Raw genomic sequence first — 72,089 nt, 5'->3', positions numbered from 1 at the left:
AGCTCCTTTGTTATTGTCTCCATAAGTAACATATCCCTTCTTCTTTGCTTTGAAGTCTATAAAAAGCGATATGTCACCGGTCATGTGCCTTGAGCAACCGCTGTCAAGAAACCATCTCCTATCTACGGAAGCAAGGCACTCATCCTACAATATCAAAAGAGAGAAGTTGGTACCCAATTTTCATTGGGTCCAAGTGGGTAAGTGCTAACATGGTTGCCTTTTGGCTTCCATTGATAAATACCTTTAGGAACAAGAAATCTCCTAAACTTGCATTTCTCAATGGTATGGCCAGCACGACAACAATAATGACATAAACCATGATGATGTATTTGTTTATTCTTGTTCATTAAATCCTTTGGAATAAAAGAGTATTTTGCATATGGTGGATTTAATGACTTCTTAAACAACCTAGAGTCAACGGCATAAGTAACCTTAGGTTGTAAAGCTTTTTCCAATTTGACCTTGAGAGTGTTTACCTCTTGTTGCCAAATATGGCAAGCTTCACAATACCCAACTTTACTACATCCATCAATGTCAATATTTTTTGAATTTTCTGCAATACTAGCTTTTAACCATTCTAAATCTTTTTCAGCTTTGCATACTTTACCTTCCAGAAATGAAAAAATTTGTTTATCGGAAGATAATCTTTTAAAAGCATCTACAACTTCGTTATGCAGTTTTTCAAAAGCTATTTTCAGTTCAGAAAAAGACATAGAAGAGAAATTATTATAATAGGCTTGTTTTACCTTTTTATCATTGATTTTCTTCTTGTGGTAGGACAGATTTTTGGTGTGAGCCATAAGGCACAGATTTGCGGTTTCATCACTATCACTTGAACTTTGTGTGCTTGATGAACCACTATCACTTTCCCATGCAATGTAAGCTCTTCTTTATTTGTTGTACCCTTTTGGTGGAGCTTTTCGTTGATCCTTATACTTCATAGGACAATCTGTTTTATAATGTCCAGATTTACCACAATTAAAACAAGATCCTTTTCCTCTACTCTTCTTATTCTCTTCCTGTTTTGAATCTGTAGATTGTCTTCGAAACTTCATGAGGTTTTTGTCGGAATGCTTGACTTCATTCTTCCGAATGAATCTATTATATCTCCTTACAAAAAGTCCCATTTCCTCATCATCCGAATCTTTGTCACTACTATAATCTTTGTCACTTTGCTCTTTTCGTGAGGACTTAGAGCTAGAGGCCACAAGAGCTATTGGCTTCTTCTCTCCCTCTTTGTCTCTCTTCTTCTCCTTTTCCTTCTTACTTTTGTTCTCAAACTTTTCAAGACTTTCTAATGCTTGTTGATGTTCTTCCAGCTTTCCAAATAGAGTTGTAATCGTAAGTGTCGTTAGATCGTTGGCTTCCTTAATAGTTGTTACTTTAGGTTGCCATTCCCTACTAAGACATCTCAGAATTTTATTAGTAGCCATTTCATTGGAAACAGGTTTTCCAAGTGCATTCAACCGATTAGTGAGATGAGTAAATCTCTTTTGCATGTCGGAGATAGATTCTCCTTGTTTCATGCGAAAGAGCTCAAACTCTTGATTGAGTGTGTTAATGCGGGACTGTTTTACTTCAGTAGTACCCTCATGGGCAACTTCTAAAGCAACCCACATTTCTTTAGCTGTCGTGCAATGGGATACCCGATAATACTCATCAACACCAAGTGCTAAAATTAGCATATTTCGAGCTCTCCAATCACTCGACCACTTTTTCTCATCTTTCTCATTCCAATCACTTTCTGGTTTAGGAACTATGGCGCCAGCCGCATTTGTCATAGTAATTTGAAAAGGACTATTTTCAATGGCAGCCCATACTAGCCTATCAACAAAATTTATATGAACTCGCATGCAGTCTTTCCAGTAGCCGTAATTTTCACCGTTGAAAATCGGCGCTCTATTATACGCCCCCTTTGGTTCAGAATCCATATCGTTACAGGAAGCCACAGAGCACCAGCGAACTGGCGCTCTGATACCACTTGTTAGACGGTGTGGCTAGTGATCGAGAGGGGGGGTGAATAGATCACCTCTTTTAAAATAAACGGATTTAAAATTTTTATCAGAGTTATTGAAATTTAGCGGAGAATTACAGTCCCGAATCGACTTCCGTCTATTCTGAACCGCTACTAGAAAACCGGACACACGAATTTATTGATGGATTTGAATTAGAACGATAGAGATTATTAACACCAGAATATTATCAAATCGAATGCACTTATCACTAAATTCTAATTCCAATGAATAAAACTCAGCTGACAGTTTTGTCAAACATTTGGTGTGTATGTGATCAATGATGAACAATGGTGGAGTTTAGATAAAGAAGTTTTCTTGTCACTATTGTATCACGAAATGTACAGCCACAATACACCAACTGAAATCACAAAACTGTTGAAAACGTAAAGATAGATAAGGAAAGAATACGATACGCAGAGATTTGGTAAGGAAGTTCCCCACTGTCGTCCTCGCGTGTCGGTACGTCTCCCACTCAATTTCAACTGAAATTGAGAACTGTTATTATCAATAATGCCGAATTCGTTGATACAAGGTTCCAATACAAAGACAGAAATCTAAACCCCAAGATCTTCTTCTTGTATAAAACCTCCACTTGATCTGAGCTCGATCAAGAATTTCCTGCAAGAAATTGCAAACAATTCACCGGTTCCACGACCTGTTTACGAAATTACCCAATTTCCAAACCCTACGCTACGGCTGAATCTGTTATGCAAACGTGACTAACAAACCCGCAAGAACACTCCTGTTCTTGAAGGACAAACCATTTGGTTTTTCCTCGAAACCCCCTTCAACCTTCAACTCAGCTAGATCCTCGATCGTTCCACTGAACACCTCAGCTAGATCCTTGATCGTTCCACTGAACGTTATCTCGTTGATCCTTTAATCCAAAGAATAAGAATGATTATGTGTTGATGTTCTTGAAGAAAAGAGATTGAGAAGATGAAGAAGATGAAGTCTCTTTCAGGTTTCTAACTGCTCAAACAATTGCTTCTACACACTCCTTTGATTTGTGTTACAACTGTTTTTCACCTCTGAATTCGTTATTCTATTTAACTGAGCTGTCAAAATACTTCTTATATGTGAAAGACAGAAGCTGTTAGTAGAAAAAATAGAATTATGTATTGATACAAAAGATTATGCATCGATACATACTGTAGCTTTGATTAATTTTAGAGAATTAATACAAGCATGTATCGATACAAAGCTCGTATGTATCGATACATAGAACATTTTAACTAAGCATGTATCGATACAAAGCTCGTAAGTATCGATACATAGAACATTTTAACTAAGCATGTATCGATACAAAGCTCGTATGTATCGATACATACTGAAGCAAAAACGTTTTGTGATTTAAAACAAATTTATGTATCGATGCAGATGAACATGTATCGATACATACTGACACAAAACAGTTTTTATGAGTTCTTTTAAGAAATGTATCAATGTGGATCTTTATGTATAGACACGAAACAATAGTATAGGCTAAAAACACAAATGAAACATGTAAAATAATGCACAACCAACAATTAGACAATGATCACACAATTTGCTATCATTCAAAACTTATTCAAAGTAAAGAATTTGCTCACAAAGCCCAATGGAAGACAACTGACATCTTCCACGCTATCCAAATCTCAAGGCATTCCCATAGGGTCAATCCTTGCATGTTGCTTTCTTCTCTCTTTTTTTGGGAAGGTTCGACTAACACCTTTCACATTCCCTGTGGGATGCTTACGCCCATTTTTTTTGACGTCGAAGCCATCATTGGTCTTTCACCTTTGGGCGAAACCTTCGACCTAACTTAACGATCGAGAACAAATTTTCTTTCAAACATCAAAGTCTTAAATTTTATATTACTGATCATCATGTCAAAGACTCTGACGAAGTTTCTGACGAGGAATACATTGCCTTTCTTACTATGTGGCTTTCTTACTATGTTTTTTGTCCCGGTTCTTGCAGATAGTCAAGAGTTTCATTCCTCTAGTGATTCAACTACATGAGGGTTGACAAGTTTCATTGGGTAAACTTCTTTTGGCATCCCTTTATAATTCCTTAGGACTTGCCTCCTTGAAGTTGAAATTGGCTCATTCCACTTCCAAGGCTTTGAACATGTCGGGCTCTCTATGGTTTCTACAGCATTGGCTAAACGCCACTTTTGAATATAAACTAGGTTACCCGGTGTCAGAGCGAATTATGTGTTTGACGCAGGAACGCTCGATCGAAGGTGTCCGACTGGACTTTACTACTTGTCAAGAGATTCCAAACAAAACCTTATTCATGAAGTACATAAATTTGTTTAGTGAAACCACTACTTTCGTGTCATGCATGGCTCCTTTTGTGGATCGAAACTTTGGTCTGACATGGTTTATGAATCCCTTTCCCGACGTCTCTCCATAAGCTGCTGCACAATTAAACGTTGTGCGGAGAGCATTTTTGACTCCCATAATGTTGTCCTTCAGGATCGAGACTAGGACAAAAGGGTATGGGTTCATGAATTACCAATCCAACCTGGTGGCTCGACAATTCGGTCTAAGCTAAATACTTCCAAAATCTTTGGTGTCTCATTCTTTCGACATCGCGTTGGCTGGTCAATAATTGAACACCGACGACCATGTGGATTACCTAAAGTTCTAGAAGAAAACTCAACAACTTGAACTTCCTTTATTCCAATTCCAACATTCCTTTTTCACCATCGAAGACATTGACAAGTGGTAAAATGCATATCAATGTCAATACTTCTCCAGCTCAATGTTTTTGCAGAAACTAGTTGATGCCTTTTCCGTCTTAGCTGGTGAAACATCGAATGACAAACCCACTCCAACTGCTTCTATTGAGGATGCCCGAATCATTGAAGATGATGAGAATCCTCATAAAAAGGTAACTATTATTTTCCTGGATTTTCTTTTATTCATTAGGAAAATAAACTGACTACTTGGTGAATTTTCTTTCTAGGGTCAGGAATGCATCCTAGTTGCACCAGCCCCAAATAAGTCCCAAAAAAAAAGCATCGGTTGCTGAAGGTGAGGGTTCTGATACTAGCATACATTCTCACATCCTACCTTCTTCGAAGGTTCCAACCTCGACTTCAGCCACCCCTCTTAAAAAGAAGAAAAAGGTTCCAACCAAAAAATCGACTCAGAAAGTCGTTTCTTCGAGTGTTGCAAGGATTTCTACTATCGACAATCTCTCTGAGATCTTTAAATCTATTGGTCATGAAGATCCTACTCCAACTTTTCCTCCCAAACCTCCAACTCCTAAGGTATTGTACACTTCTCCTCATCTAATTTTTATGGAATTATCCCTTGATACTAATTATGCGTTATTTCCTCATGGTTCTCTGACTAAGTCGACTTGTATTGAAAATGCTAATGATGCAGCCGTAGTTGTGGATTTGACATAAACTTCTGATCCCTTGAGCTCCCAAAGGCAAGATGAGTTTTAAAGCATGTCGACTGAAGGCAATCAAGATCTTGACACACATCACATTCAAGGTCCTTCAACTGCTGCTGGCGGTGAGACCTATTTGACTGATAAAGGAAAATAAACTCCCCCAACCTCAGATAAAGGTACCCCCTTGTGCAAGATAAAAGTTCTAATAGTTCTCTTAATTTAGAGGAGATTCTCTCTCTGAAACAACAAAATCCAACAGAGACTTTGAGAAGGTTGCAGAAGCTTCGCCAAGTGTTGATTGATGCTCAACCCTCTAGCTCGACTGCCATGCCTATTCTAGAAATGGATGCTTCCATCATTATCAAACTCCAATATATAAAAACCTATTTATTTGAGCGTGAAATGTTGGTCGTCATCGTAGAGGAAGAGGCCTTGGGGATCGACGTCCTCAAGCTGCTTGGCGAGCTTTCTCAACATAAAGTTCCTGCTCTTGTGGCCAAATATATGATTGAATTTGAAGCCTTCTTCACTCATTTTATCAAAGACCTCACTCTTCGTCGACACACTGACTTCCAAATTAAAACGAAGCTCAATGAGATGAGACGAGAATGGGACTTCAGTGAAATTTGTGAAAGGAAACTCAATGGTTTTGAGACCAAGAAGCAAGAGCATTTAAACCAACAATAAGCCTTTGACCAACAAATCTCAAATTATCAGGCTCAAATGGCTGAACTCGCCAAGAAATTTGTTGAAGTCGAGAAACAAAAAGCCTCCTTGGATTCAACTAAGACTCTACCGACTCAAGATGTTATTGATCGGGAAGTTTTCAAAGCAATTGCACATGGTGATAAGGCCCTTGAAATTAAAGAAAGTATTGGCCAACTTCAGAAGAAGAGGGATCTCCTCGACATCAGGATTGATCATGAGAAGACCATTTTTGAAGACTTTAAGTCTAGATTTCCTGCCTAATGCATTTCTGTATCGAGACAATGTAACTCCGCTTGGAGATTTTGTATGCCATCTTGGCATTTTCCATTTTGGAGTTGATAATTAATGACAAGTTTTATTACCTTTTGATTTGAATCTCTTGGAGCATAGGTTTATATTTTTTCAAATATTTCCTATTTACCCTTAAGATTCGTCGATCAATACCCAGCTCTTGAATTTCATAGGCATTATTCGTAAACGTTTGGATTACTTGAAATGGTCCCTCCCAATTTGGTGACCATTTTCCTAAAGTTTGATCTCTTTGACCCATAGGTAAGATCACCTTCCAAACGTAATCATTTATTGCAAAGGTTTGTATCTTAACCTTATTGGAAAAAGTAGGTAAAAGTTGTTATATTTTATTCGTCAGTCTTATGCTGGTATATATAGTGAAGATACCATTATTACAATTTATTTTCTCCTTAATCGAGAATAAAGAAAAATAAATATAGTATTAAAGACAATAATAAAACCGGAAATAATATATTTTCCAACACCCCCCTCAAGTTGGTGCATAGATATCTATCATGCCCAACTTTTCTATCAAATGCTCAAAAGTAGGCCTTGCCAAACTTTTGGTCAGGATATCCGCAGTTTGTTGACTTGAAGTCACAAAGGGTATACATATGATTCCCGCATCTAACTTCTCCTTTATGAAGTATCGATCAATCTCGATATGCTTGGTTCTATCATGTTGGACTGGATTATGAGCTATTCTAATAGCAACTTTACTATCAGAGTACAATTTCAATGGAAGCTCAATTTTCATCTTAGGTTCTTCTAGTACTCTAAGAATCCATAATCCTTCACAAATACCTTGAGACATAGCTCTAAACTCGGCCTCTGCATTACTCCTTGCTACAACTCCTTGTTTCTTGCTCTTCCATGTCACAAGATTACCCCAAAGATAGGTACAATATCCAGAGGTTGATCTTCTATCTGTGACTGAACCTGCCCAATCGGCATCGGTGAAGATAGACACATTTTTTTCACTAGTCTTCTTAAAAAATAATCCTTTTCCAGGATTTCCTTTTAAATATATCAGTATCCTATAGGCTGCCTCAAGATGTTCCTCGAAAGGAGAATGCATAAACCGACTCACTACACTAATGGAGAAAGCAATAGCAGGTCGGGTGTGTGACAAGTAAATCAGTTTCCCAACCAATCTCTGATATCTCCCAGTATCAACAGAAACATTACCTTCTCCCCAAAGTTTAGCATTAGGATCCATAGGGGTATCTGCAGGACGACATCCACTTATTCCTGTTTCTTTTAACAAGTCTATAATGTATTTCTGCTGTAAAACCACAATACAATTTTTTGACCGAGCAACCTCCATACCTAGAAAATACTCATGAATCCCAAATCCTTGATTTCAAAGTCTACTGCCAATTTCTCTTTTACTCTTGCCATTTCCACTGTATCGTCTCCAGTAAGGACAATATCATCAATATAAACAATCAAGACAACAACTTTTCCATCGTGAGAGAATTTTATGAACAAGGTGTGGTCATCCTGTCCTTGGATGTGCCCTTGTTTCTTCATGGACTGAGTGAATTTTTCAAACCAAGCTCTAGGGGACTGCTTTAATCCATACAAAAACTTATTTAGTTTGCACACATTTGATCCAAATTTGTTTTCAAATCCAGGAGGAATGTCCATATATATTTCTTCTTCTAGATCGCCATTAAGAAAGGCATTCTTAACATCTAACTGATGCAAAGGCCAATCAATGTTAGCAGCAAGAGATAAAAGAATTATGACAGTGTTCATTTTTGCAACATGAGCAAATGTCTCTGAGTAATCTATACCATAGGTCTTAGTAAAGCCTTTAGCCACCAAGCGAGCCTTGTACCTTTCAATTGACCCATCTAAATTATACTTCACAGTAAACACCCATTTGTATCCAACTGTCTTCTTGCCATCTGGTAGTGACGTAACACTCCAAGTTTTGTTCTTTTCTAGAGCTTTCATCTCCTCAAGTACAACTTCCCTCCACTTTAGAATTTCTAGAGAAACCTGTACACTTTTTGGAATTTCTACACTAGACAATTTTGAAGTGAAGGCAGACATAGATGAAGACAAATTTGAATATGATATAAAATTGGACATGGGATGTTTACTGAAAGATCTGACAGGTTTTCTAATGGCAACATGATAATCTATATCAGGATACAAAATACGACTCTCAGAAACAGAGATAGAGTTACCTTTTATTTTGTTAGGAAATTGATCATTCCTCGGTTCAGATTCCTGGCAGTGTTGAGATGTGGACTTGTCCTTTCCTTTATGGTGCTTTTTCATAAAAACCTTTCCTTTCCAAGTCCTGTTTCCTAATTCAAATTTGTTTTGTTGAAGTGACTCATTATTTTGTGGTATTTCAATTAGATCATCATTATCATTAATTCTCATTGTTTTCTACAAGAGGAAATGTAGGCTCGGATTCACAAGGTTCCTTACTCATGATAGAAGTAGGATCAGAAAAAGAGTCGTGGCCATTTTCTGTTGGTGGAGGTGTAAAAATATTAGAATTTTGTGATATTGGTAAAGATAAGTTATTTAAAAAACTCATGTCCTCAATTTGAAACGAGTCTTTGTTTATCTCCCCCCCCTGAAGATGAGTGTCATCAAAAAAAGGTTTATTTTCAAAGAATGTAACATGCATAGTGACAAACATTTTCTTATTTTTTGGATCAAAACATTTAGATCCTTTTTGGGTTGGGGAGTATCCAACAAAGACACATTTTATAGCATGTGACTTAAGTTTTCCAACATTTTTATGTTCATAACAAAGGTTGTGCAACCAAAGATTTTTAAAGTCAAATCAGTTAAAACACGAGTACTAGGAAAACATTCTTTGAAGACGTTAATAGGTGTTTGAAATTTGAGAATTTTGGAGGGCATTCTGTTAATTAAATACGCAGCTGTTAAAACAGCTTCACCCCACAAATAATTTGGTACTTCATTTGAAAAAAGTAGAGCTCTAGCAACCTCTAGTAAATGTCTTATTTTCCTTTCGTCCACTCCATTTTGTTGAGGAGTATTAGGACATGAACTTTGATGTACAATCCCATTTTTTAGAAAAAAAATCACTCAGGATAGTGGTAAAATATTCTTTGCCATTATCACTTCTAAAGATTTGGATATTTGTTTGAAATTGGTTATGCACCATTAAAACAAAATTCTTTACAGCCTGACAAACATCTGATTTCCCCTTTAACAAGTACACCCAAAATACTCTTGTATGGTCATCTATAAATGTGATAAACCATTTTTTGAGAGAGAGTGTACTTGTATGATTAGGGCCCCAAACATCACTGTGTATAATAGAAAAAGGTTTTGATGATTTATAAGGATGTATTGAAAACTAGGAACGATGATGCTTTGCAAATTCACATGCTTCACATTTAAACGAAGAAAAGTTTTTATTGTGAAATATCTTAGGAAACAAGTGTTTTAAGTAACGAAAACTAGGATGACCTAATATTAAATGCCATACCATAATGTTGTCATCTTTATTATTCAAAACAGAATAAGACTCAAGGCATGAACTTATTGTTTTTGAAGGTAGTTGTGATGCAGAACCAATGTTAAGGTAGTAGAGTCCTCCACTCTTCTTAGCATTGCCAATCATCTTCCCCGAGTTCAAATCCTGAAAGACATAGTGATATTGGAAAAATTTAATTTGACAATTTATATCTTTGGCTAATTTACTCACGGATATTAAATTAAAAGATAAATTTGGAACATGAAGGACATTTTTAAGAGTTAACATTTGAGACAACACAACTGACCCTTTACCTGCAATGGCTGAAAAAGAGCCATCTGCAATTTTTATTTTTTGATTACCTGCACACGGACTATATGAAGAGAACAAAGTAGATTCACCTGTCATGTGATCGGAGACTCCTGAATCTACTATCCAAGTATGATTGGGACTGACACTAAGAAACGCAGAATTACCTTTTGTTGCTATAGAGCAAGAAGGGGTTGGAGACTCGAGGAGTTTGTACAGTCTGTCTAGTTGCTCCATAGAAAGTGGAAACTGAGACGGAGGAGGTTGCTGCCCTTGATCAGAATTACTAGTCTGAAATGCACAACCACTTTTCTTCTTCCAATTATGAGGTTTACCTTTGAGCTTCCAACAAGTTTCACGTGTATGCCATTCGCGCTTGCAGTGATCACACCAAGGAACTTTGTCTGACCATATTGCTCTGATACCATATTGCCCTGATACCATATTGAAAAAATAGGTAAAAGCTGTTATATTTTATTCGTCAGCCTTATGCTGGTTTATATAGTGAAGATGCAATTATTATAATTTATTTTCTCCTTAATGGAGAATAAATAAAAATAAAGATAGTATTAAAGACAATAATAAAACCGAAAATAATATATTTTCCAACAAACCTTTTATTGTACACTTTGGCCACACGCGCTTTTTATCGTAACAACATGTCTATTGCAGCCAACATTTCTTCGTCTAAATCGGTCATTTCGTTGAACATCAAACTCCAATATTGTTCCGGCAGAATGTCATTTTGCTGTTGCACCCTAACCGACTGTAAACAGATTTCTGTTGGCAACACGGTATCATGCCCAAATGTCAAATGAAAAGGCGTTGAATTGGTTGCCTCATTTGGGGATGTTCAACAAGCCCATAGAATTTGATCTAATGTTTTATGCCAATTCTTAGGTTTCTTTGCAACATGTTTTTTACTAACCCAATTATAACTTTATTGGCTACCCCGACCTGGCCATTTACTTGGATGTAGTAAGGTGTGGAAGTAACCAACTTGAATGTTGTTTCAGCAGCAAACTCTTGCATCTTTTGACCAATAAAAAATGAACATTGATTTGTAGTAATGGTTTCAGTAATTCCAAACCTATACACAATGTATTTTTGAATGAATTCGATCATAACCTCTTGATCCACTATTATCAAATGGATAACTTCTATCCATTTTGTGAAATAGACTATACCTACAAGGATAATTTTTTGTTGTTTCGAGGAGGTTGATCGAATCTCACCGATGACATCTAACACCCAACCTCGAAAGGGCCAAGGCTTTATGATTGCATGCAACTCGTTGTCTGGCACATGTTGAATGCTTGCATGTATCTGGCATTCTTGACACCCTTTGTCAAAGTCAATACAACCTTTTAACACACTTGGCCAATAAACACCTTTTCGAACAAAGATTGGAGTTGCTTCTTTGCCAAAGGAGGCTTGAGATCCAAAATTGTTGTTGTTTTGTTTTGGTTGATCTCGATGCCTTTTTTATGCACCACGAAACTCAAGAAGTCTCCTGCATGTACACCAAAAGCATATTTTAATGGATTCATTTTTAATCTATATTTTCTCATCCTCTCAAATGAGCGTCGAAGATGGTCCAAATGACAATTTTCAGATGAAGACTTTATTACAATATCATCAATGTATACCTACATAAATTTTTCAATAAAATCATGGAATATGACCTTCATGGCTCTTTGATAGGTTGCTCTGGAATTTTTGAAACTAAACGGCATCACAACCCATTTGTATGTTCCCAAAGCTCTGGGGCATCGAAACGCCGTCTTAGGAACAACATCTTTTGATATGAGAATATGATTATAGCCAGAATACCCAACAAGCATACTCAAGTATTTGAAACCTGTGGCTAAATCGACTAGCCTTTCTGCCACTAGCATTGAATACTCAACTTTTGGAGTTGCATTGTTTAAGTCTCTAAAATCTATATAGACTCTAAGTGTTCCATTTTTCTTGATAACAGGTACTATGTTGGCTAACCATTCGACGTACCTTGCAATTCTGATGAACCGGCTTTTGAGCAGTCTCTCAATCTCCTACTTAATCTTCAATGTGATTTCTAGAGCAAACCATCGAGGATGCTGCTTTACTGGCCGCTTTCCTGGATGAATATGTGTAAGACCCCAATTTTGACCCTAAGATCCCTCATGTAATTTCATCATAAGCATTAGCATTGGGATCATACCTTGGCATCCTCCTTACCCCTCTATCATTGGGTTTATTTTGGGAGAGATCACCAAGCACCATGTGATTGTATCATACTTGTATATTATCATTTCACTAACCAAAATACCAAAAATATGTCTTTGTATTTGCCTAATTATTTTGTAGGTAGGGCATGATCCTCATTGATCTATCAAGTTCATATCTAGGGTTTGAGACCCTCATGGATAAAAGAGCACAACAATGGATTGACCCAAAAATGGTTATAAGCATCACATATGAGTCCCAATGATCTCTACGTGTCATATTGATCAAGTTTTCTTCAAGAGTTTGAAGGTGATTTGCCTTGGAAACCCTAGTTTGATTGGGTATCTTGAGTAACTTCTCCAACAAGCCATCTCACCAATTGATCAAATTTCCCAAGGGACACTTCAAAGTTCATCATCTTATGCATATATGATCTACCATGAGCCAAGAAGTTCAAAAGAATTGAAGGATAGCAACTTGGTCGATGGTGGTTGGCCAGATGAATTCATCTGATCAAAACTAGGTCTCCCTAGACCCTATCTCCTACAATTTTCACCATATGAAAATGATTCCAAGATCAAAGTTACTCTAAATGACACTCCAAACAAATTTCATGTTGATACCTAGAGCTATTTTTTCTTGGAAAATCATTTTCTATGTTGAAACATTATAGGTCATTTTGTCTAAACCCTAATTTGAAAGTCAACTTCTCAAGGTCATAACTTCCTCAATTTTTATGAGATGAAAGATTTCCAAGTTGCACAATCAAATTCAAGATGTATAATTCAACTTTTATGTTTGGAGTGAGAGCTAATTCAACTTTTATGAGCATGTGATATGAGGATACATTATAGGTCATTTTGGACCTATACCATTGAACAAGTGATTTTTCCAAACTTCAAAAATGCATAACTCTATCATTCTAAATCCAAATGATATGAAATTGGTGACCATTTTGAAGGTATCTTAAAGAGATACAACTTTGATGAAGACACTTTACTCATTTGAAGCTCACATAAAACATTAAGCAAGGTGGAATGTTGAGATATATGGCTTGACACTTAGAAAAAATTTCAACATGTTGAAATTTCCAAACTTCCACCTTCAAATTCACCATGATCCAAGTTCCAAATGAAAAAGTGTTCAACATAAAAGTTGTTCCCCTTTACCTAAGCTTTCCAAAGAACCCACGTTCATGCATCTTGGATGAAGTTTGCTAGGTCTCCGCATGGCTTCAACAGAGATGCATCATTGGAGAAAATCAAATGTCCAAAACTCCACATATCATTGCCTTGCCACTCAAGCCTCATTTGAACTTCTAAACAGTTGGATATGGATCAAATTGGATTGCTTTATGGGCCTGTACATACCCATGCAAGCTTGTGCATGAAATGTCCAAATTTAGCAATTTTTCAAGTGTGCAAATATCAGTCCCAATTGTTATAAATACAGGCCCTTGGAGCTCAATTCAAACGCACCTTGCGCACCAACTTTGCCCCCAATTGAAACCCTCACATTTCAAAGGAAAGCCTGAGAATTTTCAACTTGAAAATTGAGTTTGAATCTCACTGTTTGGAGATTCAAGAACTTCAGGATCCAAAGCTTTGTACCATTGCTAAACCTCTCCTGCAAGCTTCTCAAGTGTGATTAGATCAAGGTTGAAGCAAGCATCATCAAGTTCTGCACAACATTGAAGGTAAATTTCAGAAAACTTTATCTCTTCGACTCTCACTCAATTCTATTCAATTCTCTTGGATCTTTGGTTGTCTGAAGTCCTACCAATGTAGGCAAGAAGATTGAGCTGCTTAGAGGTCAAATCGAAGCAACTCAATTGACACACCTCAAAAATCAACTCCTCATATCTTTTTATATATTTGGAGTTAGTTGAAATTGAGGTGAGATTCATGCTCTACACCATTTTTTCATTCAAATCATGTCCTCCTTTTTTATTTTAGTGATGGTTGAGGGTGGACCAGTGTGGTGAGATCTACCGGAGAAGAAGACTGGAGCTATGGCTCCGGCGGTGTGTTTGCACGTCTCCCAGCCACTGGATCCATTTGAAATGTTTTAATCTTAGGCGTTGGTTTTGATTACCACGCGTCTGGCGCGCTGACTAGGTTCCATCATGGAACGCGCGTTTGTGTCCACTTGATCTGCCACCTCAATTAATGAGGGAGATCAAGTGGCTCATGTTTTGTTGATTTTTTGATTTTTGTTTTAATTCATTTGATTTTTATTAATTCATATTAATTTTAATATTGATCCAAAAAATATGAGAGTTTCACCAAAAAAAATTTAAATAAATTCCTCTTTCATATTCTGAATTAAAATTATTTTTTGGATCATTATTAATATTTTTCATGATTTAATTGATTTTATGATTATTTTTAATTGATAAGTCCAAACCACTAGGTCAAAGCCTAGGGTCAAAAGTGGGTCAAACAGCCAAAACAGAACTTGATATTTAACACAAAGCATGTTTATTCAATCAAAAACAATTCTCAAAAAGGCTCACATCAAAATCATTAGGCATGTTCATTTCATGGGCAAGACATGGCAAGGCATGCAAAAGCTAGTCACATTGAGACATCAAGAAGAAAAATGCACATCAAATCAAAAATGACTCAAACAATCTTGGCAAAATTCATGAGTAATCTCAACATCTAACATGATCATCACGCAAAAAATTGTAAACAGAAGAGATCAATTGGCCCATCAATGGAAATGATCAAATAGGACATCCAAATGTGTGACATGCAAAAAACTAGACAGAATAAGGAGCATTTTGCAAAAAAATTGGGATGAAATTGGATCAATTTTCAATTTGTTGTGATTTTTTGAAGTGGATGGAAAAATTTGAAATCAAAAATGAGCTAGCATGGCAAAATGGGAGGGAAAGGTGAAAATGGAAGGCAAATTTTGAAAAGTTCGCTCGGCCAGGATCGAACCTGGGACAAATTCAAATATGCGCGCTAAGCACCAAAATGGTGTCGTTTCAAATGAAGCCCTAGCGCGCCCAGAATTCGTAGCAAAATGCAGAAACCGTAGCTAACTCATGAAGAACTCGTAGCTAATTCATAGCGAATTGGTAGCGAACCTGGAAAACTCATGATCTTCATAGGTTGTAGATGAAGACGAGCATGATCTTCATACGAATTTCCAGAAAATCCAAAAAACGCCCAGAAATCACAAATAATTACACCAATCTAATCCTCGTTTCATGCACATCAAAGATCCATAACCAAATCATGCAAAAACATCATAACCAGTTCAGATCGAAGGAAATAAAATTTGACATCAAACTTTCAATCAAGCATAACTTCATGAATATTGCGCCATTTCAATCAAATTTTATACCAGGATGATCACCAATGAAAGATCTACATGAATATCATAATGAATTGGAGAATAGATGAACTCGAAACCTGACCTCTTTGAAGAACAGAACCTGGAATCGTGTGCTACAAAGCTCAACAATGGCTCAAATCTCTTCTACAATGCTTGTTGAGGTGTTTGATGATGAATTAGATGCTCCAGCACGCACGAATTTAGCTCAATTTGCAAACTCCATTGAACCTTCAAGCTTTGAGTATGGTCCAAACTGGCACGATTTGCTTCAATTCCACGTTCAATTTGCCTCAAAATCACTTCCTCAGCATGAATCCATCAATAGAAATGGCTTTTGTGTGAAGAATTTGGAAAATATTTTGAGAGAAAAATTTGAGTGATTCTTGAATCTAGATCTGAAAGTTGTAGTTAATGGCAAATGCAGTTGTGTTTAACCTTATATATCCCTTGCTAATGATACTGAAATCATGTTTAAGCCAAAGCTAATCAAGATTAACAACTTATGAAGTGTATGCACCAATTGTGTTTTTCACCCCCATGCATGAGGTAGCCACGTGAACAGTACCAAAGCTGATCCAAAACCATTTAAACAAGGCCCATGCAAGCTTTTGAATTGATATTTCATGCATATAATCAACCAAAATGATTTTAGAAATTTTCCCTCAAAAAACTTCATGCATGAGCACATGATCATGTAAGTGAAATTCATGCCATGTAATGGATGTTTTGGAAAGTGCATGTCATGATGAACAAAATGCAAAAAGAACCACCCAATTTGGAGCCTTGGTTCAAAAGTTATGCCCATTTGAATTTTTAAACACACTTTGCCATGATTGGACCATATCTCCTCAACCACACATAATAAATCCATGATCTTGGACTTGTCGGAAATGGGAGAGAAAGATCTTCAACTTTCATGTTGGACAAAATTTCATTTGAAGCTTCTTTGATGATGTAAAATCAAGTTGAAGTTGGTCTAAAACCTTTCCATTTTTGGAAAGTTCAAATTATAGGTCACTTGCTATTTTGGGAAAGTCTTGATTTGACTTCAAATTCTTCAATGTGAGTGTTTGAAATGTCAAATGAGACTTGTTTGAACATGAATGAAGCATCTCTAACCACTTCCCACCTCCAAATCCACAGTTGACTTTGTAGTTGACTTTTGTTGACTTTTATGGGCCTCAGATGACTTGCACATGCACTGATGAATCTGAGCCTTCAACACTTGGCCAAATTGCTTCAAAATAATCCTTGGGTCATGTAAGCTCATTGGAACCACCCTAGGGCTTTGATCTCATGGAAAATGCTCTTGTTGCCTTGCACAGTTGAATCTCCTGACCAGTCTTGACTGATGACATGTAATGGACTATGCAATGCTGACGACCTAAAAAATGAAATGAATGTACAAATGGGGGGTGCAAATTTGAGGTGCTACAGCTGCCCCTATTCAATCGACTGGGAACCTGAACGGATGAGAGCAACGGCTGTCAGACATTCAAGGTAAACAGGGATTGAATACCAAAGAACCGTAGAAATTTTCACTCTGCGGGAGATGATACAAAGAAAAGCGAGGCCATTTACCGATGGCGGCTTCAAAGCAATACCTCAGGAAAGCGATGCCATTTACCAATGGCGGCTTTACTGGAAACTTGATATTTACCGATATCAACTTCAGCGAGACCATTTACCGATGGCTGCTGGGAAACAACATCAAAAAGAAGCAAGACCATTTACCGATGGTGGCTTCAACTGGGAATTTGGTATTAAAAGAAAGCAAGACCATTTACCGATGGTGGCTTCGAAACAACTTGATATTTGCCGATATCAACTTCAGCATGACCATTTACCGATGGCTGCTGGGGAATAGATGTCACAAAAAGCGAGGCCATTTACCGATGGCGGCTAAACTGGGCACTCGATATTTACCGATATCGAAGAAAACGAGGCCACTTACCGATGGCATCTCCAATTGGGGAGGAAAATGATATTTACAAATGGAACCAGACAAGACGTTTACCGACGACTTTACTGGGGATCTTTGATTTTTATCAAAGGAAGGACACACGACCATACATTTATTGATGATTGGGATGAGACTCGATGTTTACCGACATCGAAAGATGATGTTTACCGACATCAAAAAGAGAACGACCAGACATTTACCGATGACTGGGGAAACAAGATATGCAACCAGACATCAATGGACGACTGGGAAAAACTCGACGTTTATCGACACCAACGGAGAGGTGACCAGACATCAACGGATGACTGGGAAAGAAAGCGATACCACCAAACGCCAACGGACGAATGGAAAAAAACTCGATGTTTATCGACACCAACGGAGAGGTGACCAGACATCAACAGATGAATGGGAGAAAGGAATACAACTAGACGTCAACGGACGAATAGGAAAAACTCAACGTTTATCGATACCAACGGAGAGGTGACCAGACATCAACGGATGACCTGGGGGAAAGGAATACAACTAGACGTCAACGGACGAATAGGAAAAACTCAACGTTTATCGATACCAACGGAGAGGTGACCAGACATCAACGGATGACCTGGGGGAAAGAGATATTACGAACATCGAAAGATGATGTTTACCGACATCAAAAAGGGCCAACCAGACATTTACCGATGACTGGAGTGGGGCTCGATGTTTACCGACATCGAAAGATGATGTTTACCGACACCAAAGAAAGAACACACGCGGGTGCTGATATGATACTTACCGGTATCACAAGGATGACATCTTCACGTTAATGCAAGGCCAAACACTTGTTGGGGATCTCACTGGGGAGAATCAAACCTTCCTTTCACGGACGGGTGAAGAAATAAGCCTCTCTGGGGAATTATCAATCTTGAATGCTGTCTGTCAAGAGCAACTGTAGCAAACGTGCCGTACAGATGTTGAACAACGATCCGCCTCTGCCGGGGATATGGTCTGATTAGGTTTAACACATGAATGCATATGTTGAATTTTCTATGGCGTAATGCTCCATATTGAATGGAAATGCTACACGATTTGCGGATGCAATGATTACTACATGCAAAATGCAAAATGATGAAAACTCCTGCTGGGGAGCAAAAGATTGCTCTGCTGAGCACACGAATATGAATAGATCCTCCAACTCTGCGGGGAGACGCACTGCCGGGAGTGCCTTGCTGATCTGATACTTTGGGACGGCAGAGGAACCAACTCGACTGGGGAGTCTCTGGCTGGGGAATAGCATCACTGCTGGAGAAAAGATAAATCCCACCGGGGACAACCTTCACTGAATCCAATCCACTCGGGGACTCTGCTAGGGAAGCAACCAATGATCACCTCTGCTGGAGATAGAGGCCAATCCACAGGTAGGATAACCACTACTGGGGATAATTTTCACCGAACCTGATCCACCTGGGGAACTCGTTGGGGAAAACCATCAACACAAACCTCTGCTGGGGAGATCTGCTAGGGGAAAATATTCACAACCCTGATGGGGAAAGGCATTCATAAACCTGATGGGGAAAGACATTCACAACCCTGGTGAGGATTACAGTACTTCATACCCGACTGCTGAGGAATAAACTACTCACTGACACCTCCGCTGGGGATACAACAACCTTCCAACTCGGTGGGGATTAATAATCTTCAGACTAGCTGGGGAAACAATAGCCTTTGTACCTTCTAATGAGGGACACACTACCCACAGACGCCTCTGCCGGGGAAGAACAGTTATAATAGCTTTCAGACTTGCTTGGGGGAACAACCACTTCCAAGCCTGCTGGGGAATTCCTGATCTCGAATATGCTGGGGAGACAAATCCTGAACTTGCTTCATCTGCTGGGGAAGATCCCCATCCTCTCATACTACTGGACAGTGTTGACAACATCCCTGATCAAACCGTGGCTTATCTGCTACAGCCAAACATCAAAAGTGACAACCTGCAAAACCTCAAGACATACATGCCCCAGGGGATTGCATGGACAAGATACACTCAAGTGTACTCAACATTCAAAATGATTTTCAAACGTTTTATCTTTCTGCACATTATTGTCTAGCCTTCATGTTTTTATATGCAATGTTTATCAAAAATTCGGACGCTTTTGCAAACAAAACAGCAAAAATAAAAACAAGAGGGCAATTTATCTGAATAACGACTTTTTATTGATTGAAAATGGGCCTGAAAAGGCAAATACATCAGGAAGCAATTCCTAGGAAGAGGTAATTGCGCACAAAAGGAAAAATAAACTATCCTAATGGCAATGTAAACACGGCATCCACTATTTCCCAATTCTGTTATGAATCACAGATCATCAGTTTTCTCCCAAATCCTTGCCTTATGAGAATAATGACTGGACTGGTCATATCCTTCGAGATGGTAGACAATGAAGCGCGACGAAGTACAGATAACTCAGACTGTAGCCTTCGCTTTAATCCCTCTTTTGCCTGGATCGCCCTTTCGGGTTTTCAATCCACCGGGATACCCATTTTTTCCTAAGCCGCCCTTGCGGGTTTTCGACTTATCGGGTGTACATATTCTTTTCATTCTTTATCCCTAACTTTTGCCCGAACCTTTTCTCTCTTTTTTTTTGGTTCGCCGGGATGCCCTTTTTTGCCTGGACTCTTTTATTCTTTTTGTCCAGCGGGTCAATTTATGCAAAGTATTTTTTGACTACATTTGAGTTAACAGAGGACGGAAAATCTTCACCATCCATAGTTGTAAGCATCAAGGCTCCACCGGAGAAAACCTTCTTAACAACATATGGACCTTCATAATTAGGAGTCCACTTGCCCCTGTTATCTGTACCGGGAGGAAGGATCCTCTTCAAAACTAAATCACTAGTCTGATAGCTTCGAGGACGCACTTTCTGATCAAAGGCTCTCTTCATCCTTCTCTGATACAACTGCCCATGGCACACAGCTGCTAACCGTCTCTCTTCAATAAGGCTCAACTCATTAAACCTTGTTCGAATCCACTCAGCTTCATCAAGCTTGACATCCAACAAGACTCTCAGAGAAGGAATCTCCACTTCAACTGGTAGGACTGCTTCCATACCATACACAAGGGAGTACGGGGTTACCCCGGTCGACGTACGTACTGAGGTACGGTACCCATGCAAAGCGAAAGGCAGCATCTCATGCCAATCCTTGTACGTCACGACCATCTTCTGCACAATCTTCTTGATATTCTTGTTTGCCGCCTCTACGGCACCATTCATCTTCGATCTGTAAGGAGAAGAATTGTGATGTTCAATCTTGAAATCTTTACAAAGCTCCTTCATCATCTTGTTATTGAGATTCAAACCATTATCAGTAATGATTCTCTCGGGAACCCCATAACGACAGATAATCTCCTTCTTGATGAACCGGGCAACCACTTGTTTGGTAACATTAGCATAGGAAGCTGCTTCCACCCACTTGGGGAAGTAATCAATCGCAACCAAGATGAAGCGATGTCCATTCGAAGCAGTAGGCTCAATCTTCCCAATCATATCAATGCCCCACATCGCGAACGGCCAAGGCGAATTCATGACATTCAGAGGGCTTGGTGGTACATGCACCTTATCAGCGTAGATCTGACATTTATGGCACTTCCGAGCATATTTGAAACAATCGGATTCCATAGTCATCCAGTAATAACCGGCTCTCAACAACTTCTTGGACATTGCATGACCACCAGCATGGGTACCAAAAGATCATTCATGCACTTCTTGCATTAACATGTCTGCTTCGTGTCTATCCACGCATCTGAGTAGAACCATGTCAAAGTTCCTCTTGTACAACACATCATCCTGATTCAAATAAAAGTTTCCAGCTAGCCTTCTTAGGGTTTTCTTATCATTCTTTGACGCTCATTCAGGATACTCCTGGCTCTTGAGGAAATTCTTAATATCATAGTACCACGGTTTCTCATCAACAACAAACTCGGCTGCAAACACATACGCATGCCTCTCGAGTCGATTCACCGCAACATGTGGCACATGATTCCACCAATGAACTTTGATCATAGAAGACATGGTAGCCAAGGCATCAGCCATCTGATTCTCATCTCGGGGGACGTGATACAACTTCACCTTCTTGAAGAACGTCAGTATCCTTCTGGTGTAATCTCTATAAGGAATCAAATACGACTGATTAGTATTCCAATCCCCATTGACCTGGTTAATCACCAGAGCAGAATCTCCATAAATGTCGAGCGTTTTGATCCTTAGATCGATGGCTTCTTCAATCCCCATGATACAAGCTTCATACTCAGCCTCGTTGTTGGTGACGTCAAAAGTCAATCTGGCAGAAAAAGGTATATGAGCACCTTTAGGATTAATAAGCACTGCCCTAACACCGTCGCCATTCACATTCACAGCCCCATCAAACATCAGTGTCCACTTGTCATCAGGATCCGGTCCTTCCTCGACAAGAGGCTCTTCACAATCTTTCATCTTCAGATACATGATGTCTTCATCAGGGAATTCAAACATCATTGGCTGATAATCATCAATCGGTTGCTTGGCAAGGTAGTCCGACAGAATACTACCTTTGATGGCCTTCTGCGATGTGTACTGGATATCATACTCTGTTAAAATCATCTGCCAACGGGCAACACGTCCGGTGAGATCCGGCTTCTCAAAGATGTACTTCACTGGATCCATCTTAGAAATCAATAAGGTAGTATGGTTCAACATATACTGCCTCAGTCGGCGAGCAGCCCAGGCCAAAGCACAACACGTTTTCTCAAGCTGTGAATATTTGATTTCACAGTCGGTAAACTTTTTGCTAAGGTAGTATATAGCATGCTCTTTTCGACCAGACTCGTCATGCTGTCCCAATACACACCCCATCGAATTCTCAGTCACTGACAGGTACATTATCAGAGGCCTCCCAGGAACTGGAGGTATGAGGATTGGAGGTTTCTGTAAATACTCTTTTATCTTATCAAAAGCTTTCTGACAGTCATCATTCCACCTGATTGCTTGATTTTTCCTTAGCAATTTGAATATCGGTTCGCACGTGGCAGTTAGGTGAGATACAAACCGTGCAATGTAGTTCAATCTCCCTAAAAACCCACGAACCTACTTTTCTGTTTTCGGTTCAGGAATTTCTTGAATAGCTTTGACTTTCGCTGGATCAACCTCAATCCCTTTCTCACTGACGATGAAACCCAACAGCTTCCCGGATCTCACCCCAAACATACACTTGTTCGGATTCAGCCTTAGTTTGAACTTTTTCAGCCTTTCAAACAACTTCTTCAAGTTTACCAGGTGCTCCTCTTTTGTCTGCGACTTCGCAATCATGTCATCCACGTACACTTCAATCTCTTTGTGCATCATGTCATGAAAGAGAGTCGTCATAGCCCTCTGATAGGTAGCACCGACATTCTTCATCCCAAATGGCATCACTTTATAGCAGAACATGCCCCAAGGCGTAATGAATGTCGTCTTTTCCATGTCCTCTGGCGCCATCTTGATCTGATTATAACCAGAGAAACCGTCCATGAAAGAGAAAACCAAGGATTGAGCAGTGTTATCAACCAATACATCAATGTGAGGTAATGGGAAGTCATCTTTTGGATTGGCTCTGTTTAAATCCCGGTAATCGACACACATCCTGACTTTGCCGTCCTTCTTCGGCACGGGAACGATGTTGGCCACCCACGGGGGATAAGTAGTAACTGACAGGAAAACCCGCATCCAACTGCTTCTGAACCTCTTCCTTGATCTTGACCGCCATATCAGGACTAGTTATGCGAAGCTTCTGCTTTACTGAAGGACAATCTTCTCTGAGAGGTAGCCTATGCACCACAATATCCGTATCCAACCCAGGCATATCTTGATACGACCAGGCGAATATCTCCACATATTCTCTCAGCATCTCAATCAACCTTCTCTTGACATCTTCTTTTAAAGCAGCCCCGATCTTGATCTCTCTTCTGGCGTCCTCAGTGCCCAGATTAATAATCTCCAACTCCTCCTGATGAGGTTGGATGACCCTTTCCTCCTGCTTCAATAATCTGACCAGTTCTTTAGGGAGTTCACAATCTTCCTCACTCTCCTCTTCAGCTTGGTAGATGGGATTATTGAAATCATACTGAGCCATAACAGAATTGTTTATAGTGGAGTCCGTAAGATCAATTCTGCATGTTTAATGCTTTATTTTAGAAAAAAGAGTTCAAGAAAGTCACAAAAACAAAAACATTGCCATTTTTATTTTGAAAAAGTGAAAATAAAAACGGAAAGACAAGGATCACAAAATTGTTTGCAAAACGTCCTTTATTAATGATATCATTGAAAAACATGATGAGGCCCTACAATGAACCACTACGCCTTGGGCAGAACGTAGGGTTTTGTGCAAAATGAAAAACAAAAGAAAATTACTCTGCTTGAAGAGTAACTTGGACCACATCTTCCGCTGTCCAATTGTTGATCATCTCCCCTGGTGCACACGGTCGAACCCAGTTGTTCAGATCACAATCATTGTCACAGTCTTCACCACCGGTTGCAAAGACGTCACCATGATTCATCAGCCCAACGCTGGTGAAGGAACTCGGCCCTTTCTGCTCACCCTGCTCAGCCTGCAGGGGTTGATAACCAATACCAAACTTGTCTTCTTTAACGGGCAGGTCCACCATCTTGCCCCAGCCTTCTGCATTGCCCGAGTTGACAACCTCCATAGCCTGCCTGTAGGATGCAATTGAGGCACTTGGCTTCTTCTGCTCAGCAAAAGCCACCCTCTCAAGAGCAACGGTCTCGAATGCTTGACACAGAGTTTCATGGATCTCACCATCCACTTCCACATACTTGAAAGAGGATAAATGACTCACCAGAATGTCCTCCTCGCCGCACACTGTCACAATCTGACCGTTCCATACATACTTCAGCTTCTGATGGAGAGTTGTAGAAACTGCCTCAGCCGCATGTATCCAGGGACGCCCCAATAAACAACTATATACTGGTTGGATATCCATCACATAGAAGATAATATCAAAAACCTCCGGGCCAATCTTCACTGGCAACATGACTTCACCAAAAACAGACCGTTTGGATCCATCAAAAGCACGAACAATGAGATCACTCAGAGTGAGGACAACCCCTTCAACATCAATCTTACTCAGAATCTTCTTGGGCAACACGTTCAACGAAGATCCCGTATCCACCAGCACATGAGACAACACGGCACCCTTACACTCCATAGTGATATGCAGGGCTTTGTTATGGTTGCGACCTTCAGGTGTTAGATCTAAATCTGTGAACCCCAAACCGTGCCTGGTACTGACATTAGCAATGACACCCTCCAACTGGTTGACAGAAATCTCTTGAGGCACGTAAGCCAAATTCAACATTTTCAGCAAGGCATTACGGTGTTCCTTAGAGCACAATAGCAAAGAGAGTATGGAAATCTTGGACGGAGTTTGATTCAGATGATCTACAATCTTGTAGTCACTCTTCTTAATAATCTTCATAAACTCCTCCACGTCTTTCTCAAATGAGCCTTCAGGCGCTTCTTTCTGGACAGGTTCTTCGTCAACCACAGCTTGCTTTCCCTTTGCTTTGGCAAGAGCCTCAGCATTGTTATCTCTTAAAGGTTGTGGTGCAAACAAACGACCGCTTCTAGTAAACCCTCCCGGTCCTCCTACATTATCCACAACTGGACCCACAGTCACAGGAGTTCTACTTAGCACACCAATAGTCACCGGAGTATGATTAGCTGGCCTTGCCTGACTTTCTGCCCTTCTGTTATTACGGTAAGCGTTGTCATACTTACACGGTACCGCCTTACTATTCTCAACCGGTCTTCTACCAGAAACAACAATAGTTGTGGGAGCACTGACAGTTATTAGAGCAGAAATAGTTACTGGGATACCAACAGTTACAGGTGCATTGACAGTTCTCTGGCCACGTCCCTCGGACGGCTTGAAATAAATGGTGACAGTTGACACCACTCCACGATCTTTCACGGCCCTACTAAACTGCAAACAGCCCTCGTCTATCAGACTCTGGATACCAACCCTCAACTGGTCACAACCGTTCTCTGAACCTTCACAGTCTACAGAGCCCTTACCACAGCCCGGGAAAACTTCCCCTTTCAACAAACGGTCTTTCACAACCAACAGCGAGGTCTGAACCTCACCAACGTTAACCACTAAGTCTTCAGCCTCCTCACCTTCCACATTGTTTACCCTATGCGCACCATGCTGACGCATATGATTGTTCACAACATTAGGCACTGGAGCAAAGTTGATTGTCTTGGCATCAATCAAGTCTTGGACCTTATGATGAAAAGCTCGACAGTTTTCAATGTGGTGTCCCGGTGCACCAGAATGAAAGTCACAACGAACGTTGGCATCATACCCAGGTAGTATTTTCGTCAACGGAGCCATTGTACGCAATTCAACAAACCCCAATCTGAGCAATTCGGGCAGCAACTCATCATAGGTCATCGGTAACGGGTCGAATCGACGATCCGACATTCTCTGTCTCAGCTGATACGGACGTTGCTGTTGTTGTTGTTGTGGTGGTGGTGGTGCTCTCTGTTGTTGCTGTTGTCGTGGTTGAGGTGCTGGGATAGTTACAGCAGCAACCTGGCGATATTGCCCTCTGTTTATATTTCTTCGACTGTGCACGACATTGGTTTCACCTTCTCTCCTGCGAGGTGCCCCAACAAATGGCTTCTTCGAAGACGAAGAACCAGCATCTTGAATTTTTCCAGCTTTAATGAGGCTTTCTGTTCTCTCCCCACAGATCACCACATCAGAGAAGCTACCGAATGGGCAGCTTCCCATCTGGTCCATAAACACACCTTATAAAGTCCCGATAAACATATCGGTCAATTCCCTCTCCAGCATAGGAGGTTGCACCCTTGCGGCCAACTCACGCCACCTCTGGGCGTACTCCTTGAAACTTTCCCCTGATTTCTGACATAGGCTCTGCAACTGAGTTCGACTCAGAGCCATGTCTATATTATGTTTGTATTGCCTCAGGAAGGCTTCACCCAAATCTCTCCAACTTCTGATAGACTCTCTTTTCAGCTCCATGTACCAATCCAAGAAAGCTCCAGATAAGCTATCCTGGAAGAAGTACATCCACATCTTCTCATCATCTTTGTAGGCAGAGATCTTCCTGTAATAAGCCTGCACATGGGTGCGAGGACAAGAAGTACCGTTATATTTATCAAAGGAAGGCACTTTGAACTTGTAAGGAATTCTCAACCCTTCAACCAAGCCCATATTTGTCACATCAAACCCTAGAGAGTTCTGAGACTCCATGGCTCTGATCTTCTCAGCAAGGGCATCGACCTTTGTGTCCCTCTCTTGAACTCTTCCAACATCATCATCCTCATTGAGCAAGGTAAACATATCCTCCTGCCTGTCAACCAGCGGAGCAGGATGGCGCACTGGAGCACGAGTCATTCTGGCATTAACAGTCTCTGCAGCAAGAGGCTGTCCGTTGATTCTAATTCCCCTCAATTCTTCTCCCACAACATAGTCATTGACGGGAGCAGCAGCAGCAACATTATCGTTCCCTGGGACACCCACTGGTGAAGCACGGTTGGACGGCGGAATCACAGCTCCCTGTCTCTGGGCTAAGGCACACAGCTCCTCTTGCCCTTGAACCACTCCTTGCATCATTGCCATGAATTGGGCCATGTTAGCCCTCATCTCAGCCAACTCTGCCTGAACTTGGTCCATGTTCCTCTGTTGATTCAATCTGGTTGCGTAGCGGTGCAGACGTCGATCAGCAATCCTGCCTAAAACAGGAACCAGAGTGAGAAGTCTCGATCAGGAACACCTGTAATGCAAAATGATATGTGTATGATGCTTATGATGCGTATGATACACATGATATGTTCATTTCTCAAGCATTCGAGAGCCCAATTCATCTTTCAAGAAATGACAACTTGCAATACGAACAACAAAGAAGCAATCTACACAGGATAATGAGCACAAGGTGAAACATCAACAACCTCATCTATATACATGAGCAACAAGGATCATACAACAATATTCAGACAAAGATCCACATGCTCAGATTACAACGATGAACCCCATCCAGCAAGCCTGGGGGTGTTTCTCAACATAAACAACAGAGATACAAGCTAGGAAAGATGTCCTCCAGGAATGAGAGTCTTCAGGTAGTGGCACTGGTCTATCAACAGGTCACATTCTGAACATTCTGGCAGAGGGGTGATCTTCTCCTTCAGTTTCCTTCTGATCTCCACAACTTCTCCTCCCAGCTGGCTCTCTGATGCATGTCTCAAGTCTACCTCCTTCTTCAATTGGGTGTCTTTGTCCCTCAGCTGCTTTTCCAGGTCTCTTATCTTCTTCTGGTAACTAGCTTCAGCTCTCTGCAACCTCAAGCACTCTCGGTGTTCTTCATTCAACAATGTCTCTAACTCTTCATAGGACCTCTTCTTGCTCTTCAATCTAGCAACATCTTCACCCTGCATGCCCTTGAGTTGATGAGCCAAGTTCAACTTGTCAGTTTTGGCTTTGTAAAGCTCCATTTGGGTATCTTATTCCTTCTCTTTCAACCGTCGATTCTCCATCAAGGCTTGCTTGTACTGCTCAGCAGGCACATTCTCAGCAAGGATCAAAGGTGGTTGCTCTTGCAATGGCTTCATTCTATCATAGGGCAACAACAAAGTCTCAACTCTATTCTTCACCCAATCAATGTAGTCAGGCATAGCAATGGCAAACTTCTTCCCTAGAACAACTCCATCCTTGACACCGATAGTCTTCCAAGCTCTTCCCACTTGCTCCAATCTAGTTGGGTCATTCCGCTTCTCAAAATACGCACTTTCAGCTATCTCAGCATCTAGCGGTTTTCCATTCATCACAAACCCCAACTGACGAAGAGAAAGAACCAGGTTGTAATTGATGCAACCCTTGGTCCCTACGAGTGGCACATTACGAAACTCTCCGCAACTCATGATGACATTACGCACATCCATCTGGTAAGATTGCCACCTGATATCATAGGAGGTAAGAGACATGATCCTCTGAGTCCACTTATGAGTGCTCTGAGCATCCACAAAAGGTCCATTGACTGGCAGGAGAGACAAGAACCATCTGAGCAACAACGGGAGACAGCATCTGATAGCTCCACCCTTACCATGCCTGCTGTGTATAGCATAGTAAGTGTCAGCTAACAAAGTAGGAACCGAGTTTCCTCCAAGGAAAATAGTGACAACAGCAAAGTCCACAAAGTTAGGCATACTCGGGAACAACACAATCCCATAGATCATGATAGCTAACTGGGCATGAAAAATTTCCCAATCTCCCTTCTTTGCTTCTTCTTTAGCCATCCTCACTAAGAACTTCAAAGGTAAACCCACAACATCACCATTTGACTTCCAATTGTCACTCACTTCCTTGATACTCAAATGAAGAGCTCTGGAGACAACTCTGAAATCCACCTCCTTTGGAACATCCAAGAAAGGCACCTGGTATCTGATCGGGACATTCATCAGGATAGAATACTCTTCAAGTGTGGGCGCTAACTGATAGTCCTGGAAAGTGAAACAACGAAGCTCTGGGTCATAGAACTGTAGAAGAGTCTGCAACGGTACTGGATCTACCACCATCTTCAACAGTGTCAACAAATCCCCATACTGATCAACAAACACCTTCTGATTACCGCCGGTCACAAAGTTGCTCAACTCTATCAAAGACGTCAATGGCTCACGGTGAAAACTGTAGGTGCAAGTCTTCCTCTTCAACTCTAGAACGGTTGCCATCTCTCACAGTGAACAGACCCCTGAATGAACCTGAGAAATGATATGCATGAGGAGATTAGCTTTTTTCTTTCTTTTCTTTTCTTTTTTTTTTCAATTTTTTTTATTGCATTATTTTTTTTTATAAAATAAACATGCTATGATGCAAATGATGCAATGACTGGCTGGCTGTGTATCACGGAGCACAAGATCAAAACTTCAGCTTGAATTTGGAACCACAAAGTCATCTGAGACCCAAAGTCATCTGAGACCCAATCTGCAGAACCAAGTCACCAACAGGACCCAAGAGTCACCAACAAGTCACCAACGGTACCTGTAAATGATTCATTCCCTCCCCACTCACGGGTGTCATCTAGGCTAGGGTAAGGTTAACAGAAACGCAGGATACATAACCCTTTCATAGAATATCATCATGTACACACCAGATGTATGTAACGATAATACCTCATCAGAGTCTGAACTGCTCGTGATATCATGTTCCGCTAAGTGGCGCAATACCACCCGCTTCCCATGAATCACTCTATTCCTAGGTGTCCTAGATTTCACTCATAGCCTGGGCATTGGGCCTTTTACCTCATGTAACTCCCACCCCAACAGAGAGACAAACACAACCAGCACAGATGAAAAGATGATGAATGCAAACATAAATGCAAACATAAATGCAAATATAAACAAATAAATGCAATAAATGAAACAGTAAAGCAACCAAACCCTATCCTAAAGAGCGCTAGGAGTGACTCGCTTAGGGAAGATGGACCAGCAAGAGGTCAACTTCTGAATATCCCCAGCAGAGTCACCAGCTGTCGCATTACGCGAAAAACCGGCGGGAAAACGAAACAACAGAGCCGCCACCGTGCGTTATTTATCCCAAAAGAGAGAAAGAAAACGCTAGAAGTAAACCTGGAAAGGAATGGTCTCGCGACCAGAGAAAGATGGGATAGGGAGTCGGTTATGCGAAGGGAAGGTGTTAGCACCCCTACGCATCCGTCGTACTCGACGGGATCCACGCTCAAAAGAAAGGATAAGGTTGCTAGAAACTGCTCACAAACTGCACACACACTAGAAACAAACACAGATGAAAGACGGAAGGAGAGGACTCGGCAGGATATCGCATCCTGAGCCTACGTAGTTTGTCAGACACAAACATCAGAGTCAACGTAGTTCGGGAACAGGGGAAACGTGCTCGCTAGGATGTCGTATCCTATGCATACGTATCTTCTCTAACCAGAGGAAGAATCAGAGCACTCGTAGCTCGGCTAACGCACGCCAAACAAAACACAAACAGGAAACCGACTGCCAATCGCTGGACTTATGTCAGACTCCAAGCACACACAGACAAACATGGAAACCGAATGCCAATCACTGGACTTACATCAGACTCCGAACCAACAAACACACACAGGAAACCAACTTCCAATCGCTGGACTTATGTCAGACTCCGAACCAACAAAGACAATAAAGGTTTAGAAAGCAAAAAGGTTGCCCGGAGAGATCAGCTCAATCTCCTGCCTACGTACCTCATCTGGTATGAGGATCAGGGCGACGTAGTTCCCCTTAACAGGGAAAGAACTTCTAACCTAACCAGAGACAAAGGGAGATAAACGTTGAGTTTTTCCTATTCGTCCGTTGATGTCTAGTTGTATCCTCCCCACAGGTCGTCCGTTGATGGCTGTTCACCTCTCCGTTGGTGTCGATAAACGTTGAATTTTTCCCAATCGTCCGTTGGTGTTTGGTTGTATTAGTTTTCCCCAGTGGGGTCACCTCTCCGTTGGTGTCGATAAACGTTGAGTTTTCCCCAATCGTCCGTTGGCGTTTGGTTGTATTAGTTTTCCCCAGTGGATTCACCTCTCCGTTGGTGTCGATAAACGTTGAGTTTTTCCCATTCGTCCGTTGACGTCTGGTTGTATATCCTATCCCCCAGTCATCGGTTGATGTCTGGTCGCCTTTTTTTGATGTCGGTAAACACCATCTTTTGGTGTCGGTAAACATCGAGTCCTCTCCCAGTCATCGGTAAATGTCTGGTCTTCTTTGTTGATGTCGGTAAACATCATCTTTCGATGTTCGTAACATCTGTTCCTTCCCTAGCAAAGCATTCACCTCTCTGTTGGTGTCGATAAACGTTGAGTTTTTCCTATTCGTCCGTTGACGTCTAGTTGTATCCTCCCCACAGGTCGTCCGTTGATGGTTGTTCACCTCTCCGTTGGTGTCGATAAACGTTGAGTTTTTCCCAATCGTTCGTTGGCGTTTGGTTGTATTAGTTTTTCCCAGTGGATTCACCTCTCCGTTGGTGTCGATAAACGTTGAGTTTTTCCCATTCGTCCGTTGACGTCTGATTGTATATCCTATTCCCCAGTCATCGGTTGATGTCTGGTCGTCTTTTTTTGATGTCGGTAAACATCATCTTTCGATGTCGGTAAACATCGTGTTTCATCCCAGTCATTCGTAAATGTCTGGTCGTTTCCCAGCCAGGGATTCCCAGTAGAGTCGTCGGTAAATGTCCTATCTGGTTTCCGGTTGCAAGTATTTGTTTTCCTTCCCCAATGAAGTTTTCACCTCTCCGTTGGTGTCGATAAACGTCGAGCTTCTCCCGTTCGTCCGTTGACGTATGGTCGAGTCTTCCCATTCATCCGTTGATGTCTGGTCACCTCTCCGTTGGTGTCGATAAACGTCGAGCTTCTCCTGTTCGTCTGTTGACGTCTGGTCGAGTCTTCCCAGTCATTCGTTAATGTCTGGTCACCTCTCCATTGGTGTCGATAAACGTTGAGTTTTTCCCATTCGTCCGTTGACGTCTGGTTGTACTTTTCCTTTGATAAAAATCAAGACCCCAGTAGAGTCGTCGGTAAACGTCTTGTCTGGTTATTGTTGCAAATATCCTGTATCATACCCCGCGGAGTGCAAATTTCTACGGTTCTTTGGTATTCAATCCCTGTTTACCCTGAAGGTCTGACAGTCGTTGCTCTCATTCGTTCGGGTTCCCAGTTGATTGAATAGGGGCAGCTGTAGCACATCAAATTTACACCTCCCATTTTGTATAAACATTTGCATTTTTAGGTCATTAACATTGCATTGGTCATTGCATGGTTCATCACATGTCATCAGGCAAGACTGGTTAGGAGATTCAACTGTGTAAGCAAGCAAGTGCATTTTCCATGAGATCAAAACCCTAGGGTGGTTCCAATGAGTTCATATGATTCAAGGATCATTTTGAAGTGGTTTGGCCAAGAATTGAAGGCTCAGAGCTCATCAGTCTATGTGCAAATCATCTGAAACCCTAAAAAGTCAACAGAAGTCAACTGTCAAGTCAACTATGGATTTGGAGGTGGGAAATGGTTAGAGATGCCTCATTCATGTGTAAACAAGTCTCATTTGACATTTCAAACATCAACATTGAAGAATTTGAGGTCAGATCAAAACTTTCCAAAAATAGCAGGTGACCTGTAATTTGAACTTTCCAAAAATGGCAAGGTTTTGGACCAACTTCAACTCAAGATTACATCATCAAGAAAGCTTCAAATGAAATGTTGTCCAACATGAAAGTTGTAAATCTTTCTCTCCCATTTCCAAAAAGTCCAAGATCATGGATTTCTCATGTGTGGTTGAGGAGATATGGTTCAAACTTGATGAAGTGTGGTTTAGACTTCAAATGAGCATAACTTTCAAACCAAAAGTCCAATTTGGGTGGCTCTTTTTGCACATTGATCCTTGTAACATGTATTTTCCAAGCATACAATCATTTGGCATGAAATCTCATTTGAATGGCATTGGTTCAATCATGAAGATTTTTGTGGAAAATTGCATAAACACATTTTGGTGTAACATGAGCATACCAAACCAAGTCCAACATGTGCATGAACTCAATTTTAGTCATTTTTGGCCTTGCATGTGCACTGTTCACGTGTGTCGCATTACGCGAAAAACCGGCGGGAAAACAAGAAACAACAGAGCCGCCACCGTGCGTTATTTATCCCAAAAGAGGGAAAGGAAACGCTCAGAGTAAACCTGGAAAAAGACATGGTCTCGCGACCAAAGAGAATGGGATCGGGAGTCGGTTATGCGAAGGGAAGGTATTAGCACCCCTACGCATCCGTCGTACTCGACGGGATCCACGCATAAAAGGAAGGAAAATGGTTCCTAAAACACTGCCCAAACTCACACACACTGGCTGAAAGAGACACAAGAAAACAGACTGAAACTGACTCGGCAGGATGTCGCATCCTGGGCCTACTTAGTCTATCAGGCATAGACATCAGAGTCGAAGTAGTTCGGACTGGGGAAACGACACATGCTCGCTAGGATGTCGCATCCTATGCATACGTATCTCCTATGGACGAAGGAGAATCAGAGCATTCGTAGCTCGGCTGACACGCACACAAACAAACAAAGGCAAAGGCAAACGTGGAGCCTGAATGCCAATCACTGGACTTACATCAGCATCCGAACCTAAACACACCCACACTGGAACCCAAATGCCACTCGATGGACTTACATCGGCTTCCAAGCACACGACAACACAACAGGTTAATAGGGAGTCGGGGACTCGAGCCTATAACTGTCAAGCACACACAAAAAAGGGCGCCCAGAGAGATCAGCTCAATCTCCTGCCTACATACTTCATCTGGTGTGAAGATCAGGGCGATGTAGTTCCCCTACGCAGGGAAAAAAGAAGGACTAGCCTAACCAGATAACAGAGGGAGACACAACACTAGGGAGACTACGACTCGAGCCTAGATGTTGTCATGCAAAGTCGTCCCTAAGTTAAGGTTTCTAGCTAACTTGCACAGGAAGCAAGCCTATCCTAAACATGACTTGCACAGGAAGCAAGCCACACCTAACCTAACTTGCACAGGAAGCAAGGGTCTCGATTGCAACTAGGGCAAGAGAAAGGGGAGGTCTCAATCGCAACGAGGGCGAGAGAAAAGAATTAGTGTTAGTTGTTAGTCAAACTCGACAAGACATCGCATCTCGTGCCTACGTATCTCATCTGGACATGAGAATCAGAGTTGCCGTAGTTCGGCTAAACTATTACTGTTGGTTTGTGTTTTTTAAGTGGACAACGTCACTGCGCAATCTACCTGATGCTCGACCTTTGGAGACTTACTCACCTGTAGTAGAAGGAGTTAACGTATCCTTAAGAGGGGATAATGTTTGTTTGTGTTTTAGGAAAGCTCAAGCAAGAAAGGAAGTCCTATACGAAGGAACCGTGCTACCTTAATTTACATGCAAACGAGACTACGCGGAGTCTAACAAACCTAGGGGATACAATCACACCACACAAGCACATACAGCACATACAACATAAAATAAACACACCAACAAGGGGCTCAAACATCAAGGTTAGGTTTTAGTCGAGGGGTCATATCAACCTCAACAAACAAACCTCTGGAATTGGGTAGAATGTTGCTCTTAACCTTGCCATTGAGGGGCTAAGGTGAAGCAGATGAAAGGAGATGAGGGGTGTGCCTCATTGCTCTTATCCTTGGCCAGGGAGAGCATTTGACAAGAATGTGTGGATTCAGAAAGTGGGAACCCTTCTACACATTTGATACTAACTCAACTGTACAATTGTACAAGATCTTGGGTTTGTATCTGCAATGCATCAACACAGTGGTGTGAGCAAAGCAGAAGACACACAGAATAGCAGGGGATAGGTTGCTTATCCCTTGGTTCTGCCAATTGCCTCTTCACTTAGGAGGTCTTTGACTATGTACAAGGACAAATTAAACATACACAAACATTGCCTCTTAAGGAGGACTTCAGACAGTTGCCTGGCCAAGTAACAGGCCAGGTCTTCCAGACTACATGAAGATTAAGGGATATACCTCAATGCAAGTTGCTATTAAAGCAAAGCAAAGCAAGTTCAAATAACTAAGCAACTAATGGTACCTGAAATAGTCAAACAGATCAGTACACAATTCAACAGTTAAAGCAATAGGATATAGGAATCAACAGTCAAAGCAAACAGACAAATGAGCCAAGCACAAAGCTCAAGGCATATGAGCCAAACCACCTACAAAACCCACAAGTTAGTCAATGATATTCAAGCACGCTCAATCAAGAGAAATGGTTCTATTGGAGCATTTGTTGGTCAACCTGAAAACACAAGCTCAAAAGTGAGTAACAGGACCACTAGGGCAAGCCTAGGGTCAAAAAGGAGTGAAAAAGTCAAAACAGCAAAGGGCAAGCATTCAAAATCATGTTCAATCAATCAAGAAACAATTCCAATTGGGTTCATGTTCATATCATGCATCATCATCATTTCATAAGCAAAAGAAGTCAAAGCATGGCAAATGAGGGCTTATAGAAGTCAACAGCAAGACTTGCATCAAAAGTCAACTCAAACATTTCCAAAAATCACCAAATAAATCATGATCAATCCTAACACATAGCATGGTAAGCATGTAAAATTTCATCACATTTGGACAAGTGGAAGGCAGTCAATGAAAATCAGAAATTCAAAGCAATTTTGAACATGCTTAAGGAAGTCAACCAAACATGCATCAAATTAGAAAAATCATAAATCAGAGATGGTGTATGATAAATGAATGGGACTAAAACCATGGCAAAGCTGAGGATGTCTAGTTATCTCATGCAAAATTTCATGTCCATCTAATAAAGTATGAGAATTTCACAAATGAAATGGCAACATGCATCACAATAAGTCCACATTTTGGTCAAACAGGGGAGAAAATCTCAAACAATTAGGAAATGGCATAATTAATTCCAATAAAAATCACAAGTGAACTAGACATATAAGAGTAGGTTCATGCAAAAAAATCAGCTCATTTGGAGGTCAAGAAGCATGTCATCAAAAATCATGAAATTGCACATCAATGGTGTGACACAAATTGTCACACCCTACTTCAAAAATTCATAGCTCCCAATCCAGATAAGATAAATTCACAAACTTTACATCAAAATAAACATGAATGTGTCTAGTTTGAGCACAAAAAATTTCAGGGCCATTGGATAATGCATCGCAATTTCACAAAGGATTTGGCAAGATGTACAGAATATTGACACATGAACAAAACCCTAATACCATTTTAAATTCGACCATGCAAAAATTCTGGAAAAATCATGATAAAATACTAGGGATCATGATGAAGATGATGCAAAAATTCCCATGAAATTTGGAATTGAAATGGATAAGTTATGAATTTTACAAGTGAGCCATGCCAAATGAAATAAAATGAGGAATTAAATGAATTAAATTGGAAATATTAGACCGAGAATGGCATTTCAGTAATATTGTGGCTCACTAATCCAAACGGTTGCGTTTTGGACGCGAGAATGAAATATTCTCATTGGTTAGCATGGCTCAACAGTAGCATGCACACGTATAACTCCAAATTTCTGGGCACGACTATGAAGAAAATAGGGTTTCTGGGCAAACAGCAAGAACATCATCTTCCTCAACAAGCTCGATTCAAAATTTTTCCAGAAACTAAAATTGAGCACACATACATGTTCATCCAAGCATGGCAAACACAAATCCAACATCAATTTTCAGTAAAACATCACACACATCATGAATCGAGCAGAAATCAAAAACAACATCAAACTTCATTTCAAAATATTTCCACCAATACTCAACTATTTCATGCGATACAAAGTTCATTGGAATCAGCACACTAAGATCTACACTAAGCATGGCAAAGTTTGGTGAAACAAGGGATTCGAAAACTAACCAATGTTGAAGCTCAGTGGAGATTTAGATGCTATTTGGCCAGTATGAGCTCGAACAGATGAAGATTTAGCCTCCACAAGTTGAATGGTGAAGTAATTTTGGCTCAATGAAGCTTGGGAATACCTCAACCCAGATCTGCCATGGAAGTTGCTTTGCAAAACCAGTTGAACCAAGGATGCTTACAGATGGAGAAAGATGGTTGTAATGAGCCTGAAATGATGCTTGGATGATGCAGCAACAATGGTATGGTCGTGGCCTTTGGAGTATTTTACAGTTTTTGAAAAATGATCAAAATGAGGTTTGAGAGAATGAATGGATTTCTGAGTGTTTGATGGCTGCAGCTAGGGTTCATAATGACAGAAAATATGTTATATATGGTCTGTTTAACATCTCTTAATGCAATGCTAATCAAGTTTTGCTCAATTGACACCATTTGCTAATTTGCCAAGTTTGGTCCAAATGGAGGTATGATGGTAGTATGAGCTCGAAATGGGCCTTGCACAAGTCAGAAATGATATTCTGAACTAATTCCAATTGGTCACTTGAATGGAAATTACTTATTTCAAAAAGTCAAAATTGCACCTCACTTGAAATTCAAGCATGCTAGGTCCAAAAGTGCCATTTTGATTGGCAATGTTTTGGCACATGAAATTTACATTTTTGGAAAGAGGAGGTTAAATGTGGTTTGTTGGAAAAAACCTCACCAATTTTGGCCAAATGGTTTGAGAGATATGGCCTTTTGAAGTTCAAGAATTTGTGAAAATGATTTGATCATATCTTGACAACCATACATGGGAATTGAGAGTTCTTGGACTTTTTGGAAATGGGAGAACAAGATCTTCAACTTTCATGTTGGGCAAAAATTCATTTGAAGCTTGTATCATGACGTAAGTTTGGGATCAAGAAGTTTCCATTTTTGGCAGTTAAAATTACAGGTCTAGTTTCTATTTTTGGAAATTTCTGATTTCGCTTCAAATTCTTCAATGATATTGTTTGCCATGATATATGAGGCCTATTTGGACATGAATAAGCTCTCTCAAACCAAATCCATCCATCAAAACCATAAAATCAACCATAGTTGACCAAGTTTGACTTTTTAGGGTTTCTGACTGATTGTGCATGAACTGGTGACTTCTGAACATCCAACCCTTGACTTAAACACTTCAAAAGGACCTCCAAGTCATGTGAACAAATTGGACCAACCCTAGGGCCTTGGCTCCTTGAGAAACACACTTGCTTGCTTGGTTGACTGATCTCCTGATCAGTTTGACCTAATTTCTTGATTGGCTTGCACTTGAGGCAAATGGGACAATGCAATGCTATGCAATGGACCATGATATGCTATGACCTAATATGAGAATGTATGTACAATGATAGGTGCAAATTTGAGGTGCTACAGCTGCCCCTATTCAATCAGCTGGGAACCCGAATGGATGATAGCAATGGCTGTCAGACTTTCAGGGTAAACAGGGATTGAATACTAAGAACCGTAGAAATTTGCACCGACTGGATATAATACAAGAATGCCTGTCAGGATCGGCAAAGAAACAGTCTTGAAAGAAAAATCCGTCTGGAACGGAAAAAGAAATCGGCCTGAATACCGAAACAGAAACGTCGACCTGGATACCAAAATAAATGGTAACACAGGGATAACCACGGCCTGAGCGCCGCTCGTCAGTCTGAATACTGAGCATCGGTATATGAGAGATTTGATGTCGATCTGAAACATCATAAATTGGCCTGGATGCCACTTCGGTCTGAACACCGGAAAATTGGCCTGAGTGCCATAAGTACATCGACCTGATCGTCGGAAACTTCTTCGGTCTGAATACCAGAAAAAACATAAGTACATCGACCTGATCGTCGGAAACTTCTTCGGTCTGAATACCGGAAAATTGGCCTGAGTGCCATGAGTACATCGACCTGATCGTCGGAAACTCCTTCGGTCTGAATACCGGAAAATACATAAGTACATCGACCTGATCGTCGGAAACTTCTTCGGTCTAAATACCGGAAAATTGGCCTGAGTGCCATGAGTACATCGACCTGATCGTCGGAAACTCCTTCGGTATGAATACCGGAAAATACATAAGTACATCGACCTGATCGTCGGAAACTTCTTCGGTCTGAATACCGAAAAACATAAGTACATCGACCTGATCGTCGGAAACTTCTTCGGTCTGAATACCGGAAAAAACATAAGTACATCGACCTGATCGTCGGAAACTTCTTCGGTCTGAATACCGGAAAAACATAAGTACATCGACCAGATCGTCGGAAACTTCTTCGGTCTGAATACCGGAAAAAACATAAGTACATCGACCTGATCGTCGGAAACTTCTTCGGTCTGAAAACCGGAAAAACATAAGTACATCGACCTGATCGTCGGAAACTTCTTCGGTCTGAATACCGGAAAAAACATAAGTACATCGACCTGATCGTCGGAAACTTCTTCGGTCTGAATACCGGAAAAAACATAAGTACATCGACCTGATCGTCGGAAACTTCTTCGGTCTGAATACCGGAAAAAACATAAGTACATCGACCTGATCGTCGGAAACTTCTTCGGTCTGAATACCGGAAAAAACATAAGTACATCGACCTGATCGTCGGAAACTTCTTCGGTCTGAATACCGGAAAAAACATAAGTACATCGACCTGATCGTCGGAAACTTCTTCGGTCTGAATACCGGAAAAACATAAGTACATCGACCTGATCGTCGGAAACTTCTTCGGTCTGAATACCGGAAAAAACATAAGTACATCGACCTGATCGTCGGAAACTTCTTCGGTCTGAATACCGGAAAAAACATAAGTACATCGACCTGATCGTCGGAAACTTCTTCGGTCTGAATACCGGAAAAATTGGCCTGAGTGCCAAAGCGTGAATTGGTTTGTGTTCCAAAACACTCAACATCCTGAAGAGGGCTAGAAAAGCAGTCTTGTTAAAGGATGGACATTCAATTCCACAAGGAATACGAATCTTACTCTGCTGGAGATAATAATCGAAAGATTGACCAAAAGGAGCATGAGACATTTTATCTACAGCCATCAAAACGTAGATAATACACTCGCATGGAAGATTATCCATAACCGGTTGTAGGTTGTTAAATGGATAAATCAACCGACAAGAAAGGCATCAGGGTACCAGGACTAGGTATGCAAAAGATGACCAATCAAGAGAGGATAAGGTTGCTAACTCGGAGCAAATACCCAAAGGCAGGGGAAGACCCAATGGGGACAATACTGCTTGATCAAGGCAAGTATCCAGAGGGGAAAAGAGTATCAACACCGCAAACCGGATACTGATAACTGCAAGGAGGGGATTACATCTACCGGTTTGTAGGTAGAAAACCACGGAAAAGTAACCAGTCATCGATAGGATGAGCACCCAGGGTTAACTCCACCAAGGGGATGAAAATGGGATTTTACAACTACCAGCTAGTGGGTAGAAAACCACGAAGATAGGACTTACAACTACCGGTTTGTAGGTAGAGGCCACCAAACGATCTACTGAGAGACAGAGTGAGAAAAAGGATTTACAACTACCGGGTAGTGGGTAGAAGACCGCAAAGATAGGACTTACAACTACCGGTTTGTAGGTAGAGGCCCACAAATTCCGCTGAGGATAAGATGAATGAGTGCCGGTTAGTGAGCGACTATTCATTTATGCCCCAGGGAAGCACATGAGACAGCCAACAGGAAGCCAATTTAGGATCGATCCAAAAAGGCAGACTGAAACAGGACTCATCCTAATGAGGAAAGAACTCAATAGGAAAAACCCATCCCGTGTAGGGAGGGAACGGAAACAACCGTCATCCACGAGGATGTATCTCAGTGGGGAAAAGGCAGGAAAGGATAGACACTTTCTGCTTAAGGGGTTGGCTCTACATGGAGAGATCAGACACACCCATATCTGCTAGGGAGAATCTACTGGAGAGATCTGTATTACCAAATAGCAGGAGGCAAACATCAACAGATACACGGCAACAGCTGCAACATGAGTATCTGAATGCTATGATTATGCATGTATGCAGTATCTAAAAATGTATGATGAATGCTGACAAACAGACATGCTCAACACGCAGGTCCGGGAATCAACCGTCCGGAGAGAAAACCAAAGTCACCATAGAGCCAAGAAAATCCACTGGAGGCTGGGACAATAGGGAACAATCATCATCCTGCAGGGGAGAAAGACCACCAGAGGTTTCCGGAGGGGTCGTCGGTCACAACCGGAGAAAAGAGTTCAACATACAGGCGGACGCACCACAACAACTTGTGTTGGAAATCAGGGATACCAAGAAGCAACCAGATCTCTGATGAGGATACATAGGCATTGATAAAGCTCATCATGCCAACAACTCCGCTGGGGATCCATCTGAGGACATGATGGAGTACTGGGATGTCAATTCACCGAATACTGAATCTTCCAAGAAAAGCACCCATGCTGGGGGAGAGAGGAAGACTACTCTGCTGGAGAGAGGAAAGTTAAAGTCTTCAGTAAACACTCTGCTTGGGGAACTGCCCCACAAAAGTATTTCCACAGCAACCTTGCTGGGAATGCCCCACGGTAGGGCTCAAACAAACCTATACTGGAGATGCCCCACAATAGGGCTAAGAGGGACTTGGAGGAAGAAAGTTGTACTGCCGGGAACATGAAGATAAACAACTTCAACCAACACTGCACTGAGCAACCTTGCTGAGGAGAAACCAAAAGAGGTTTGACAGGAGAAAGATACAGTTATGCTCGAGATACGAACGAATGTTTTACCTGTTGGTAATCATACCACCCTCGGGAGAGCACTTGCGGATCTCCTAAGTATCCTTCCATCATCGTGAATGTTCACTTTGTTTAAGAACAATTTTTTTGAAAAATTTGTTTATTTTGAAAACAATGATACTTTATCAATTAAAAACATGCAAAACATTTGTTGAGTTGAAACAAATAAGAATGCAAATAATTGGATAAAAGCTCAAATTGATGTGATGGAATGGTAGTCTGCAAAGGGCGAGACTCCATAGATCTGTACAAGTTTGAAACCGGTGATATATATTGGAGAGGGCTACATTGAACATAATGACCTTTCCTCTACCATTCTGAATTTTCGATGTATTCGGAGCTTCAGTCGACGACGACTCGAGAATCCCTGACGAATGACAGATATAGAGCACAGTCTTGTCAAGATGCAGTTACTTGCCAAATCCCTAATTTTTGCCTAGATTGCCCCAGTGTGAGGTGTTCAATCTAGCGGGATGCAAATCCTTTTTTCAATGTCTCTAACTTTTGCCTGGATCGCCCTTTCGGGTTTTCAATCCACCGAGACGCTCCTTTTTGCCTAAGTCGCCCTTTGGGGTGTTCGACTTAGCGAGCTCTTTGTTCTTTTGTGTTTTAGGCGAAGTATTTCTTGACTGCATCAGAATTCACAGGACGAGCGAACTTCTTCATCCATTGTAGTAAGTGTTAGAACACTGCCTGAAAAGGCTCTCTTGACAATGTACGAACGTTCGTAGCTTGTAGAGTTCACTTGCCCCTGGAATCGAGCACGAAAGACAAGACCTTCTTGAGCACAAGGTCCCTCGGAACACACGAGGCTTAACCTTCTTGTCGAATGCTTTTTCACTCTCTGCTGATATAACTGACCATGACACATGGCAGTTGATCTCTTCTTTTCAATCGAATTCAGCATCAGTCAACTTGGGACTTTGAGGGTGCTATTTTTTCTTTTGTTTCTTTCTTTCTTTTTCTTTCTTTTGATTTTGATTTTGATTTTTTTCTTATTTTGCACCCTCTTTTTCTTCTTTTCTTTTTTTTATTTTACATTTTTTTTTGATAAATGCCCCAGTTGGCTGTTCTGCTGATTCTCGAGATGCAGCTGAGTGTGATCTTCTTTTCTTGCTCAAGAAATCGGGAAATACCGTCAGGAATCCCTTCAACATCATCTTCTTCCGCTTCGAATACAGGGAATTCAAAATTGGGAGATGACATCCGATCATTATGTTCAATGGGTTTGAGAAACAACCTGCATAATGATTTTGATATGAAAAGCTTTTTGAAAATAAAACAAGACAATCGTTATGCAGATGAAAAGATTGCTTTTATTCTTGTTTTTTAAGGTTTTTTGTGATCACCAATTTCATGCAAAAAGCGAAAAGGGAAAACAAATGGAAAAACAAATGTTTAACATGAATTTATTTGAATGAAAATATCATTGCACAAAATAATGCCAACAATGTCATCACTTCTCCTTTTGGCATTAGAGAAAGGTTTTTAAACAAAGTGATTACTACTCTGACTTATGAACAACTGTAGGAACGCCCACAGTGACCCAATTGTGATAGATCCCACCGGGGATGACAACCGTCAGTATCTCTTGCATCAGCAGCTTCTGTTTTCTGAACAACCCTTCTGAAGAAAAAGTCGGCGCCAGCCCAGGACTTGTTATCTTCAAGCTTGATTAGCATTGGGACCTAAGTCTTCCAAAATCAGAATACCTGACCTCACAAGGTCTTGAACCTTCACCTTCAGCTGGAAACAACTATCCACATCATGGCCAGGAGCGCCCGAATGATACACACAATGCTGTTCAGGCCTATACCACCACCGAGGGTTGACGGGTATGGGCGGCGGGTCTCTGGGAATGATCAAGTTCCGCTCTAACAGAGAGGGATACAGTTCGGCGTAGGACGTGGGGATTGGATCAAAAATGATCTTCTTCCTCTCATTACTCGTACTGGCTTGCTGGGAAGCCTGCTGCTGAGGACGATGTTGTTGATGCTGATATTGCTGAGTTGGCCTTCTCTGTCGCTGTGGAGTTTGAGTTGCTGGAATAGTCACAGCAGCAGCCTGACGATACTGTCCTCTGTTTGCGCTCCTCCGACGGTGCACATCATTTGTTTCAATCTCTCCCCTTTTGGGTGCCCCAGAGAATGGCTTCTTAGAACCGGAAGAACTTGAAGAGCCATGATGGCGAACCGGAGCGCGGGTTGCTCTGACATTAACAGTCTCTGCAGCAAGAGGCTGTTCACTGATTCTGATCCCCTTCAATTCGTCACTCACGACACAATCATCAACGAGAATAGTGACCGCAACATTCTCATGAACGGGTACACCCACTGGTGGAGCACGGTGGACTGGTGGATTCATGGCTTCCAGTCTCTGGGCTAAGGCACGCAGCTCCTCTTGCCCCTGAACGACCCCTTGCATCATGTTCATGAACTGGGCCATGTTTGCCCTCATCTCGGCCAATTCTGCTTGTACTTGATCCATGTTGCGTTGATGGTTGAGCCTCGTTGAGTAGCGGTGTGGTCTTTGATCAGCTATCCTGCCTGAACACAGGAACCCACAGTAAGAAGACGGCACAAGAACACCTGTTATGCAAATGATATGAGTATGATGTTAAATGATATGCACGATGCACATGATATGCTCATTTCTCAGGCATTCAAAGAGCCTGACCCATCCTCAAAAGATGGCAACCTGCAGCAACAAGAGAACAATACAGATACAGGGAAAATGAGAACAACAGGGAAATACTGACAACCTCATCTATACATAAGGGTAAAAAGGTCAATACAACCGAGTCAACAAAATATTCGAATAAACAGAGTACAGAGAAATGAATCCCTATCCAACAAGCCTGGAGGTGATTCTCAACAAAAAGATCCAAAGACGGAGTACAAGCAAATGAATCCCATCCAACAAGCCTGGAGGTGATTCTCAACAAATACAAACAAAGATACAATCTAAGACAGACGGTCTTCCGGAATGAGGGTCTTCAGGTAATGGCACTGGTCTATCAACAGTGTGCATTCTGAACATTCTGGTAGAGGGGTGATCTTCTCTTTCAACTGTCTTCTGAGCTCCAAGACTTCTCCTCCAAGGTAGTCCTCTGACTTCTGTCTCAACTCCATCTCTTTCTTCAACTGGACGTCTTTGTCTTTGAGCTGTTTCTCCAAGTCTCTGATCTTCTTCTGATGGTTGACTTCTGCTCTCTGTAGTCTCGAACACTCCCTATGCTCTGCATCCAACATGGATTCCATCTCCTCATATGATCTCTTCTTGCTTCTTGCTCTGCCAGCATCCTCTCCTTGCACTTCCCTGAGTTGATGGGCCAAGTGCAGCTTATCAACCTTAGCTTTGTACAGCTCCATCTGGGTGTCCTGCTCCTTCTCTCTCAGACAACGACTCTCCATCAAGGCTTGCTTATAGTGCTCAGCAGGCACACTATCAGCAAGAACCAAAGGTGGTTGCTCCTGCAACGGCTCCATCCTACCATAGGGTAGCAGCAAAGTTTCCACTCTCTTCTTTACCCAATCGGTGTAATCGGGCATTGCAATGGCAAACTTCTTCCCTAAGACGGATCCATCCTTCGCTTCAACAAATTTCCAGGCTCTCCCAATCTGCTCCAATCTAACAGGGTCAGTACGCTTCTCAAAATACACACTCTCAACTATCTCAGCTTCAAGTGGCCTTCTACTCATGACAAACCCTAGCTGGCGAAGAGAAAGAACTGGGTTGTAATTGATGCAACCCTTGGTCCCCACGAGTGGCACATTCCGGAATTCACCACAACTCATGATAACATCCTTCACATCCATCCGGTATGACTGCCATCTGATGTCGTAGGAGGTGAGCGACATGACCCTCTGAGTCCACTTAAGAGTGCTCTTGGTATCCACAAATGGTCCACTGACAGGCAGCAGCGACATAAACCATCTGAACAGGAGGGGTAAGCAGCACCTGATGGCTCCACCCTTACCATGCCTACTGTGGATGGCATAGTAAGTATCAGCTAGAAGGGTTGGGACTGGATTCCCTCTGATAAAAATGCTGATGGCAGCATGATCAACAAAATTTGGCATACTGGGAAATAGAATGATTCCATATATCAAGGCGGCAAGCTGTGCGTGAAAAACTTCCCAATTTCCCTTTTCTGCTTCATCTCTGGCTACTCTCAACAGAAACTTCAATGGCAGACCCACTACTTCCCCACAGGGCTTCCAATTCTCACCAACTTCCTTGACACTCATTCGTAGAGCTCTGGCAATCAATCTGAAGTCAACCTCCTTTGGGACGTCCAAGAAGGGAGTCTGATGCTGAACCGGGACGTTCATCAGAATAGAGTACTCCTCGAGAGTAGGTGCTAGCTGATAATCTTGAAATGTGAAGCATCTGAGCTCTGGATCATAGAACTGTAGTAGTGTCTGCAGAGACACCGGATCCACTACTGTCTTCAGCACTGTCAAGATATCTCCATACTGTCCAACGAAACTCTTCAGACGATCATCTGTCACAAAGCAACCCAACTCAATCAGTGAAGTCAACGGCTCACGATGGAAACTGTAGGAACAGGTCTTCCGCTTCGGCTCTGAGACTGTTGTCATCTCTATCAGTAGACAAGCTCTGGAATGTACCTGAGAAATGATATGCATGCAGAGATTAGTTTTTTTTTCTTTTTTTTTTTATTGATATTTTTTTTTTTTTTTTTGATTTTTTTTTACTGCGTTTCTTTTGAAAAAAATAAATATGCTATGATGCAAATGATGCAGACTGGACTGGCTGGTTGTGCAAATCTCTGATCACTAGGTCGAAGCTTCAGTCAAAACTCGGAACCCAAATCCAACTTAAAAGATCCAAGGTCAACTGAACACACTGTCTGAACACAAAGTCACCAACAGAACCAAGTCACCAACAGTACCTGTAATGATCAACCCTTCCCCACTCACGGGTGTAGTCTAGGCCAGGGTAAAGCTGAGAGAAACGCAGCATAAATAACCTTTCGCAGAATACCATCATATACACACCCGAAGTATGTAACGACGATACCCCACCAGGGTCTGAACTGCTCGTGATATCAATGTTCCGCTAAGTGGCGCAATACCACCCGCTTCCCATGAATCACTCTATTCCTAATCATCCTAGATTTCACTCATGGTCTGGGTATTGGACCTTTTACCTCAACTGACTCCCACCCCACAAAGAAAAACAGACAACCAGCCAGGCAGATGAATAATGAATGAATGCAAACATTAATGCACACAATCAATGCAATCAATAAATGAAATGAACAAATAATGAATGCAATAAATAAACACAGCACAAAGCAACCAAAACCCTAATCCTAGAGAGCGCTAGGAGAGACTCGCTCAGGGAAGATGGACCAGCACAGGTCAACTTCTGAATTTCCCCAGCAGAGTCGCCAGCTGTCGCATTACGCGAAAAACCGGCGGGAAAACAAGAAACAACAGAGCCGCCACCGTGCGTTATTTATCCCAAAAGAGGGAAAGGAAACGCTCAGAGTAAACCTGGAAAAAGACATGGTCTCGCGACCAAAGAGAATGGGATCGGGAGTCGGTTATGCGAAGGGAAGGTATTAGCACCCCTACGCATCCGTCGTACTCGACGGGATCCACGCACAAAAGGAAGGAAAATGGTTGCTAAAACACTGCCCAAACTCACACACACTGGCTGAAAGAGACACAAGAAAACAGACTGAAACTGACTCGGCAGGATGTCGCATCCTGGGCCTACTTAGTCTATCAGGCATAGACATCAGAGTCGAAGTAGTTCGGACTGGGGAAACGACACATGCTCGCTAGGATGTCGCATCCTATGCATACGTATCTCCTATGGACGAAGGAGAATCAGAGCATTCGTAGCTCGGCTGACACGCACACAAACAAACAAAGGCAAAGGCAAACGTGGAGCCTGAATGCCAATCACTGGACTTACATCAGCATCCGAACCTAAACACACCCACACTGGAACCCAAATGCCACTCGATGGACTTACATCGGCTTCCAAGCACACGACAACACAACAGGTTAATAGGGAGTCGGGGACTCGAGCCTATAACTGTCAAGCACACACAAAAAAGGGCGCCCGGAGAGATCAGCTCAATCTCCTGCCTACATACTTCATCTGGTGTGAAGATCAGGGCGATGTAGTTCCCCTACGCAGGGAAAAAAGAAGGACTAGCCTAACCAGATAACAGAGGGAGACACAACACTAGGGAGACTACGACTCGAGCCTAGATGTTGTCATGCAAAGTCGTCCCTAAGTTAAGGTTTCTAGCTAACTTGCACAGGAAGCAAGCCTATCCTAAACATGACTTGCACAGGAAGCAAGCCACACCTAACCTAACTTGCACAGGAAGCAAGGGTCTCGATTGCAACTAGGGCAAGAGAAAGGGGAGGTCTCAATCGCAACGAGGGCGAGAGAAAAGAATTAGTGTTAGTTGTTAGTCAAACTCGACAAGACATCGCATCTCGTGCCTACGTATCTCATCTGGACATGAGAATCAGAGTTGCCGTAGTTCGGCTAAACTATTACTGTTGGTTTGTGTTTTTTAAGTGGACAACGTCACTGCGCAATCTACCTGATGCTCGACCTTTGGAGACTTACTCACCTGTAGTAGAAGGAGTTAACGTATCCTTAAGAGGGGATAATGTTTGTTTGTGTTTTAGGAAAGCTCAAGCAAGAAAGGAAGTCCTATACGAAGGAACCGTGCTACCTTAATTGACATGCAAACGAGACTACGCGGAGTCTAACAAACCTAGGGGATACAATCACACCACACAAGCACATACAGCACATACAGCATAAAATAAACACACCAACAAGGGGCTCAAACATCAAGGTTAGGTTTTAGTCGAGGGGTCATATCAACCTCAACAAACAAACCTCTGGAATTGGGTAGAATGTTGCTCTTAACCTTGCCATTGAGGGGCTAAGGTGAAGCAGATGAAAGGAGATGAGGGGTGTGCCTCATTGCTCTTATCCCTGGCCAGGGAGAGCATTTGACAAGAATGTGTGGATTCAGAAAGTGGGAACCCTTCTACACATTTGATACTGACTCAACTGTACAATTGTACAAGATCTTGGGTTTGTATCTGCAATGCATCAACACAGTGGTGTGAGCAAAGCAGAAGACACACAGAATAGCAGGGGATAGGTTGCTTATCCCTTGGTTCTGCCAATTGCCTCTTCACTTAGGAGGTCTTTGACTATGTACAAGGACAAATTAAACATACACAAACATTGCCTCTTAAGGAGGACTTCAGACAGTTGCCTGGCCAAGTAACAGGCCAGGTCTTCCAGACTACATGAAGATTAAGGGATATACCTCAATGCAAGTTGCTATTAAAGCAAAGCAAAGCAAGTTCAAATAACTAAGCAACTAATGGTACCTGAAATAGTCAAACAGATCAGTACACAATTCAACAGTTAAAGCAATAGGATATAGGAATCAACAGTCAAAGCAAACAGACAAATGAGCCAAGCACAAAGCTCAAGGCATATGAGCCAAACCACCTACAAAACCCACAAGTTAGTCAATGATATTCAAGCACGCTCAATCAAGAGAAATGGTTCTATTGGAGCATTTGTTGGTCAACCTGAAAACACAAGCTCAAAAGTGAGTAACAGGACCACTAGGGCAAGCCTAGGGTCAAAAAGGAGTGAAAAAGTCAAAACAGCAAAGGGCAAGCATTCAAAATCATGTTCAATCAATCAAGAAACAATTCCAATTGGGTTCATGTTCATATCATGCATCATCATCATTTCATAAGCAAAAGAAGTCAAAGCATGGCAAATGAGGGCTTATAGAAGTCAACAGCAAGACTTGCATCAAAAGTCAACTCAAACATTTCCAAAAATCACCAAATAAATCATGATCAATCCTAACACATAGCATGGTAAGCATGTAAAATTTCATCACATTTGGACAAGTGGAAGGCAGTCAATGAAAATCAGAAAGTCAAAGCAATTTTGAACATGCTTAAGGAAGTCAACCAAACATGCATCAACTTAGAAAAATCATAAATCAGAGATGGTGTATGATAAATGAATGGGACTAAAACCATGGCAAAGCTGAGGATGTCTAGTTATCTCATGCAAAATTTCATGTCCATCTAATAAAGTATGAGAATTTCACAAATGAAATGGCAACATGCATCACAATAAGTCCACATTTTGGTCAAACAGGGGAGAAAATCTCAAACAATTAGGAAATGGCATAATTAATTCCAAGAAAAATCACAAGTGAACTAGACATATAAGAGTAGGTTCATGCAAAAAAATCAGCTCATTTGGAGGTCAAGAAGCATGTCATCAAAAATCATGAAATTGCACATCAATGGTGTGACACAAATTGTCACACCCTACTTCAAAAATTCATAGCTCCCAATCCAGATAAGATAAATTCATAAACTTTACATCAAAATAAACATGAATGTGTCTAGTTTGAGCACAAAAAATTTCAGGGCCATTGGATAATGCATCGCAATTTCACAAAGGATTTGGCAAGATGTACAGAACATTGACTCATGAACAAAACCCTAATACCATTTTAAATTCGACCATGCAAAAATTCTGGAAAAATCATGATAAAATACTAGGGATCATGATGAAGATGATGCAAAAATTCCCATGAAATTTGGAATTGAAATGGATAAGTTATGAATTTTACAAGTGAGCCATGCCAAATGAAATAAAATGAGGAATTAAATGAATTAAATTGGAAATATTAGACCGAGAATGGCATTTCAGTAATATTGTGGTTCACTAATCCAAACGGTTGCGTTTTGGACGCGAGAATGAAATATTCTCATTGGTTAGCATGGCTCAACAGTAGCATGCACACGTATAACTCCAAATTTCTGGGCACGGCTATGAAGAAAATAGGGTTTCTGGGCAAACAGCAAGAACATCATCTTCCTCAACAAGCTCGATTCAAAATTTTTCCAGAAACTAAAATTGAGCACACATACATGTTCATCCAAGCATGGCAAACACAAATCCAACATCAATTTTCAGTAAAACATCACACACATCATGAATCGAGCAGAAATAAAAAACAACATCAAACTTCATTTCAAAATATTTCCACCAATACTCAACTATTTCATGCGATACAAAGTTCATTGGAATCAGCACACTAAGATCTACACTAAGCATGGCAAAGTTTGGTGAAACAAGGGATTCGAAAACTAACCAATGTTGAAGCTCAGTGGAGATTTAGATGCTATTTGGCCAGTATGAGCTCGAACAGATGAAGATTTAGCCTCCACAAGTTGAATGGTGAAGTAATTTTGGCTCAATGAAGCTTGGGAATACCTCAACCCAGATCTGCCATGGAAGTTGCTTTGCAAAACCAGTTGAACCAAGGATGCTTACAGATGGAGAAAGATGGTTGTAATGAGCCTGAAATGATGCTTGGATGATGCAGCAACAATGGTATGGTCGTGGCCTTTGGAGTATTTTGCAGTTTTTGAAAAATGATCAAAATGAGGTTTGAGAGAATGAATGGATTTCTGAGTGTTTGATGGCTGCAGCTAGGGTTCATAATGACAGAAAATATGTTATATATGGTCTGTTTAACATCTCTTAATGCAATGCTAATCAAGTTTTGCTCAATTGACACCATTTGCTAATTTGCCAAGTTTGGTCCAAATGGAGGTATGATGGTAGTATGAGCTCGAAATGGGCCTTGCACAAGTCAGAAATGATATTCTGAACTAATTCCAATTGGTCACTTGAATGGAAATTACTTATTTCAAAAAGTCAAAATTGCACCTCACTTGAAATTCAAGCATGCTAGGTCCAAAAGTGCCATTTTGATTGGCAATGTTTTGGCACATGAAATTTACATTTTTGGAAAGAGGAGGTTAAATGTGGTTTGTTGGAAAAAACCTCACCAATTTTGGCCAAATGGTTTGAGAGATATGGCCTTTTGAAGTTCAAGAATTTGTGAAAATGATTTGATCATATCTTGACAACCATACATGGGAATTGAGAGTTCTTGGACTTTTTGGAAATGGGAGAACAAGATCTTCAACTTTCATGTTGGGCAAAAATTCATTTGAAGCTTGTATCATGATGTAAGTTTGGGATCAAGAAGTTTCCATTTTTGGCAGTTAAAATTACAGGTCCAGTTTCTATTTTTGGAAATTTCTGATTTCGCTTCAAATTCTTCAATGATATTGTTTGCCATGATATATGAGGCCTATTTGGACATGAATAAGCTCTCTCAAACCAAATCCATCCATCAAAACCATAAAATCAACCATAGTTGACCAAGTTTGACTTTTTAGGGTTTCTGACTGATTGTGCATGAACTGGTGACTTCTGAACATCCAACCCTTGACTTAAACACTTCAAAAGGACCTCCAAGTCATGTGAACAAATTGGACCAACCCTAGGGCCTTGGCTCCTTGAGAAACACACTTGCTTGCTTGGTTGACTGATCTCCTGATCAGTTTGACCTAATTTCTTGATTGGCTTGCACTTGAGGCAAATGGGACAATGCAATGCTATGCAATGGACCATGATATGCTATGACCTAATATGAGAATGTATGTACAATGATAGGTGCAAATTTGAGGTGCTACAGCTGCCCCTATTCAATCAGCTGGGAACCCGAATGGATGATAGCAATGGCTGTCAGACTTTCAGGGTAAACAGGGATTGAATACTAAGAACCGTAGAAATTTGCACCGACTGGATATAATACAAGAATGCCTGTCAGGATCGGCAAAGAAACAGTCTTGAAAGAAAAATCCGTCTGGAACGGAAAAAGAAATCGGCCTGAATACCGAAACAGAAACGTCGACCTGGATACCAAAATAAATGGTAACACAGGGATTACCACGGCCTGAGCGCCGCTCGTCAGTCTGAATACTGAGCATCGGTATATGAGAGATTTGATGTCGATCTGAAACATCATAAATTGGCCTGGATGCCACTTCGGTCTGAACACCGGAAAATTGGCCTGAGTGCCATAAGTACATCGACCTGATCGTCGGAAACTTCTTCGGTCTGAATACCGGAAAAAACATAAGTACATCGACCTGATCGTCGGAAACTTCTTCGGTCTGAATACCGGAAAATTGGCCTGAGTGCCATGAGTACATCGACCTGATCGTCGGAAACTCCTTCGGTCTGAATACCGGAAAATACATAAGTACATCGACCTGATCGTCGGAAACTTCTTCGGTCTAAATACCGGAAAATTGGCCTGAGTGCCATGAGTACATCGACCTGATCGTCGGAAACTCCTTCGGTCTGAATACCGGAAAATACATAAGTACATCGACCTGATCGTCGGAAACTTCTTCGGTCTGAATACCGAAAAAACATAAGTACATCGACCTGATCGTCGGAAACTTCTTCGGTCTGAATACCGGAAAAAACATAAGTACATCGACCTGATCGTCGGAAACTTCTTCGGTCTGAATACCGGAAAAACATAAGTACATCGACCTGATCGTCGGAAACTTCTTCGGTCTGAATACCGGAAAAAACATAAGTACATCGACCTGATCGTCGGAAACTTCTTCGGTCTGAAAACCGGAAAAACATAAGTACATCGACCTGATCGTCGGAAACTTCTTCGGTCTGAATACCGGAAAAAACATAAGTACATCGACCTGATCGTCGGAAACTTCTTCGGTCTGAATACCGGAAAAAACATAAGTACATCGACCTGATCGTCGGAAACTTCTTCGGTCTGAATACCGGAAAAAAACATAAGTACATCGACCTGATCGTCGGAAACTTCTTCGGTCTGAATACCGGAAAAAACATAAGTACATCGACCTGATCGTCGGAAACTTCTTCGGTCTGAATACCGGAAAAAACATAAGTACATCGACCTGATCGTCGGAAACTTCTTCGGTCTGAATACCGGAAAAACATAAGTACATCGACCTGATCGTCGGAAACTTCTTCGGTCTGAATACCGGAAAAAACATAAGTACATCGACCTGATCGTCGGAAACTTCTTCGGTCTGAATACCGGAAAAAACATAAGTACATCAACCTGATCGTTTGAAACTTCTTCGGTCTGAATACCGGAAAAATTGGCCTGAGTGCCAAAGTGTGAATTGGTTTGTGTTCCAAAACACTCAACATCCTGAAGAGGGCTAGAAAAGCAGTCTTGTTAAAGGATGGACATTCAATTCCACAAGGAATACGAATCTTACTCTGCTGGAGATAACAATCGAAAGATTGACCAAAAGGAGCATGAGACATTTTATCTACAGCCATCAAAACGTAGATAATACACTCGCATGGAAGATTATCCATAACCGGGTTGTAGGTTGTTAAATGGATAAATCAACCGACAAGAAAGGCATCAGGGTACCAGGACTAGGTATGCAAAAGATGACCAATCAAGAGAGGATAAGGTTGCTAACTCGGAGCAAATACCCAAAGGCAGGGGAAGACCCAATGGGGACAATACTGCTTGATCAAGGCAAGTATCCAGAGGGGAAAAGAGTATCAACACCGCAAACCGGATACTGATAACTGCAAGGAGGGGATTACATCTACCGGTTTGTAGGTAGAAAACCACGGAAAAGTAACCAGTCATCGATAGAATGAGCACCTAGGGTTAACTCCACCAAGGGGATGAAAATGGGATTTTACAACTACCAGCTAGTGGGTAGAAAACCACGAAGATAGGACTTACAACTACCGGTTTGTAGGTAGAGGCCACCAAACGATCTACTGAGAGACAGAGTGAGAAAAAAGGATTTACAACTACCGGGTAGTGGGTAGAAGACCGCAAAGATAGGACTTACAACTACCGGTTTGTAGGTAGAGGCCCACAAATTCCGCTGAGGATAAGATGAATGAGTGCCGGTTAGTGAGCGACTATTCATTTATGCCCCAGGGAAGCACATGAGACAGCCAACAGGAAGCCAATTTAGGATCGATCCAAAAAGGCAGACTGAAACAGGACCCATCCTAATGAGGAAAGAACTCAATAGGAAAAACCCATCCCGTGTAGGGAGGGAACGGAAACAACCGTCATCCACGAGGATGTATCTCAGTGGGGAAAAGGCAGGAAAGGATAGACACTTTCTGCTTAAGGGGTTGGCTCTACATGGAGAGATCAGACACACCCATATCTGCTAGGGAGAATCTACTGGAGAGATCTGTATTACCAAATAGCAGGAGGCAAACATCAACAGATACACGGCAACAGCTGCAACATGAGTATCTGAATGCTATGATTATGCATGTATGCAGTATCTAAAAATGTATGATGAATGCTGACAAACAGACATGCTCAACACGCAGGTCCGGGAATCAACCGTCCGGAGAGAAAACCAAAGTCACCATAGAGCCAAGAAAATCCACTGGAGGCTGGGACAATAGGGAACAATCATCATCCTGCAGGGGAGAAAGACCACCAGAGGTTTCCGGAGGGGTCGTCGGTCACAACCGGAGAAAAGAGTTCAACATACAGGCGGACGCACCACAACAACTTGTGCTGGAAATCAGGGATACCAAGAAGCAACCAGATCTCTGATGAGGATACATAGGCATTGATAAAGCTCATCATGCCAACAACTCCGCTGGGGATCCATCTGAGGACATGATGGAGTACTGGGATGTCAATTCACCGAATACTGAATCTTCCAAGAAAAGCACCCATGCTGGGGGAGAGAGGATGACTACTCTGCTGGAGAGAGGAAAGTTAAAGTCTTCAGTAAACACTCTGCTTGGGGAACTGCCCCACAAAAGTATTTCCACAGCAACCTTGCTGGGAATGCCCCACGGTAGGGCTCAAACAAACCTATACTGGAGATGCCCCACAATAGGGCTAAGAGGGACTTGGAGGAAGAAAGTTGTACTGCCGGGAACATGAAGATAAACAACTTCAACCAACACTGCACTGAGCAACCTTGCTGAGGAGAAACCAAAAGAGGTTTGACAGGAGAAAGATACAGTTATGCTCGAGATACGAACGAATGTTTTACCTGTTGGTAATCATACCACCCTCGGGAGAGCACTTGCGGATCTCCTAAGTATCCTTCCATCATCGTGAATGTTCACTTTGTTTAAGAACAATTTTTTTTGAAAAATTTGTTTATTTTGAAAACAATGATACTTTATCAATTAAAAACATGCAAAACATTTGTTGAGTTGAAACAAATAAGAATGCAAATAATTGGATAAAAGCTCAAATTGATGTGATGGAATGGTAGTCTGCAAAGGGCGAGACTCCATAGATCTGTACAAGTTTGAAACCGGTGATATATATTGGAGAGGGCTACATTGAACATAATGACCTTTCCTCTACCATTCTGAATTTTCGATGTATTCGGAGCTTCAGTCGACGACGACTCGAGAATCCCTGACGAATGACAGATATAGAGCACAGTCTTGTCAAGATGCAGTTACTTGCCAAATCCCTAATTTTTGCCTAGATTGCCCCAGTGTGAGGTGTTCAATCTAGCGGGATGCAAATCCTTTTTTCAATGTCTCTAACTTTTGCCTGGATCGCCCTTTCGGGTTTTCAATCCACCGAGACGCTCCTTTTTGCCTAAGTCGCCCTTTGGGGTGTTCGACTTAGCGAGCTCTTTGTTCTTTTGTGTTTTAGGCGAAGTATTTCTTGACTGCATCAGAATTCACAGGACGAGCGAACTTCTTCATCCATTGTAGTAAGTGTTAGAACACTGCCTGAAAAGGCTCTCTTGACAATGTACGAACGTTCGTAGCTTGTAGAGTTCACTTGCCCCTGGAATCGAGCACGAAAGACAAGACCTTCTTGAGCACAAGGTCCCTCGGAACACACGAGGCTTGACCTTCTTGTCGAATGCTTTTTCACTCTCTGCTGATATAACTGACCATGACACATGGCAGTTGATCTCTTCTTTTCAATCGAATTCAGCATCAGTCAACTTGGGACTTTGAGGGTGCTATTTTTTTTTGTTTCTTTCTTTCTTTTTCTTTCTTTTGATTTTGATTTTGATTTTTTTCTTATTTTGCACCCTCTTTTTCTTCTTTCCTTTTTTTTATTTTACATTTTTTTTTTATAAATGCCCCAGTTGGCTGTTCTGCTGATTCTCGAGATGCAGCTGAGTGTGATCTTCTTTTCTTGCTCAAGAAATCGGGAAATACCGTCAGGAATCCCTTCAACATCATCTTCTTCCGCTTCGAATACAGGGAATTCAAAATTGGGAGATGACATCCGATCATTATGTTCAATGGGTTTGAGAAACAACCTGCATAATGATTTTGATATGAAAAGCTTTTTGAAAATCAAACAAGACAATCGTTATGCAGATGAAAAGATTGCTTTTATTCTTGTTTTTTAAGGTTTTTTGTGATCACCAATTTCATGCAAAAAGCGAAAAGGGAAAACAAATGGAAAAACAAATGTTTAACATGAATTTATTTGAATGAAAATATCATTGCACAAAATAATGCCAACAATGTCATCACTTCTCCTTTTGGCATGGGAGAAAGGTTTTTAAACAAAGTGATTACTACTCTGACTTATGAACAACTGTAGGAACGCCCACAGTGACCCAATTGTGATAGATCCCACCGGGGATGACAACCGTCAGTATCTCTTGCATCAGCAGCTTCTGTTTTCTGAACAACCCTTCTGAAGAAAAAGTCGGCGCCAGCCCAGGACTTGTTATCTTCAAGCTTGATTAGCATTGGGACCTAAGTCTTCCAAAATCAGAATACCTGACCTCACAAGGTCTTGAACCTTCACCTTCAGCTGGAAACAACTATCCACATCATGGCCAGGAGCGCCCGAATGATACACACAATGCTGTTCAGGCCTATACCACCACCGAGGGTTGACGGGTATGGGTGGCGGGTCTCTGGGAATGATCAAGTTCCGCTCTAACAGAGAGGGATACAGTTCGGCGTAGGACGTGGGGATTGGATCAAAAATGATCTTCTTCCTCTCATTACTCGTACTGGCTTGCTGGGAAGCCTGCTGCTGAGGACGATGTTGTTGATGCTGATATTGCTGAGTTGGCCTTCTCTGTCGCTGTGGAGTTTGAGTTGCTGGAATAGTCACAGCAGCAGCCTGACGATACTGTCCTCTGTTTGCGCTCCTCCGACGGTGCACATCATTTGTTTCAATCTCTCCCCTTTTGGGTGCCCCAGAGAATGGCTTCTTAGAACCGGAAGAACTTGAAGAGCCATGATGGCGAACCGGAGCGCGGGTTGCTCTGACATTAACAGTCTCTGCAGCAAGAGGCTGTTCACTGATTCTGATCCCCTTCAATTCGTCACTCACGACACAATCATCAACGAGAATAGTGACCGCAACATTCTCATGAACGGGTACACCCACTGGTGGAGCACGGTGGACTGGTGGATTCATGGCTTCCAGTCTCTGGGCTAAGGCACGCAGCTCCTCTTGCCCCTGAACGACCCCTTGCATCATGTTCATGAACTGGGCCATGTTTGCCCTCATCTCGGCCAATTCTGCTTGTACTTGATCCATGTTGCGTTGATGGTTGAGCCTCGTTGAGTAGCGGTGTGGTCTTTGATCAGCTATCCTGCCTGAACACAGGAACCCACAGTAAGAAGACGGCACAAGAACACCTGTTATGCAAATGATATGAGTATGATGTTAAATGATATGCACGATGCACATGATATGCTCATTTCTCAGGCATTCAAAGAGCCTGACCCATCCTCAAAAGATGGCAACCTGCAGCAACAAGAGAACAATACAGATACAGGGAAAATGAGAACAACAGGGAAATACTGACAACCTCATCTATACATAAGGGTAAAAAGGTCAATACAACCGAGTCAACAAAATATTCGAATAAACAGAGTACAGAGAAATGAATCCCTATCCAACAAGCCTGGAGGTGATTCTCAACAAAAAGATCCAAAGACGGAGTACAAGCAAATGAATCCCATCCAACAAGCCTGGAGGTGATTCTCAACAAATACAAACAAAGATACAATCTAAGACAGACGGTCTTCCGGAATGAGGGTCTTCAGGTAATGGCACTGGTCTATCAACAGTGTGCATTCTGAACATTCTGGTAGAGGGGTGATCTTCTCTTTCAACTGTCTTCTGAGCTCCAAGACTTCTCCTCCAAGGTAGTCCTCTGACTTCTGTCTCAACTCCATCTCTTTCTTCAACTGGACGTCTTTGTCTTTGAGCTGTTTCTCCAAGTCTCTGATCTTCTTCTGATGGTTGACTTCTGCTCTCTGTAGTCTCGAACACTCCCTATGCTCTGCATCCAACATGGATTCCATCTCCTCATATGATCTCTTCTTGCTTCTTGCTCTGCCAGCATCCTCTCCTTGCACTTCCCTGAGTTGATGGGCCAAGTGCAGCTTATCAACCTTAGCTTTGTACAGCTCCATCTGGGTGTCCTGCTCCTTCTCTCTCAGACAACGACTCTCCATCAAGGCTTGCTTATAGTGCTCAGCAGGCACACTATCAGCAAGAACCAAAGGTGGTTGCTCCTGCAACGGCTCCATCCTACCATAGGGTAGCAGCAAAGTTTCCACTCTCTTCTTTACCCAATCGGTGTAATCGGGCATTTCAATGGCAAACTTCTTCCCTAAGACGGATCCATCCTTCGCTTCAACAAATTTCCAGGCTCTCCCAATCTGCTCCAATCTAACAGGGTCAGTACGCTTCTCAAAATACACACTCTCAACTATCTCAGCTTCAAGTGGCCTTCTACTCATGACAAACCCTAGCTGGCGAAGAGAAAGAACTGGGTTGTAATTGATGCAACCCTTGGTCCCCACGAGTGGCACATTCCGGAATTCACCACAACTCATGATAACATCCTTCACATCCATCCGGTATGACTGCCATCTGATGTCGTAGGAGGTGAGCGACATGACCCTCTGAGTCCACTTAAGAGTGCTCTTGGTATCCACAAATGGTCCACTGACAGGCAGCAGCGACATAAACCATCTGAACAGGAGGGGTAAGCAGCACCTGATGGCTCCACCCTTACCATGCCTACTGTGGATGGCATAGTAAGTATCAGCTAGAAGGGTTGGGACTGGATTCCCTCTGATAAAAATGCTGATGGCAACATGATCAACAAAATTTGGCATACTGGGAAATAGAATGATTCCATATATCAAGGCGGCAAGCTGTGCGTGAAAAACTTCCCAATTTCCCTTTTCTGCTTCATCTCTGGCTACTCTCAACAGAAACTTCAATGGCAGACCCACTACTTCCCCACAGGGCTTCCAATTCTCACCAACTTCCTTGACACTCATTCGTAGAGCTCTGGCAATCAATCTGAAGTCAACCTCCTTTGGGACGTCCAAGAAGGGAGTCTGATGCTGAACCGGGACGTTCATCAGAATAGAGTACTCCTCGAGAGTAGGTGCTAGCTGATAATCTTGAAATGTGAAGCATCTGAGCTCTGGATCATAGAACTGTAGTAGTGTCTGCAGAGACACCGGATCCACTACTGTCTTCAGCACTGTCAAGATATCTCCATACTGTCCAACGAAACTCTTCAGACGATCATCTGTCACAAAGCTACCCAACTCAATCAGTGAAGTCAACGGCTCACGATGGAAACTGTAGGAACAGGTCTTCCGCTTCGGCTCTGAGACTGTTGTCATCTCTATCAGTAGACAAGCTCTGGAATGTACCTGAGAAATGATATGCATGCAGAGATTAGTTTTTTTTTTTTTTTTTTTTTTTTTTTTTTTTATTGATTTTTTTTTTTTTTTTTTTTGATTTTTTTTTACTGCGTTTCTTTTGAAAAAAATAAATATGCTATGATGCAAATGATGCAGACTGGACTGGCTGGTTGTGCAAATCTCTGATCACTAGGTCGAAGCTTCAGTCAAAACTCGGAACCCAAATCCAACTTAAAAGATCCAAGGTCAACTGAACACACTGTCTGAACACAAAGTCACCAACAGAACCAAGTCACCAACAGTACCTGTAATGATCAACCCTTCCCCACTCACGGGTGTAGTCTAGGCCAGGGTAAAGCTGAGAGAAACGCAGCATAAATAACCTTTCGCAGAATACCATCATATACACACCCGAAGTATGTAACGACGATATCCCACCAGGGTCTGAACTGCTCGTGATATCAATGTTCCGCTAAGTGGCGCAATACCACCCGCTTCCCATGAATCACTCTATTCCTAATCATCCTAGATTTCACTCATGGTCTGGGTATTGGACCTTTTACCTCAACTGACTCCCACCCCACAAAGAAAAACAGACAACCAGCCAGGCAGATGAATAATGAATGAATGCAAACATTAATGCACACAATCAATGCAATCAATAAATGAAATGAACAAATAATGAATGCAATAAATAAACACAGCACAAAGCAACCAAAACCCTAATCCTAGAGAGCGCTAGGAGAGACTCGCTCAGGGAAGATGGACCAGTACAGGTCAACTTCTGAATTTCCCCAGCAGAGTCGCCAGCTGTCGCATTACGCGAAAAACCGGCGGGAAAACAAGAAACAACAGAGCCGCCACCGTGCGTTATTTATCCCAAAAGAGGGAAAGGAAACGCTCAGAGTAAACCTGGAAAAAGACATGGTCTCGCGACCAAAGAGAATGGGATCGGGAGTCGGTTATGCGAAGGGAAGGTATTAGCACCCCTACGCATCCGTCGTACTCGACGGGATCCACGCACAAAAGGAAGGAAAATGGTTGCTAAAACACTGCCCAAACTCACACACACTGGCTGAAAGAGACACAAGAAAACAGACTGAAACTGACTCGGCAGGATGTCGCATCCTGGGCCTACTTAGTCTATCAGGCATAGACATCAGAGTCGAAGTAGTTCGGACTGGGGAAACGACACATGCTCGCTAGGATGTCGCATCCTATGCATACGTATCTCCTATGGACGAAGGAGAATCAGAGCATTCGTAGCTCGGCTGACACGCACACAAACAAACAAAGGCAAAGGCAAACGTGGAGCCTGAATGCCAATCACTGGACTTACATCAGCATCCGAACCTAAACACACCCACACTGGAACCCAAATGCCACTCGATGGACTTACATCGGCTTCCAAGCACACGACAACACAACAGGTTAATAGGGAGTCGGGGACTCGAGCCTATAACTGTCAAGCACACACAAAAAAGGGCGCCCGGAGAGATCAACTCAATCTCCTGCCTACATACTTCATCTGGTGTGAAGATCAGGGCGATGTAGTTCCCCTACGCAGGGAAAAAAGAAGGACTAGCCTAACCAGATAACAGAGGGAGACACAACACTAGGGAGACTACGACTCGAGCCTAGATGTTGTCATGCAAAGTCGTCCCTAAGTTAAGGTTTCTAGCTAACTTGCACAGGAAGCAAGCCTATCCTAAACATGACTTGCACAGGAAGCAAGCCACACCTAACCTAACTTGCACAGGAAGCAAGGGTCTCGATTGCAACTAGGGCAAGAGAAAGGGGAGGTCTCAATCGCAACGAGGGCGAGAGAAAAGAATTAGTGTTAGTTGTTAGTCAAACTCGACAAGACATCGCATCTCGTGCCTACGTATCTCATCTGGACATGAGAATCAGAGTTGCCGTAGTTCGGCTAAACTATTACTGTTGGTTTGTGTTTTTTAAGTGGACAACGTCACTGCGCAATCTACCTGATGCTCGACCTTTGGAGACTTACTCACCTGTAGTAGAAGGAGTTAACGTATCCTTAAGAGGGGATAATGTTTGTTTGTGTTTTAGGAAAGCTCAAGCAAGAAAGGAAGTCCTATACGAAGGAACCGTGCTACCTTAATTGACATGCAAACGAGACTACGCGGAGTCTAACAAACCTAGGGGATACAATCACACCACACAAGCACATACAGCACATACAGCATAAAATAAACACACCAACAAGGGGCTCAAACATCAAGGTTAGGTTTTAGTCGAGGGGTCATATCAACCTCAACAAACAAACCTCTGGAATTGGGTAGAATGTTGCTCTTAACCTTGCCATTGAGGGGCTAAGGTGAAGCAGATGAAAGGAGATGAGGGGTGTGCCTCATTGCTCTTATCCCTGGCCAGGGAGAGCATTTGACAAGAATGTGTGGATTCAGAAAGTGGGAACCCTTCTACACATTTGATACTGACTCAACTGTACAATTGTACAAGATCTTGGGTTTGTATCTGCAATGCATCAACACAGTGGTGTGAGCAAAGCAGAAGACACACAGAATAGCAGGGGATAGGTTGCTTATCCCTTGGTTCTGCCAATTGCCTCTTCACTTAGGAGGTCTTTGACTATGTACAAGGACAAATTAAACATACACAAACATTGCCTCTTAAGGAGGACTTCAGACAGTTGCCTGGCCAAGTAACAGGCCAGGTCTTCCAGACTACATGAAGATTAAGGGATATACCTCAATGCAAGTTGCTATTAAAGCAAAGCAAAGCAAGTTCAAATAACTAAGCAACTAATGGTACCTGAAATAGTCAAACAGATCAGTACACAATTCAACAGTTAAAGCAATAGGATATAGGAATCAACAGTCAAAGCAAACAGACAAATGAGCCAAGCACAAAGCTCAAGGCATATGAGCCAAACCACCTACAAAACCCACAAGTTAGTCAATGATATTCAAGCACGCTCAATCAAGAGAAATGGTTCTATTGGAGCATTTGTTGGTCAACCTGAAAACACAAGCTCAAAAGTGAGTAACAGGACCACTAGGGCAAGCCTAGGGTCAAAAAGGAGTGAAAAAGTCAAAACAGCAAAGGGCAAGCATTCAAAATCATGTTCAATCAATCAAGAAACAATTCCAATTGGGTTCATGTTCATATCATGCATCATCATCATTTCATAAGCAAAAGAAGTCAAAGCATGGCAAATGAGGGCTTATAGAAGTCAACAGCAAGACTTGCATCAAAAGTCAACTCAAACATTTCCAAAAATCACCAAATAAATCATGATCAGTCCTAACACATAGCATGGTAAGCATGTAAAATTTCATCACATTTGGACAAGTGGAAGGCAGTCAATGAAAATCAGAAATTCAAAGCAATTTTGAACATGCTTAAGGAAGTCAACCAAACATGCATCAACTTAAAAAAATCATAAATCAGAGATGGTGTTTGATAAATGAATGGGACTAAAACCATGGCAAAGCTGAGGATGTCTAGTTATCTCATGCAAAATTTCATGTCCATCTAATAAAGTATGAGAATTTCACAAATGAAATGGCAACATGCATCACAATAAGTCCACATTTTGGTCAAACAGGGGAGAAAATCTCAAACAATTAGGAAATGGCATAATTAATTCCAAGAAAAATCACAAGTGAACTAGACATATAAGAGTAGGTTCATGCAAAAAAATCAGCTCATTTGGAGGTCAAGAAGCATGTCATCAAAAATCATGAAATTGCACATCAATGGTGTGACACAAATTGTCACACCCTACTTCAAAAATTCATAGCTCCCAATCCAGATAAGATAAATTCACAAACTTTACATCAAAATAAACATGAATGTGTCTAGTTTGAGCACAAAAATTTCAGGGCCATTGGATAATGCATCGCAATTTCACAAAGGATTTGGCAAGATGTACAGAACATTGACTCATGAACAAAACCCTAATACCATTTTAAATTCGACCATGCAAAAATTCTGGAAAAATCATGATAAAATACTAGGGATCATGATGAAGATGATGCAAAAATTCCCATGAAATTTGGAATTGAAATGGATAAGTTATGAATTTTACAAGTGAGCCATGCCAAATGAAATAAAATGAGGAATTAAATGAATTAAATGGAAATATTAGACCGAGAATGGCATTTCAGTAATATTGTGGTTCACTAATCCAAACGGTTGCGTTTTGGACGCGAGAATGAAATATTCTCATTGGTTAGCATGGCTCAACAGTAGCATGCACACGTATAACTCCAAATTTCTGGGCACGGCTATGAAGAAAATAGGGTTTCTGGGCAAACAGCAAGAACATCATCTTCCTCAACAAGCTCGATTCAAAATTTTTCCAGAAACTAAAATTGAGCACACATACATGTTCATCCAAGAATGGCAAACACAAATCCAACATCAATTTTCAGTAAAACATCACACACATCATGAATCGAGCAGAAATCAAAAACAACATCAAACTTCATTTCAAAATATTTCCACCAATACTCAACTATTTCATGCGATACAAAGTTCATTGGAATCAGCACACTAAGATCTACACTAAGCATGGCAAAGTTTGGTGAAACAAGGGATTCAAAAACTAACCAATGTTGAAGCTCAGTGGAGATTTAGATGCTATTTGGCCAGTATGAGCTCGAACAGATGAAGATTTAGCCTCCACAAGTTGAATGGTGAAGTAATTTTGGCTCAATGAAGCTTGGGAATACCTCAACCCAGATCTGCCATGGAAGTTGCTTTGCAAAACCAGTTGAACCAAGGATGCTTACAGATGGAGAAAGATGGTTGTAATGAGCCTGAAATGATGCTTGGATGATGCAGCAACAATGGTATGGTCGTGGCCTTTGGAGTATTTTGCAGTTTTTGAAAAATGATCAAAATGAGGTTTGAGAGAATGAATGGATTTCTGAGTGTTTGATGGCTGCAGCTAGGGTTCATAATGACAGAAAATATGTTATATATGGTCTGTTTAACATCTCTTAATGCAATGCTAATCAAGTTTTGCTCAATTGACACCATTTGCTAATTTGCCAAGTTTGGTCCAAATGGAGGTATGATGGTAGTATGAGCTCGAAATGGGCCTTGCACAAGTCAGAAATGATATTCTGAACTAATTCCAATTGGTCACTTGAATGGAAATTACTTATTTCAAAAAGTCAAAATTGCACCTCACTTGAAATTCAAGCATGCTAGGTCCAAAAGTGCCATTTTGATTGGCAATGTTTTGGCACATGAAATTTACATTTTTGGAAAGAGGAGGTTAAATGTGGTTTGTTGGAAAAAACCTCACCAATTTTGGCCAAATGGTTTGAGAGATATGGCCTTTTGAAGTTCAAGAATTTGTGAAAATGATTTGATCATATCTTGACAACCATACATGGGAATTGAGAGTTCTTGGACTTTTTGGAAATGGGAGAACAAGATCTTCAACTTTCATGTTGGGCAAAAATTCATTTGAAGCTTGTATCATGATGTAAGTTTGGGATCAAGAAGTTTCCATTTTTGGCAGTTAAAATTACAGGTCCAGTTTCTATTTTTGGAAATTTCTGATTTCGCTTCAAATTCTTCAATGATATTGTTTGCCATGATATATGAGGCCTATTTGGACATGAATAAGCTCTCTCAAACCAAATCCATCCATCAAAACCATAAAATCAACCATAGTTGACCAAGTTTGACTTTTTAGGGTTTCTGACTGATTGTGCATGAACTGGTGACTTCTGAACATCCAACCCTTGACTTAAACACTTCAAAAGGACCTCCAAGTCATGTGAACAAATTGGACCAACCCTAGGGCCTTGGCTCCTTGAGAAACACACTTGCTTGCTTGGTTGACTGATCTCCTGATCAGTTTGACCTAATTTCTTGATTGGCTTGCACTTGAGGCAAATGGGACAATGCAATGCTATGCAATGGACCATGATATGCTATGACCTAATATGAGAATGTATGTACAATGATAGGTGCAAATTTGAGGTGCTACAACGTGCATGGAGGTGCATGGAGCAAGAAACCTCATTTTTTCATTCACACCACAAAGTCCTTAATCTCTTGTGCATTTGCTTAAACCATTGCCTAAACATGATTAGCATGGACTATATAGCCTTAATCCTAACTGTTTCATGACAATTACCAATTCTAGATCTAGATTTCACAAATTCACAAAAAATTTCTCTCACATTTTTCTCAAAATTCTTCATACCTAAGCATTTTCTATTAATCAATTCATCATTCTGGAGTACTGTTGAGAGGATTTGGACAGAAATTCAAGAGAAATCGTGACTGGTGGAGCTAGGTTCAAAGCTTGAAGGTGTCATGGTGATTTCAAAACCTGTTGGATTCGTGCATGTTTAAGATCCATATTCATCACCAATCACATCAACAAGCATCATAGGATAACTTTGAAGCATTGCCAGGCCTTGAAGCAAGCTGAATTGACTTTTGTTCATCAACAGGTCAGAATTCGAGTTCCTTATTTTTGCAAATCTTGGTGATATTCGTGTAGATCATAGTTTGGTGATGATGCTGATGTAAAATTCGAGCGATTTGGTGCAGTATTCACTGAGTTAGGCTTGGTTTAAGTTTTGTAGATCTACTTTATTTTCTTCGATTCTCTTAGTATGTGATGAATTAGAGCAAATTAATGTTGGATTTGGAACGTGTGCATGATAACGAGTTGATTGGTGTTAGCCTTGATGATTTCTGGAACATTTTTTTGAATCTGGAAATTTCCAGATGAAGATCTTCATGATCTTCATCATGTTCATCACGTTTCCAGTTTTCCTACAAGTTTACCTGCGGAACGCATAGGATACCTACGGAATTTGTTACGAGTTCATACGTGTTTCCTGCGGATTTTTTGAATGCATGCTGGCGCGCGTTAGGGTTAGGTGATGAAACGCAGTCGTTTCTGGCTTTGGCGCGTTTGAGTTTGAAAACGTACACGGCTCGAATCCTGCTGAGGACATTTTCCCATTGGCCTTGTGTTTTTCTTCATTTCCTTCATATTTTTCATGTTTGCTTCATAAATCATTTTTCAATTTTCCATCCACTTCCAAAATTCATATTAATTTGAAAATTGATCCAAAAATGATGAGATTTTTTGCATTGTGTTTCTCCTTTTGTCTACTTTTTTTGATTATTAATCCCAAAATTGTGCATGGCTGGATAATTTTTTGTACTAGGAGACTTGAACATGTGTCCATTTTGTACCTTGCCTTGCCATATCATTTGTGAAATGCTTGATTCTTGTCCAATGATTATGAAATTTTGCATGCTATAACTAGACTCTTTGCTTGACATTTTGGTATTGATTTGGTATTTTTATCATTTACCATTGCTGTTTTATGATCATGTTAAGTTAGGTGTGACAATTGGTGTCACACCTTGTGAGGTTCAACTTGATTGATGAGTTTGCCATGTCAAATGATATTCAATTGCCTTGATTTTTTGTATGACGCATGCTATGGATGTTGTGATTGCTCGGGATTTTTGTTGGAATTTTTGGAATCATTTCTGATTTAATTGAGATTTTTCATTCTGGATGGTCATATGTGAGCTTTTACATTGCCTTGAATTGCATTTGATCATGAAATGCTTGTTGCTTATCCAATGCTTCTGAATTTTTGCACACTATTTCTAGACATGTTGAATGTTGTTTTGGCTTTGGTTTGAGGTTTTTACCATGATCCATCTCTGTTTTATGCCTCTGCTAACTTGGTGTGACAATTTGTGTCACACATGTGCTTATTGTGCTTGTCTTGACTTATGTTATGTGATTACCATGCCTAATGATGTCCAATGTCTCTAATTTTTTGTGTGATAATCATGTTGTATGTCCTATTTACTCATGAATTTTTCCAAGATTATTTGAATCATTTTTGATTTAAGGTGCATTTGTTTCTTTTGATGTCACAATGTGGTTACAACTTGCATACCTTGCCATATTTGGTTCATGAAATGAATTTGATTAATGATATTGATATGAGACCTTTTGGATTGTGTTCCTGATTGATTGAAGTTGATTCATGCTAAATTTCATGTTCTGTTTTGAATGTTTGACCCTCTTTTGACCCTAGGCTTTGACCTAGTGGTTTGGACTCACTGTTTAGATTGTGGATTTCAGGTTAAGGTGCACATTGCCATGATTGAAGTGGTTCACTCATTTGGATTGATTAATTGGTTGATGTTGACTAACCTTGATTTGTTTTGTAGGTTGATGCCAAGTTATTTGTGTTGTGCCCATTGGCTTGTGGCTTGCACCTTGTTGCTTAATGCCTTATCTGTCTGATTGTGTGATTGACTGTCTGTTTGATTGTTTGACTTGTAAACTGATTGGGTTAGATTTTTTTTCAGGTACCTAAGTTGCTTAGAGTTCTTTTGAACTTGCTTTGCTAGCTTGTGGGTTGCTTAACCTAGGTATAACTCTCTGACCTCATGTAGTCTGGAAGACCTGTCCTGTTATGTGGGCAGGCACCTCTCTGAAGCCCTACTTAAGAGGCAATGCTTGTGTTTGTTTATCTTTGTGCCCTATACATATCAAAGACCTCCTAAGTGAAGAGGCATTGGCAGATACAAGGGATGTGCAATCCATCCCCTGCTAGTCAGTTGAGTCATTCACTTTGCTCACACACCATTGTGTTGATGCATTGTGGATAATAACCCAAGATCCAGTTGTGTCAGTCATGTGGAGTAGAGTCCCACATTCTGGACTCCCACACTTTCATTTGTCTGAAGCTCTCCCAGGCCAGGGATAAGAGCTGTGGGGTCTCATCGTCACTTCCTATTTCATCTGCTTCACCCTAACTCTCAATGTTAGGGTTAAAAGCTAACACCACCCTGTTACAGTGGCTTGTCTGTCGAGGTTGACATGACCCCTTGACTAAAGCCTAGCCTTGTGTGAGCCCCTCTGTTTGTATATAGTGTGTGTGCTTGCTTTTGTGCTTTGATTGTTTGTGCTGTTAGGATAGCTTGCTCCCTGTGCAAGTTAGATAGAAACCTTAACTTAGGGATCGTATGCATGACAACTTCTAGGCTCGAGTCGTAGTCTCCCTAGTAGTTTGTGTCTCCCTTTGTATCTGGTTAGGCTAGTCCTTTTTCCCTGTGTAGGGGAACTACGTTGCCCTGATCGTCATACCATATGAGGTACGTAGGCAGGAGATGAGCTGATCTCTCCGGGCAACCTCTTGCTTTGTTTCCTGTGTGTGTGTGTGTTTGTTGTGTGCTTGGAGTCTGATGTAAGTCCAGCGATTGGCATTTGGTTTCCAGTGTGTGTTGGTTGGTTCGGAGTCTGATGTAAGTCCAGCGATTGGCATTCGGTTTCCATGTTTGCCTGCTTTGTGTGGAGTCTGATGTAAGTCCAGCGATTGGCAGTCGGTTTCCAGTGTTTGTTTTGTTTGGCGTGCGTTAGCCGAGCTACGAGTGCTCTGATTCTTCTTCGGTCAAAGAAGATACGTATGCATAGGATGCGACATCCTAGCGAGCACGTTTCCCCTTGTCCCGAACTACGTCGACTCTGATGTCTGTGCCTGACAGACTATGTAGGCCCAAGATGCGATATCCTGCCGAGTTAGTTTCTTTTGTCTTTCCTGTGTTTCCTTCCAGCCTTGTGTGTGCAGTTTTTGATCAGTGTTTAGCAACCTTTATCCTTCCTTTTGAGCGTGGATCTCGTCGAGTGCGACGGATGCGTAGGGGTGCTAATACCTTCCCTTCGCATAACCGATTCCCGATCCCATCTCTCTCTGGTCGCGAGACCATGTCTTTTCCAGGTTTACTTCGAGCGTTTCCTTTCCCTCTTTTGGGATAAATAACGCACGGTGGCGGATCTGTTGTTTCGTTTTCCCACCGGTTTTTCGCGTAATGCGACAGCTGGCGACTCTGCTGGGGATATTGAGAAGTTGACCTCTTGCTGGTCCATCTTCCCTAAGCGAGTCTCTCCTAGTGTTCTCTAGGTTAGGGTTTGGTTGCTTTTGCTGTTTCATTTATTGCATTCACTTACTTATTGTTTGCATTTATGTTTGCATTCATCATATTCATCTGGCTGTGTTGTGTTGTCTCTCTGTTGGGGTGGGAGTTACATGAGGTAAAAGGCCCAATACCCAGGCTATGAGTGAAATCTAGGACACCTAGGAATAGAGTGATTCATGGGAAGCGGGTGGTATTGCGCCACTTAGCGGAACATTGATATCATGAGCAGTTCAGACTCTGATGGGGTATTATCGTTACATACTTCGGGTGTGTATATGATGATATTCTATGAAAGGGTTATTTATGCTGCGTTTCTCTCGACCCTACCCTGGCCTAGATGACACCCGTGAGTGGGGAGGGATGATCATTATAACAGGTACAGTTGGTGACCGGTTGGTGACTTGTTGGTGACTGGTGATCCTGTTGGTGACTTTTGATTCAGATATTGGGTCTCAGATGACTTTGGGTCTCAGATGACTTTGGGTCTCAGATGATTTTGTGGTTCCAAGTTCAAGCCGAAGCCTTGATCCTGTGCTCCGAGACGCACAACCAGCCAGTCTTGTCTGCATCATTTGCATCATAGCATACTTATTTTCAAAAAAATATGCAATAAAAAAAAATTAAAAAAAGAAAATAAAGAAAAAAGCTAATCTCTGCATGCATATCATTTCTCAGGTTCATTCAAGGGTCTGTTCATTGATAGAGATGGCAACTGTCCCAGAGTTGAAGCGGAAGACTTGCTCCTACAGCTTTCACCGTGAGCCTTTGACGTCTTTGATAGAGTTAAGCAACCTTGTGACCGTCAGTAATCAGAAGGGGTTTGTTGATCAGTATGGGGACTTGTTGACACTGTTGAAGATGGTAGTAGATCCAGTGCCGTTGCAGACCCTTCTACAGTTCTACGACCCAGAGCTTCGTTGTTTCACTTTCCAGGATTATCAGCTAGCTCCTACTCTTGAAGAGTACTCCATTCTATTGAGTGTTCCTATCCAGTATCAGGTTCCTTTCTTGGACGTGCCTAAGGAGGTTGATTTCAGGGTTGTTGCCAGAGCTCTTCATTTGGGTGTCAAAGAAGTCTGTGATAATTGGAAGTCCAGTGGGGATGTTGTGGGTTTGCCATTGAAGTTCCTGTTGAGGATGGCTAAAGAAGAAGCTAAGAAGGGAAATTGGGAATCTTTTCATGCTGTGTTGTCTCTCTGTTATGGTTTATGGGATTGTCTTGTTCCCGAGTATGCCCAACATTGTGGACTATGCTGCTGTCATTATCTTTCTTGGAGGAAACCCGGTTCCTACTCTGTTAGCTGACACTTATTATGCTATCCACAGTAGGCATGGTAAGGGTGGAGCTATCAGATGTTGTCTCCCATTATTGCTCAGATGGTTCATGTCTCTCCTGCCAGTCAGTGGACCTTTTGTGGATACCCAGAGCACTCATAAGTGGACTCAGAGGGTTATGTCTCTTACATCTTATGGTATCAGGTGGCAGTCTTATCGGATGGATGTGCGTAATGTCATCATGAGTTGTGGAGAGTTTCGTAATGTGCCACTTATAGGGACTAAGG

The sequence above is a fragment of the Lathyrus oleraceus genome, chromosome 6 (genome assembly GCF_024323335.1).
Source record: "Lathyrus oleraceus cultivar Zhongwan6 chromosome 6, CAAS_Psat_ZW6_1.0, whole genome shotgun sequence".
NCBI classification, from domain to species: Eukaryota; Viridiplantae; Streptophyta; class Magnoliopsida; order Fabales; family Fabaceae; genus Lathyrus; species Lathyrus oleraceus.
Note: the sequence above shows the minus strand (reverse complement) of the source record.